The 72,089-nt window shown below is 39.1% G+C and overlaps 3 protein-coding genes across 6 annotated transcripts; 2 read left to right on the top strand and 1 right to left on the bottom strand.

Annotated features, from left to right (window-relative positions):
- Nucleotides 1–29,764: 29,764 nt before the first annotated feature.
- Nucleotides 29,765–45,839, bottom strand: fbxo8 (F-box protein 8). The gene is made up of 8 exons (XM_056372455.1): nucleotides 45,593–45,839; nucleotides 43,437–43,539; nucleotides 43,039–43,116; nucleotides 41,121–41,265; nucleotides 40,676–40,802; nucleotides 39,417–39,535; nucleotides 38,879–39,075; nucleotides 29,765–33,603 (listed from the first exon to the last, which is right to left on the bottom strand). The coding sequence occupies exons 2-8, from the start codon at nucleotides 43,537–43,539 to the stop codon at nucleotides 33,416–33,418; spliced, it is 957 nt and encodes a 318-aa protein (XP_056228430.1). The 5' UTR covers nucleotides 45,593–45,839; the 3' UTR covers nucleotides 29,765–33,415.
- A 2,118-nt stretch (nucleotides 45,840–47,957) lies between these two features.
- On the top strand, nucleotides 47,958–57,788 carry cep44 (centrosomal protein 44). Of its 2 annotated transcripts, XM_056372213.1 has the most exons (11): nucleotides 47,960–48,128; nucleotides 48,249–48,346; nucleotides 49,993–50,140; nucleotides 50,372–50,509; nucleotides 51,764–51,892; nucleotides 52,153–52,227; nucleotides 54,325–54,453; nucleotides 54,604–54,714; nucleotides 55,588–55,650; nucleotides 57,147–57,184; nucleotides 57,640–57,788. In XM_056372213.1, exons 2-11 carry the CDS (start codon nucleotides 48,255–48,257, stop codon nucleotides 57,698–57,700), a joined length of 984 nt encoding a protein of 327 aa, XP_056228188.1. In that variant the 5' UTR covers nucleotides 47,960–48,128; nucleotides 48,249–48,254; the 3' UTR covers nucleotides 57,701–57,788. The 2 variants fall into 2 exon arrangements, with proteins under 2 accessions (XP_056228189.1, XP_056228188.1); XM_056372214.1 differs by lacking the exon at nucleotides 55,588–55,650 and having other exon boundaries at nucleotides 47,958–48,128.
- Nucleotides 57,789–58,118: 330 nt separating this feature from the next.
- Nucleotides 58,119–69,726, top strand: LOC130163283 (deoxycytidylate deaminase-like). 3 transcript variants are annotated; one of them, XR_008826457.1, is made up of 6 exons: nucleotides 58,119–58,249; nucleotides 59,643–59,742; nucleotides 61,355–61,490; nucleotides 64,561–64,677; nucleotides 64,904–65,785; nucleotides 66,062–66,158. XR_008826457.1 is itself a non-coding variant. In XM_056367376.1 (6 exons), exons 1-6 carry the CDS (start codon nucleotides 58,209–58,211, stop codon nucleotides 68,430–68,432), a joined length of 573 nt encoding a protein of 190 aa, XP_056223351.1. In that variant the 5' UTR covers nucleotides 58,119–58,208; the 3' UTR covers nucleotides 68,433–69,726. The 3 variants fall into 3 exon arrangements, 2 of the variants coding, with proteins under 2 accessions (XP_056223351.1, XP_056223347.1); XM_056367376.1 differs by lacking the exon at nucleotides 64,904–65,785 and adding an exon at nucleotides 68,348–69,726 and having other exon boundaries at nucleotides 59,646–59,742; XM_056367372.1 differs by lacking the exon at nucleotides 64,904–65,785 and adding an exon at nucleotides 68,348–69,726.
- Nucleotides 69,727–72,089: the final 2,363 nt, after the last annotated feature.

Genomic DNA, 72,089 nt, shown 5'->3' with positions numbered 1-72,089 from the left:
CTGTTCCTTTGCATCGAAAGGAGTCAGTTAAGTTGGTTTGGGCATCTGATTAGGATGCCTCCTGTGTGCCTTCTTTTGGAGGTTTTCCTGGTGCGTCCAACTGGGAGGAGACCCTGGGGTAGACCCAGAACTCGCTGGAGGAATTACATATCCCACTTGGCCTGGGTCCATATCAGGATCCCCCAGGAGGAGCCTGAAACCATTGCTGGGCAGAGGGATGTCTGAAATACCCTGCTTAGCCTGCTGCCATCGTAACCCGACCGCAGAAAAGCAGAAGAAAGTAGATGGACGGATAGAACAAGCAGCTCTTCAGAAGCTCAGAGGCAACAAGAGAGAGAGGCTTGAACGTGTGAACACTTCTCAGTTGTGCTGTGTTGTGCTGTGTCAGTGTTTGAAACAAAGCACGCTCAGCGGATGAATATGCTAAAAGAGCAAATTCATGCACTGACTGCTCAAGTTTTTGGTGAAGGGTGAAGGGTGAAGTTACGTGTCTATTTCCAACTATTGAACGTGAACATGAGCATCAGCAACATTAACGACGCTCACACACCAGAAGGTTGAGCTAATGCACAACAAAGCTGTTTGCCAACCACCAAAAAACATCAGAAGAGGAAGTGCTATATTTAACCGCAACACCCAGCATAATTTGGTTCATGCAAGCTAAATAAAATGGACTTTTCCTCTACAGTATACCCATACTGCACCTCTTTTATCACTTTGTGCATTATAAAAATGTTTAAAGAACTGTATTATATTTGTAAACCAGTCTGTTTTGAGTTGCCCTGCTTTATGTTTTTAAACGTAATCTCTGTGATTAGGGGCTGGAAGAAAATGAACATGAACTTGTTCATTTTAATCTCTGTGAACTGAGCTTTGAGTGAGCTCTTGTGAAGCGTTTCCTTAATTTCATATTTAAATAGGCATTCAAGATAGGAATTGTAAAAATAACGATTAATCCATCAATAAATAAACTTCATTCAATCAATAAACACTCACTAAATAAATCACTTATATATATACATTTATTAATTCTTGAATAAATAATAGAAATTAAAAAACTAATTGAAAAGGTATTCTAAATATGGGAATACATACCTGAATTCCAGCTTCAATTTCCACTTCCTTTTTCCAGCTGATTTTCCTTTTCCCTTTAGCTATTGAAGCACTGAAGAGTGTTACAGAAGCTAAATGACTAAGCAAATCAATGAGAACTGTGCTAGCTAAAACACAGTGTAATACAACAGTCCTGAAATAAATCCTCCTTCATGAAGGTTAAAATGTTTGGTTTTTATTAACATTGTTTTAGAGAGTTGCTGATTTAACTGTGTGATCAATGTGGAGGATGCAGTGTGTGGAGCTGTTGAGCTGCATTGCATTATGCAGAGAGGTGTTATTTAGTCTACCTTCATTGATATAAATGGGATGTGCAAAATAATAGAAAGACCAAGCCATGGTGAGTGTCCATCGATTTTATGTTGCAATATTAGGCTATAATTCAAATATTGTAGACGGTGAGCTGAGAGCAGCTCCTCTCTGGAGACAGTTAATCATAACTTCATCATGTGACTCATGTTGTGAATCAACCATAATGATTTCAACTTCAAATGTAGTGAAGTAAAAACCTTTAGTTAAAGTTTTAATCTGTAACTTTTGCACATTAAAATGAAAGGAGCGTTGGTGTATCACTGATGTTTAAAAGTAAACTGCTTTCTGGGTGTTTCTACTGGTTTTAATCCCCTGGTGTGTTTGTTATGGAGAGGAGGACACCTCTGTGGATAATTCAGCTGCTGGTAAAAACCTGCTGAACATCTGCTTCATAAGTTATCAGAGAAACAATCAGAACAAAGGTTAGCATCAATCTCAGCTCCAACTCTTCAAATGTCAAACTGCTGTGTTCAGTGTTTTTAATGGTTATAATCACCGGGTCTGTTTGATTTCCTGAGCCACTGACACTGAAAGAATCCAAACCGGGAGGAGTTTACGGTAATGGTGATTACAGTAATGAGAATAAATTTGACTTATTACTTTCACCCCGGTAATCAATGCCAAAACTCTGCTGTTCTAATACACACGTCTACTCAGTCAATCTGAGTGATCTGTTCAAATGTTTTCTTTGCATATTTATTTAAATGGCAGTGCTCAACTCATTATAAACACTAAACTAGGATCTAGTAAAAAGGACAAAATACATTTGTCCACTGAGGTGATCCTAATTGTAAACATTAATGCAGGAAGAGCTGATCTGGGGTCATATGAAGTGATGCTGCAGTTATTGTTTCTAGCTGGAAACCCTGTGGTGCCTTTTTGCACCACATGATTTATTGTGTGACTGGTTCAGGTAAGTACCCTATTAAAGCAGAACACTGCTACTAACCTGCCCCCCTAACATTCTGTGTGTGGTGTGTGTGTGTGTGTGTGTGTGTGTGTGTGTGTGTGTGTGTGTATGTATGTCTCAAGTTGTAAAACCACTGTTGCAGCCTCAGGCATGTGTTTTTGCTTCTTTGTGTAGTCTGTGTGTCAGGCAACTTCAAACAGAAACAAAATGCTGTTACTTTTAAATCTCCGATTCTTAAAGATATATTTACACTTAAGTTTTGAAGATTGTCACGGTTTTCATTAACATAGGCCTGTTTTTAAGTCAGCAGCCCCTACATAAAACCTCTGTTTGATCAGACTTGGACCTGGAGATTCTCGGTTCGCTTGATTTAGCGCAGAAGTAGTGTTAGGTTGAGGCATATAAAACTCAGACTGACACTACCTTTAGCTTGTTTGTTTGTTTTTTTTATTGGCTTGTTGGTTGAAGTGGGCAGAAATAAGTTCCACTGGGTATAGCAGCAGGCGGATTAAAATGTGTGAAAGGAGGGAAATTTTCAACCCCACCACCGAAGCTCCACTTTCCCCCTCAAGTCTGAGAAGTGCGGCGAGGTAGAGGTTTACAGGAAGTGCCGTATCATCTCATGGAGCCTCTGTTATGGTCTGGAAATTGCTGTGTGAACTGTGTTGCGGAGATGAGAAGTGACTCCAGGTTAACGGTGAACCTTCTCAAAAGCAGAAGAGATATTTGGTTCTTCTGCTGGTTTTTTTTGACAAACTTTCCTATGTAAGCTAAGATGAAACTGTATTTTCCTCATGTTTTCAATAAAGGGTCAAAGCTTATTCCTTTTCACATATCATGAGCGCATGAGATGACACACAATCGTGTCCACAGGTAGCAAAACAAATACTCAGCCCAACAGCAGCCTAAAGCCTGGTTGCCAGACTCATTATAGACTTGTGATGAATGATGCATCAGGTTTGGTAATTCCAATTGTTTACACCATGCAGCTCAAACCTAGCCCAGGGGCTGCTAACTGCAGTACATAACCACTAAAATTAGTCTGCATCCCAACATCCAAGCCTATTCTAGCGGCCATTTATGCCTCACATTTGATTCCCGTGGTGCTGGAACACAGTCACAGAAAGTGCAGTCAGAGACAACCACAATCAGCCTGTCTCAATCACATCTCTGTGGAACTTATAGTTTTTATGTTAGTTCTCTTATCCGCACAAAGACTCTATAGTTGCGTCTCACTGACTCGCACAAACCCACCAGTGTAAAACCGACGGCAGCCATTTCCATTTCAGGCATCAGAGGGAAACCTCAGTTAATGACTACAGATACACTTCACACTACGAGTGACGATTTGATCCTAGCTTCTATTTTTGACTGTAGTAACGGCCCCGGTACAAGTGTGACAATATATATTGAGGTGTCACGGTATTTTATTTAACCTTTATTTGTTCTATTTCAAGAGAGACCTGAATGTACATAAAAGAACATAATAATAACAATTCATGGACCAATAGTCCAAAAAGAATTTACAATACAATTTAAATAACAAACAATAGAATTACAAAATTGGAATAAAAATAACACACGAATTTAAAACATATAAGATGCCAAGATTATAAACACAGCCAACAAAGTCATCAGTTAAAACAACTGCATTCTGTTATGGGGAAATTTAAAATCTTGTTTCTGGTCAAATGTTGATAACTTATGAAACTATATTAATTATGAAACTGTATTAAAGTTTAAAATGTTATTTTAATTAAAGGCAAGAACAAGTGAGTTGCTTGCAGTTCTGCTGTTGTGGAACAAGTCCACAACAGCAGTCCCTGTGTGTTTCCTTGATAAGATGAGGAAAGTTTCTGATTATAAAAACAAGGTTACCACTTTTTGCTGTGCTCTTTCTTGGAGTTTTATTCAAAACACCTACTTTTCAAGTTTTCCTTCAGTAGTTCTTAAGTAAAATTATATTCATACTGAATTCCACTTACATTCTCTCCTTTTTTGACAACTGAGCAGTCATGAGAGCAATGATAGTAGCAGCAGTAGCCACATTTAAAATCACTTTAGTAGGTTGAAAGTTGTTGCAGGGCTGTAGCAGTAATAGTAGGTGTAACGTTGTCCTTGTATCAGTAGCAGTAATGGCAGTGATGGTTGCCGTAGGAGCAGTAACTACAGGCGTAGGGGTGGTAACAGCAGCAGTGACAGGAGTAGCAGCAGTATTCCTGAACTCACTTCTTTAACATCATCTGGTGGATTTAAGAAGGCGTTTGTTCTGCCCCCTACTGGCCAGCGAGGACACTGCACACTGACAAAACAACAGCATCTGATGGCCTCTTCACATGAAACCAGCAGTAAAGACAATCTGTCTTCCTTCATTGCATTACGCCATTAAACTCTGCATGAGCCAAGTCTAAATGCCCTGTAATTTTCTACCAGCACATGCAATCACATTAGTTTGACATTTAGGATACGATGGAAAAAAAGTAAGACAGTGGGTTTAAAAAAAGAAAAAAACAGCAACCAAGTCATGTGGTTCGGGTCTGAAATAGCTTTAATTATAATTAGGAAGTGGTAAATAGTCGGTAATGAATTACCACACTTGGAGCAAATAAATAATACAGTAATTGCAGGTGTACTTTTAAGAAAAGTGATTTTTTTCAGCTAGAATTATTGTATTTCCATTTGAGATTAGTATTAACATTTTCACTCTGTAACTAGCAACATGTGATCTTAGAGAAACCCTCCATGTCTGTGGGCAGAGGAGGTGGGGGGGGGGGGGGGGGTAAAAATCCACCTGAGACTTTTGAGTGGGACAGGCCCACCAAAACCAGAGCTGCCAGCCTGTGCTCACTTTGACAGTGAAGTACGCTGGTACGATTACACAAAACGCTGGTGCCGCCGTGTGAGTTTGACCAGTTGGTAAGCAGTCAAGTCTACGCCAGTAATCGTCTAACAAAGAAGAATTTGACCAATCACAGCGCTGCACCCATTTCCCTGGCCTGCACTCACCTATGAAAAAATTATTCACAAGCGGGGATGATTGACAAACGTTAGATGTCATTTCAGAAGATGATAGCTGGATCTGCAAATCCACATCAACACTTTTGACCTTGGTTTTTTTTGTATCTCTTGTTCCCCCTCATCACTCCAGCTGGTTCATCAACTGAAGACAGTTCTTTGAACCATCTTCGCAAAAATAAACAGACTGGAGAGGATGTGGAAATTTGAGATTGTGAATTCAGTTAACGTTACGCTGACATTACGTGTGTATCTGTAGATGATTAACATGAGTTTTCATAATATTCAGAATTTTAATTAATGCAGTCAAACCCGTAATACTAAAGAGCAGAGCAGATCATGGTCATCTCCAGACCTCCACACCACCTGCAGCACTGACACTGACATCAGTGATCAAGGATCAGCAGGTAACAACTGAACATCGACTGGTTCCAGTTTTCAGACCAGTGTTTATGTGTTGGCAAGACTGTGAATTAAAAAGGAAAATTACAGCAGAATGGAAATAGTATCTATGTACAGGTAAATCCCCAGAATGAAAATAACATGAAGTCCTCATGTTGATGCTCTGAGGGAAAGATGTGTTGAGTGAATTCATCATTTTTGACAATATTTGTTGCTATAATATGCTATAATTACAAGTTAGTAGCTATAGGGACAAACTACACAGTGCAGCAGTGAGTAGCAGACATATTTGAATTTTACTGGGTTTCCTTCCTTCATCGGATCTTTCTGGAATAAAAATCTGTAGGTGGGAGACGATCACAGGCTTTGAGGACTTAAACTGGCTTTTTTTTTTTTATAATCACATTTTTATTTTCATTAGTTGCATGATACATACATCATCACAATACAGATCATGACCTGAACTGAGGGAAAAATAATGAAAATAATAAAAATGAAAGATGAAATAAAAGAAATAAGTAACTCAAATTACAAATGAATAAATAGATAAAAGAAACTATACTTTGATACATACACTTGCATTAAATTGGTTTATTAGAATTAGTGATGAAACCAGAGCAGAGCATTATTCTGATAAATAATCGGAGACAAGCTTCCTGTGCTTCTGCTTACCGCTGATGCTGTAAAACTAGACTGGTGTTTGTACTGGACTGACTGGGAGCTGTGGTCCTGAAGCTCTGCTCCTCCTCTCCCTTGTCTGCACTCACTGCTGCAGACCCACGACTGTTTGAAGCCTATGGATTTTATTGTATTTAAAATTCTTTTCTCTGAGTTTTTCAGCAACACCTTTATATTTTTTTCCTTTATTTTTCACATGAGACAAGTCAGTAACAGTCCGCTGCAGTTTAAACCATAATAATATCAACACATAAACAGTACGAGGAGCATCTATGTAACTGAACGGAGAGTAGTTAGCCGGGGAGGGAGATGCAGAACCACAGCGGCCCGCTCAACCTGCTCCACTGGGCTGATCACCACGATAAAGCAATATCTATCTCTCTCCCTCCGTCACTCTCTTTCTCCATCTCTCTATCTGAAGTTTCTTTTTTCTCGTTGAGCCCGTCGTGCAGTGGTCCGCTGAGAAAAGTCCCAGCTCTGCAGATCGCTACTCTGCCATTGTTTGTGGCCTTGCAGCTAAAAAACCTTGTGCATGTGTGTGTGTGTGTGTGTGTGTGTGTGTGTGTGTGTGTAAATGTGATTAGGAATTCAGAGAGAGGAAGACCTATGCTGCAGTCTGCTTTCTGTCAGTCTTTGGCACACTGATTTTTTCCCAAGGCCAAGGGATATCCCTTACACACACACATACACACACACACACACACACACACACACACACACACACATGAATGCTGATACAATCGCACATGGCAACAGATAAAGTGAGGGAAAGAGTCAACACACTGGGAAAATAAAGACCAACAGACTGCAAAAAACATAGAGACTTAAATCTTTCCACACACAAACACATCATCCACCCATAATTCCAATTTGTTATAATTAGAGTGGATTATAAATTACAATACTCACACTAACAGTTATTCCCATCAAGAGAGGAAGTGGCTACTAGCTATGAAATGAACCAGCATCTATACGATCTAATGCAGTCCAGTACAACGGCTCTGCTTAATATTTGACCTTTACAAAGTTTATGATGCAACTTAAATCAGATGTTTATACTGGACTGCATTATGCTCACATTTATGGCTAAATTTACAGTTGTACCTATGAAGTGGCAACTAAGTGTATATCTTTTATTTGAGCTGTGACCTTTCTTAAATATGTTCTGCTGCATTTCAATTTAGTCAAACCTCTCAGGTGTCTGAACAAACAGGAACGACATAATGGCCGATCGCCTAGTATCTGAAAGAGAGCAGGAACCCTTCCATGCATCTTTCTAATAAATGTTTTTCAGTTGAAATGTTGTTCAAAAAAAGAAAGAAAACTGTACCCAAACTTGAAATTGAATTAAATTAACCAGACCCAAAACGAACACACAAATCTGCTCGTCATCTGTGTGTTAACTGATGAAATTTCACTACATGAAAAATATGTCTTCTGATCTGAAGTAGCAGCAAAATGTTCATCTGCAGGTAATCGCACACAGAAGGAAATCAACCAGAAGTTGGTGATTTATTTTTTAAACATACTGTTACTTCCTGAGTGTTTATCTCCAAAAATATTCTGACAATGAAGCAATAGAACTACAGCAGAAAGAATCTAAAATGAAATGAAAAATATGACACGTCTGTCAGGTGTAAATCATGTATCATTTCGCAATGAAGAAAACAACCCTGGTTTAAGCTGGTGCTTGTCCATGCAAAGTGTTGTATGTGTGCAGAATTGAAAAATGAGCGACTTGTGGAGGAACAACTAGACCAGAATCTCTACAATAAGTCTGGACTCTTGTCTGTTTGTGTGCACCAACTCCTTCATTTATCTTAGAAAGAAAAGTGTTCTTTGTGACTGTGTTTTGTGGTTGAAAAGCTGAGTGTGTGTCCATGGTCTGTCAGTCTAGTTCCAGGCTGCTCAGCAGCTCTGCACTGGCTCCAGTCTGACACTCCAGGACAGGACTGAAGGTAAGTCTCAGCCAACCACACAGCCTGCGCTTTACTCCAATAGAAACAGTGGAAACAGCACCACAATTTTAAAATACATACAGTAGCTACACATGAGGGATGAATGAAGGATTAAAATGAAGAAGAGTTCCCGGGAAACTGCGCTTCAACTGCTCGCACCGAATATCATGTCAACTATTTATGTTAATGTTTTCGAATTAAAAATTCTGAGTCATTCATTTCAACACAGTTTTTAGATTTTAGAGAGATGGCGACGGAGACAATGAGAGAGGGGTGGGGGGGTGGGGGGGGGGGTGAATAACAGCTAAAAGTGGCTTAATAACTAAATAGCTCCGATTAAGGTTTTAACCGGGGCTTGTGGACGCGCTCCGCTGTGGAGAACACGCGTGTGAATCCTGTTTATCCGGCACAGGAGCGGCAGCGGGCTCAGAGCAGACACACACTGGATTTAGAGACTGCTGTAATTAATCCACACGGGCTGAAGCCCACGCGCTTCAACAACAGCCAAACAAGAACAGCTGTGCGCGAAGGTGTAGGAGCGCGTGTGTAAATTACATTAAAACTCCAAGTAGTTTTGACTTCGTCTTATTCATTTATTCATTTTTTAGAAGACTATAAAGAGAAGCTCTGCTGCGGAGATGGAGATTAAACGGAACGAGAGCGTCTCATCTCAAATCAAGAATTATTGCTCTTATGCTCTTATAGGTTGTAAAATGAGCTTTCCGACATTTTAATAAAACCACTGTCAGTAAACTTTATAACCACTTACAAGTCAACAGAAAGAAGCAGCTTTAGGTTTGCCTTTGTTTGTCTGCTGGAGCGTTTCAACATGTTCAGAAATGACCTACTGATTAATCTAAGAAAAGTCAGATACAGGCCATAATAATCAGCCCAATACAATTAGTGACATATTCACTCGGCCTGTTAAACATGTAACATAACGACGCAGCCTAAATGCATTCAGAAACCTGAATATCACTCGGGCTTGTCCGAAGCAACTCTGCTCTGTAAGACCAGTACAATTAGCTACAAGACGCAAACGGACTCAATAAATAAATAATAAAGGTCTGAAAATCATTTTTAACGACAAATCTTTTTAAATAACTTTATTCATTTTGTTATATTTTGGAAATGAAGAATAGATATATATACAATTCAGTCAATTTGTATGTATAGTGCCGTTATATAGAAAATAACTGATTATCAAAATGGATTTTACATAAAAAAAAATCTTAATAGTCGGCTTCTACTACTACTACTATAATAATAATTATAATTATAATAATAACAATAATAATAATAATAATAATACACCAAAGCCCGTCAATATGATCTGCGTGTATCATTATATCATTGTTTCGTCATTATATTGTGCTAAAATGTATCTAAGATGATATCTTTGCTTAAATTTCTTAATAATAAATCAAACCCAAATTTTTTTTGTTTGTTTTTTAAAATGTTGGAAATTAAAACTGGTGTTTTTGTGAGAGCAGCAGTCAAAACTAAATACACACTAAATAATATAACGCATTGTCTGAAAAGACTTGAAATGATCGCATCAGTGTGTGAGGCTGGATGATAATTAGAGAATTTTCCTTTGAAATATGAAAGCGACAGCAAGTTTATGTCTCGGTGCTAATTTCCACATAATACCGTGATGACGTTAATAGCGCCTGTGATTGAAGCGAGTTAAGTGGCTGACCCCGAGTGCACGCGCTTGTGTGTGTGTGTGTGTGTGTGTGTGTGTGTGTGTGTGTGTGTGTGGGTTTACCTACTGCTGATTGTAAAGATGATAAATGGTATACCCCATAGTCAAAGCCCATTACAATTTCAACTCCCAAAATACAAAATACACTCACAGAGACCCGTGCACGCCAAACGCGCGCGTCCTCGTGGATAGGATATAGTAATATGTGAAGAACGGACGGTGTCGTGCACACCGAGACAAAATTAGTGCAAGAGGAAAAATCACCAATATCTCGGAAACACGCGATGGAATCAAGGCTGGAAGTGTGTGTGTGTGTGTGTGTGTGTGTGTGTGTGTGTGTGTGTGTGTGTGTGTGTGTGTGTCCTTGTTTCTCTTTACACTGCTCCGTCTGTTCTAAAAAAGAGTGTAAATGTTGGTGATGTAAATGAGCTGTTGTTTGATTTAAGGAACTGTTTTCAATAGTCGGGGGAGGCAAACCTGCAGGGATCAAGCTCAGCTTCTCAGACCATCAACAGCTCCATACATTCATATTAGACCCTGAACATCTGAGAAGAGAGGAGTTGTTCCACAGCCAATACAGAACCACTGGTCCCAGTGTAGGGGGGGAGCCCGGGGCGTCTTGTCACACTCTTTCACCTCCATGTTTTGGTCTCAGTACATGACAGTCGCTCATTTTCCACATTAAGTTCAACAATAAAATCTTGTGCACAAATGAACAATCTTTAGATTTTTATTCCTCACTTTAATATAGTTATAAATAGTTAAGTACAGAACATGCCTTTGTGACAAGTTGCCCCATCACAGGGTAAGTTGTCACATGATGTGGGGTAAATTCATATTATATTTTTCAGATGAAGAAACAACTCAGCCCCATCAAACTCTTAACCTTAACTCTTCCCTGGGTCCTTGCTTCCTTCTTTATTTTTCTTCGTTCCGTTTGAAAATTCAAACAAAAAGATATTTTATAATTATATATATTTTGGAATTAAAGGCTTAGTGCAGTTTAGATTTTTGACTTTTAGGGTTGAAAATTAAAAAAAAGGATTCTCACCTCAGCTCACAGTGATACAGGCCGTACGTCAAGAGCAAAATGACTTGAGAACGCTTACAGGCTCATGTAACTGCTGCTTCTTTTAGACAGCGCCCTCTGGTCTTGGCGAAATGATCCGTGTGACAACTTACCCATGTGACAAGATGCCCCGGTCCAGCAGGAGAAACACTGGATTTTATGCAGGATCAGAAAACATCTAGGTGGTTTTACTGAGTCAGAGTTATAAACTGCAACCAGCAGCACACAATCTGTTTTCTTTTCAAATTTGAACACAGTGCAAGGTGAATCTAGGTATTTCTAGGGACTTACAATTGTGTCGTTGTCTGCAAGTTGCTGAAATTTAAATATGACATCTAGGAAGGATTGTTAAAATTTATGGGATGGCCAATCAGCAAGGTTCATTAAATCACAGCCATAAAATTAAATGAGTTTTTGTTTTATTGTACTGTTACATAAAAGTGAGTGCAGCTGGCTTCAGTGTAAATAAGTATTTTATACAAAAATGATACAATACTTTGTTCCGTGGTCTAAAAGCCCAACACTGTTACTGCCCTCCTGCACCGGAGCAAAAGGCAACCTGTGATGCATAAGAGAAGTAAATGAAAATATGGATACAATTGTTATTAAAGAGAGAAACAAAGAGGAGGAGGGGGAGAGGAGGAGGAATTGGTGGCAGACTGTTGTTCTAATGAATCTGACCTATTGTTTTGGCTTGATTCTGATACTTCCTGCTGGTTTGTTGGGAGAAGAAAAGGTCTCTGGCTTTATATAAACGATTCAAATAAACTAACTGGTTAATTATCCAGCCTCTGTTTGCAAGAGAAAAAAATCTTTTGTTACTTCATCAGCTGCTAATTTTGAGGCACTGCAATGCATCATGGCTGAACAGTATCTAGGGCCACTCCGACGAAGATCACGTCCTGACGGGAATCAAAGTGGGTCACAACATAGAGAAGGACAAGTGTTGACGCCAGGTTAGTGTGCATATTAGTCATGCAGTCATCCAAAATATGGCTGCCAGAGACCGTCCTCCTGCAACAAACAAGCCCACAGGTCGTCCGTGCAGCAGGTTTTTATGACCCATAGTTCGGTTTTGTTGCTAGGCGACATCTAGTGGTCGTAGTAACTATGAGAGGAGCGAAAGGGAAAAGTGCGGTGACGTAGTGTAAATAGAGACAAAGTCCACGTCAGGAGGAGGCTGTGGTGGATGGATGAATGTGACACAGGAGAGCGGTGTTCGCCGTTCTCGGTACAGTCTGCGTGCTTATTGTTGTAACCATGACAACCGAGGTCCCATACGCCTGCCACTGAAGGGGTGCTATTTTGAGGAGACACTCCTACGGGTCGTATCACAGGGTTGAGGGGTGATGGCTGTTCAGGCTGGAGGAGGTTTGGAGAGTAATCTGAGTTAACTCTTAGCAGGGCTTGGTGATACACAACACAGTCTATAGCTCCAGTCTGAGCCTGACGTTATTGCTTCTGATTTATACATACAAGACAAGCGGGCTGTCTCAGGCCTTGTACTCTTCTGTCTCACCACTTTACTGTAAAGGCCTGATTGATGGAGAGCTGGTTCTCCTCTCTCTGCAGACGACTTCTGAAGCTGTGTTGGAGTGACCATTGTGTTCTTGGTCACCTCCATTCTTACCCAGTTACTGAGGCCAGGCAGCCGACTCTCGAAGAGTCCCGCTGCTTCCAGACTTCTTGCCTTTGTACAGTTATTGAGGCCTCTGTGCTTCTGGGAACACTCAGACTACCACTTTACAATCAGACTACCTTTATAAAGGATTTATAAATGCTTTATAATTAAGATTTTGATTTGGTTGTTGACACTTTAGAAATCATAAATAAATGATTATAAACAAGTTTTCATACATGGATACAGGCTCACTATTTGGCAAGATCAAGTTAATGCTGACTACTTGATTATGAGTTACTACCTTTTATACCTGGTAAAAGGAGCCTTATAGTAACTCATTAATAAATTATGTGTTTTACACACATCATCCTTTTACTAGCTTGTAACTGATAAATAAATGGTTGTAAAAATGAAATGCATGAAGATGGATAATTTGATATGATCATATGATCTGCCATAATCTGATCTGCCAAATGAAATGTTTTGAACATGAAGATGCTGACGCTGGTTCATTGCTAGTAACTGAACAAACGTGATGAAGCAGCAGCTACAGATGCTGATGATGGAGAAACAAAGAAAGCTCAGTAACTAATGAGACATGAGGCTGAACTGTACAGAGACATATGGGCTCACTATTTGGCAAGCAACAGGTCACTGTTGCCCTTTTTATTTAATGTGTTATAACAGCTTATAAATGATTTATTAAGTGTTAGCGAGCTAATTAATAAACTAGTTGTAACCACTCATTATCATTTATAAGGAAAGTCTGATTGTTCAGTGGTTCCCGCTCAGATCTGTAGAAATAGTTTTATACCCTGACCCTGATCTATGTCTCACCACAGTTTTATCTCAGAGTTCCTTGGACTTCATGGCTTGGGTTTTGTCATGATTTGCAGACTGAACTGTAGGATCTTATAGACACTATTGGAAGGATGTGCCATCCCATAGGTTCAGTTTGCCACAGGCGGATAATTAAAGCAAACAGGATGTATCTGGCAAAAATTTGGAGCACCACAGCAAAAGGGCTGGATACTTCTGTAAATAAGACGTTTCAGTTTCTGAAACAATTCAAAATATGTTTTCATTTTGTAGTTTTATTGAGTGTAAAGTGATGGATAAAAATGCCAGTTTTTATCTTTTTAAAGTTGAATCTAACTCTGAGGAGGAACATCTTCTTTTGGCATATCTGCAGATGGTGCGGGTCACATAGGTGACAGATGTGAGCTCCAACAACACTCACTAACTTCATACAGCATTGTTTTCATTAAATATTCATTTGGAGAGGTCATCAGGTTGTGAAATTTCTAAAAGCCGCCAACTGACTAAATTAATGGAACTGAGAAGTAATCAAATTTAATAAGTCACATTACTAGTAATAGTAATATAAAAATAATTATTAATCTGTAACCCATCACACTTCAAAAGTAACATTCCAAACACTATCTGCAATGGAATAGAAAGGAACTATAACTGCAGTGTCATTAAAAACCAAGAAACTGGTGAACGGCGCTACCCATTGGTACAAATATTCAAAGTGACACGTCATTATAGGACCCGAGGTCGCCAGGGCCCAAAGGTTCAAAGAACCTATTGTTTTTGTAGGGATTATTACTTTTAGTAAGGAAAGAGACTTTTGGGTCTCTAACTCCCACATTGTATATTGCATATTGAAAAACCTTGCATCGACGTGTTCCCTGAAAGGAGCTGAATCTCTGAATCTCTGGATCGTCTTTTAGTAAATTATGTGAAACCTACTTTTTCCAACTCCTCGTAGTCATTGATTCCAAACTGCATGAAAGTTTGCGAATAGAAGCAAATAGAAGCAAAGGACACTCTTGATCCAAAGTTATAAAGAGGATTTTGATTATCAAGTTTCAAAGCAACAACTTCCTGTAGGTTCCATTCAAAACATCATGCCGCACTGAGGCTCTGTGCAACATTTGGCGCCAATCAGCCATTAGGTCACGCTTTTGTTACAAAATCATGAAATATGCTAAAATTATCTTTTCAAACTATGTTTAACAACAATAATAATAATAATAATAATAATAAAATTCCAGTGTTGGTGTCTCACCCTGAGACCTGCATTGTGCCAGTGGACCTGCTGGTTAATCTTGCATCACTGGGTGCAAATGGCTCAGGGGGCTTGGACCTCATTAATACTGGCCTATAGGTCTAATTATTATTAATATTATCAGTATTATTATTAGCTCAAAAACAACTGGCAATTGATTCACACGTCACACGTGTTTGCAAATTCAAAATCTAATTGCAAAAATTGCAATGTCCTGTAGTCATTGGTCCAGCAGGCTCCATAATGCCCCAAACACACGGCCACGTTGAGATAATGTTGTTTGGATGTTCATGGAATCTGAGCGGATTATTGCTGTCATTGTTCCAGACATGTTTTTTTTTTTTTTTTATACCTTCTTGCCAGACAGTAAGTCAGCCATTTTGGATTTAGTGCATCAATTTTCATTTATAAACACATTTTTGAGGTCTGTAGCATGTGTCAAAACTCATGAAACTTTGCACCCATTTTTGAAGTAATTTGATTTGATGTGGGAGTGGGTGTAGCATGTTGGCTCCAAAGTGCCCTTGATTATCTCAAGCATTTTTGCGGTGCTAAGGGTTTTAAAGTATTTTTTTGGGGGGGCTTTTTATGCCTTTATGATAGCACAGTAGAGAGACAGGAAATGGGGAGGCAGAGAGAGGGGGAATGACATGCAGTAAAGGGCCGTCCGATGTGGGACTCGAACCGGGGCCGACTGCAGCGAGGACTGTGGCCTCTACACAAGGGTTTTGAAAACTCACAAAACTTGCATCAGAAGTGGTGTCAGCTAATATCTGATATGGGTCTTGGGTATGGGTGTGGCCAAATTGCCAAATTGAAAGTGGTAAAACTGGTAGTATATCATATTTGCATCCAGTAATAGGTGTTGTACAAATTCCCAGAGAATTAACCAGATTTTACCAGGATAAATTGAGAAGTCTTTGGTTTTTGACTCAACAAAGTGTCTGTGGTGACAAATTTTGATATTTTGTTGTTGTTGTCCAATCTGCCCTAAACTTGATGTTTGATTAGCCTCCCAGCCTGAAGACATTTACATGCTATCATTAGCATGTAAATGTCTACAGGAAACAGGGAATATGACTTGTGTGGCAATCGTTTGATTTACATGAATTTTTCATGTTCTGGTCTCCGCCTGATATACAGGAACAAAGTGCCACACAGTAGACACAGGAAATGATGCAAAACTTTATATAATATACCATGTCCAGCGCCACGCACTCACACAGGAAATAACTCATTAGCGCAGTGTCCGATGGTTGCAGAAGTATACAGCTGCATCGACCAGCATTCCACCAGAACCCCCGATGTGCATGACAGTGTGAGGGCCGGATCAATGCTGTTTCCAGCTTTAATAAGCCTATTATCATTATTAGGGCCCGAGCACAGACGGTATCAGGGCTGGGATGAGGGTTCAAGGAACACCTTGTTTTTGTAAAGAATAATATCATTACAAAGATCAAACCAGCCAAGAGCACACTTTTCAATACAAACATGCCGCTGGTGGATACAGGAAGGGATGTTTCACTTCCTGTATCGAACAGTCATGTAAATCCAGAGCTCGTCGTACAACCTGCATTAACACTGTGGCTGCTACTTGGGTTCAAAGTGCAACAGTGCTTGCAGCTTTAATTTTGGAGTGCTTTTAATTGTCTCTGAATGAGGAAAACAATGAAGGGAGCACAGAAACATTCATCTGAAGCAACATTACTTTGTCAGGTCAAAGGCTGTAGGGTTGTTGTATAGTACACACATACACACACATTTCTCCTGAGCGGCCACACAAGGATCAAACAGCATTAAAGGAGGGTGCAATAGATGAAATTGAAGCTGGGTTCGAGTCCTGAAGTTTCTACATGAGAAGTTTAAAATCATTCTTCTTTGTAACTTTGTGAATTGATTCAGATCAGGTCAGTTGTTAACAGTCTGACAGACTGACTTTATACACATTTCAAAGTATTTTCTGCTCCTCTGTGAAGTTTTTACACACACAGTAATAAACTCTGATTTCTCCTCAGTGTTTATCATGAGTCTTAGGAGATGTACACAGTAACTACTACCATAAATACAGTGCTACTGAGCACAATGTATCAGTCTAACCCTAGAGTGCTTAATAAGCTGTCAGTGACCTAAGCTCCGCAGAGTTTTTTGTACCCATAAAGCATCTCTGCACCACTTAGCTCAGCTGACCTCTCACTCTGTAAGAGGAGGGGTCAGGAAGAGAGCGAGAGAGCAACAGAGCAACAGAGAGAGACATCATTCCACAGCTGGTTAACAGATGGCCGGAGCTGCCACACACTCACATGACATTTTTCTAATCTACATTGTATATCTAGCTAGCAGGCCACGGCTAAGAAAGCCGCTGCTAACTACAAACATGTCTGCTCACCGCTGATTAGCTACAAACACTGTACTGTTATGTCCAGTCTATGTTAATGTGGACATGAAGAAATACTGCAAACACATTGGTGTTGATGTGGCTGAATGTGTCTTTGACCAAATCAATACACATCATCACTACACATTGTGTGACACTTTACAGCCAAGCTTTAACCTCGAAATAAGTATTGTAATCTGTAACATTTCCACATTAAAATGTCTATAAATATTTAGAGCTATGATGAGTTGTGTTCTTACATTATCACAAATGTTTCCATCAATTCTCAAAACAAAGAAACATTTCATTGGTCGCCTGTCAACGACATCATATCCTCTATGATCATGTGTCAGTGTCTTGTTTGTCTTGTTTTAAGCCACATACACTTTTTACACCTTGGTGGTTTTCAGCTCGATATTTGAACCAGATGAAGGATTTTAGTCGTCGGACGTCTGGATCTGAAGTTATCAGAGAAACAAGCTGAGGAAATGTTAGACAGCTCAGCTCCAGCTCTTCCCTGAGTCTCTGTCCTCCGTACAGCGTCGCTCAAACACTGACTTTAAATGTCAAATTGCTTTAGTCAGTGTTTTTTAACGGTTAGAATCACGGGGTCTGTTTGATTTCCTGAAGCCATTACACAGGAGGAATCCAAAACCGAGAGGTGGAGCTTGTGGTAATGGTGGTGAGGACAACAACTCCCATGATCCCACGCCATTTCATGGTCACCTGAACGCCGTCTTTTGTTATTGTATTGATTGAGAGACCCCTACAGGCAGATGTTACTTACTGGGAGCTTAATTTTCCAACATTAGTCACTTCAGTGTGAAGTGAGCGAAGCTACAATTGTAACTCATCAGCGTTTAACATTTCAGTCTGATTAAAACCATGGTCACAGTTGGCTCTTGTATGAATGTTCCTACATTTAAAGCAAACTAGTGGCATGGCTCTAGGAATAACACTGTTGGTCTGTCTATGGAAAACCACTTTGGTCCAGACTGAAGTATCTCACCAACTTTAGGATGGATTGCCGTGGTTTATCACACAGACATGGTGTTGGTTCATGGTAATTATTGAATGGATTGACATGAAATTTGGTACAGAGGTGCCCAGAGGATAAATTGTAGTAACTGTGGTGATTGCTTGACTTTTAATCTTGCACCATCATCAGGTCAAAAGTTTTAATTATGTCCAATACTTTGGTTTATGACCAAATACCTGCCATAATAATTTCCCCATCCCTACCAGCCTCAGGTGTTAGAGGTGCTGTTTAGAAAATGTTAGCATGCTGATACACTAAACTGAGATTGATCTCACCCAATGTCAGCTGGGATTGGTTTCACAAGGATCAAAGATAAGCAGTATAGCTTATAGGTGTGTATAGCTAATGTATTTTGGTCAGTGTCGTGTCAGCTCTTAAGTTCACTGATGCTACAACTCACTATTTCTGTGATGGAAAACAACAGTGTGAAGTTGATCTGCCAAGAACAGCTTCTCCAAAAGTGGAAACTAGGAGCTTATCCCGTTTAGCAGCCCCTCTGGCCTGGAGCCCGTGTGTTGCATTAACTCAAAGTGCAGCGCTTTTCTGCTGTTGCACATGCACGTGGAAAAGGTTTTTCTGACTTAATGGCTAGAGCTGCAGTTGCAACACAGCTAGAAGCGCTGCTAGAAAATATGTGAGTGTTGCGCATTATCTGACAAGATGACAAGATGATCCCACTTTTTTCCACTGTGGTATTTGTGTGAATTTATATGTATATATACATATATATATATATATATATATATATATATATATATATATATATATGTATATATATATATATATATAATATATATATATATATATATATATATATTATATATATATATATTTTTTTTTTTTTTATCGGTGTGTGTTTGTGTGAGTGTGTGTGTGTATACATATAGATAGATAGATAGATAGATAGATAGATAGATAGATAGATAGATAGATAGATAGATAGATAGATAGATAGATAGATAGACAGATAGATAGATAGATAGATAGATAGATAGATAATAGATAGATAGATAGATAGATAGATAGATAGATAGATAGATAGATAGACAGATAGATAGATAGATAGATAGATAGATAGATAGATAGATAGATAGATAGATAGATAGATAGATAGATAGATAGATAGATAGATAGATAGATAGATAGGAGAACACTTTTTTTCATCATTCATCAGACAGTGTCTGCTGCTGTCTTCTCCTTATAGTGTGTTTCAACATCTCAGCCTGATCACTGATAGAAAGACTTTTTTTCATTCACATAATGCTCAGTGCTCACCTCGTTCAATTTCCTCCTTCCTTCCTGTCTGTAATGAAAACATAAGCTAGCAGTTCTCTGCTGTCCCGGAGCTGCACTAGCAGCAGTAAATCAAGCAGCAGACAGATGCAGGGAGACAGAGAGAGAACGTAATCTAACAGTGATCATGCCTTTGTGTTTCTTCTGAACTAATAAATCATCATTGAGAGTGTCTCTGCTCGGGTTGCAATGCTCTGCAAGCTGCTGCTGAGTGTTGCACATCATCTGACAAGAGCTGAGACAAAGGCAGCATTCTTCAGCTGCGCGTAGAGAGCCTGGACAACAGTGTGGTTAATAGCTGCTCTGAAGGGTCTGAAACTAAACATGAAAAAATGCCAATGGCCTGGTCAGATTTTTGCCTCTTACAGATTTTGTAAATTTTGTGTTGTTTCAGTCACACTGGGGTTAGTGTAGTTGTTAAAAACAAAAAGGAAAAAAAAAGACTAAACAAGCAAAAAATAAAACTAAATAAAACATCAGCCAAATCAAACTGTAACTCGGTGAGGAGAGATGCCATTGGAATTTCAGTATAGTCAGCACAAAAGAAAGCATATTCACTTTCATATTCATTCATTCATTCATATTACTTTTTGTTAATAATAAAATTCATTAATGCTAAATCATCTGTGATTCTTCAATTAAAAGTCTTTTAAGAAATAAAAAATCTAAATCTAACTATTAATACAAATACTTCCTCTTGAACGATATAACATGTTATTCCATGGCCGTGGAAAATTCCTGACACCGACTGATATGGAAGGTGTGGATTAACTTTAGCTACTGGACAGCTGAACCAGACACTTATGATGTTGGTATTTATTGACCATTTGAAATGAATGTGTTAATGTTAGACTGTCGGTAAAGAAGCTATAACTTTGTAAGCACATATAGCTTCACAGCCAGAACCAAGCACATGTTATTTGAAATGTGAATCGTATTCGTGTAAATCTGGAAGTAGATTGTAGAGGAGGAGAAAGGAGCTAAAAACATTAGCAACGGTGAAGAAGGGAGCCTGAGTCCGACAGACAGCTGCAAGGGGAAAGGAGAGAAGAGATTAGAGGAAATGTAATAACAGAGATGTGGAGAAATCAAACATAAGAGTGAGGCAGAGAGAGAGAGACAGCGAGGCCCCAACATGTCTGTCTGCGACAGAGGGGAGAGAGAGGCAGCCTGCGTATGAGAGAGAGAGAGAGCTGTGTAACGTTATCTCCGTTGGGCCGACAGTTTTAGTAATATTGTGTAGCAGAACGCAGACTCTTGAGACTGACAGACGTCAGTAAAGTTTTTCCCTCTTGGATTTAAAACTCAGAATTATAAAACTCCTCTCGTTTAGCAGGAAGTTGCCAAACAACACAAACAGCAGATATTTTGGCATTTTGAACTGTTTTACGATGTTTAAAATAGGAAAATGAGTTATATGTGTGATATGAGTTGGTTTTATGCTTCAACAATCTTCTGCCTCCAGTTGAGAAAGAACAAAACCGAATACAAAAAGACAAAAATAAAAACTAAAACAAAACAAAAAAGGATTATTAACAATGTAGAGCTTATTGTCTTTAAGGGCCCTCTGATGAAAATCGAGTGTTTAACCCTGTTAACATCCATATGATGAGAGAAATGATCATCAACACCATGACTGAGTGTTTCCACCTTGAACTGCAGTGAACCAATGACAGTCTCATCTAAACAGATTCAGACAGCCAGGGTTTCATACGTCACAAAGCTAAGGAACCAATCCTGTCAAGTTGTGGGGACAGGGGGCGGGGCTAAATAAACCTGAAACCTTGTCAGTACAGAGAGAGAGAGTTAGCATTAGCACAGCCACTAACATTCTGTCAGCCACTGCCAGTTACAAGCTAACAAACAACATAAACAAATAAAAGATGCTAACTACGCTAACCATTCTGATCCGTCTGCTAGTCTCTGGTTCTGGTCTCAGACTCCTCATCTGAGTCTGGGTCTGACTGGGATGGCCCATACACAAATGTAAGATATGTACATATATTGAATGTCAATATATGAAATATATGAACACATTAAATAAAAACTTACACATGTAAAAATGTAATATAAAACCTTTTAGAAATTGGAACTATTTCATATATTGACATACATGTCCAGCCCATACATTTATGTATGTGTATGCTTATATTGTAGACAAATGTTACATAAATGTATATCCATCCCAAAGCCTGTCATATTGATTGTCTATTGATATACAGTGAAAAAACTCTGACACGACTTTCCCAGAATGGAAAAGATCAATACAGAAATTAATAAGAAAAAAAATACAGTATAAATATTAGGAATTTGTATATGTTGTTTTTAATAAATTTGCATATATAAATTAAATATAGGTATATCGTTAACATATATGATAGCAACATGTTACACCATATAAAAATTCATCATATAGATAAAAACATATTAGAAAATAGAACAATTTCATATAATATGTCTGTCCCATTAAAATATGTATGTTTATATATATATGCCTATATTGTAGACATATCTTACATAATAATATTTTCAATATATGTACATATACAAATTTTACAATAGATATTTCATAAATGTTATACATTTATATCTTTGTATATCCAGAGGATGTATAAATGTGATAATAGTACAAGCCCTTATAGGTGACATCATTCTTGATATAGGGACATATATTTCATATATTATAGTTCTGTATGGGGTGACAGGGAAAGAAGTCAATGGGAGTGGGCAGTATGGGAATCATAACTACAATAGGTCAATTTTTATACATAAATATACAGTTCTAATATGAACAAATGCTATTTTCTTTATTTTGGACATAAGGCTGGTTGTTTTGTCTTTATTATAGTTTTTTCTTCTCTCCTGTCTGCTCTGGTGGCAGGTTGGTTGCAGGCAGCCACCTGACCTGTGCATGACGTGTGGATTAAGGACACATGCTGCAGCCAACCAAAAATCAGAGAGGCTGCTCCCTGCAGAGCCAATTAATCTTGTTAGGACGTCCAGTATTTTCTAAATATGAATTTGTTGCTCTGCTTTCGACTGATGAATTATTCAGTTCAGGTGTGCCGTATGTTAATGTCATCAGGAGGCTTTGGAGATCATTAGACAGATGTGTTTCAGCTTGTTGCCTTCATCACACAAACATAAAGAGGCGGTAATGTTGATTCCCTCAGGAGGAAGAGGGAAGCATTTTGGTTTTGTTTTTTTATCTTAACATCATCTATCTCCAGGGGGCGTGAATGAAGACTTCTCAATTAATTCGTTTTTATAGTCTATAATGTTCATTTCTATGTTGTTTTTATAGCTCAGTTATCTAGATTTGGATTGGTTTGGGTGTATTTATGTATATTTATGTATTTTTATGTCTTATGTATTTTACCTGTCGTACGTATCTCATTTAAATGTTACTTGTGATGTGTTTTGTGATGACCCTGGTGAAGGCCACGAGGCGAAACACGTCGGTCTAATACAGTTCTTCTGTTTACTACAAGTGTTGCTGGAGTTTTCCCTCCTCCATGCACCTTGGAAGTAGATGACGTTCTGCCAGAAACCTTACTTTGTTTTCTCATCAGGAGGCTTTAAAAGTGGAGTGTCATCGCCTGTGAGTTCCACGTCCAGTAATGTCTTGTCTTCTCCATTCCCTCGTCCAGGATCAGGATCCTCCTGTTGCCTAGCAGAGGGTGGGCTTACCTGCTTATGGAGGGAAGAGGCTGCAGTTGGACCTCCTGGCCAGCAGATGGCAATGCCTCACTGGATAGATCCAGCAAATCTAGAACCTCAGCCATGCCAGTTCATTGTGCTTTAACACTGAGGTTATCAGGAATAAACACGGTGTGATTTCAGTTGGGTGTGTGTTTTTCACCAGCCTGTTAACTAGTTGATTTGTTTTGTTTTTTGGTGTATACACGACTTGTCTTTTGTGCCACGGTGCCAATCAGTCTCAGTCTGAAAAATATAATTTAATGTAATATAATAACAATTTCACAACCTAAAACACCAAAGAAAAGGAAAGTACCAATCCCTTAAAGCACCAGTACACGCAAAATAAAATGTCAAGCAAGAGACACACCAGACGGCAATGTTCAATGTTCCCCACAGTGTATTTTACAAAACAGTGACAGTGCAAAATTCAACGAGAAATTCAGTGTTCAGTACAGAGGACCAGGTCAAAGTGACCAGTCAAAGTGTCTTGGTTTCTCCAAACTGAGTCAGAGTAAAGTATCTTGCAGTGTTGCAGTTTTTAACTTCAGGTTTAACTTGGGGTTTTCAGTCTTACAATGATGGTTAACTTTTTACCAGGGTAAATCACCATGGTAACTGATACTGAAGTCCTCACCTGCTCTTGTGCAGGTTAACTTCAGAGGATCAGATCAAAACGTGTCAACAGCCAAACTTCTGACCAATCAGATACCTGGAAAAAAATGAGTCATCATGTCTACCGGATCCTGACAGGGACAAAAGAGTTTACAGTAAAGTGATCAATAATAAAGAACAGTAGATATTTGTATAGATCAGTTTGAGTCGTTCCATGTGTCCACTCTAGTTTTAAAACAGCGCGTCAAACAAACGGAGGAGAGTTTATCACTAAATAACTACATAATAACTATTAGAGCTTCATTTGACCTGAACACAGATTCTTTAATCCGACAGGATTTCTGACAGTGTCGCTGCTTTCACTCTCTTCTTCATCACTGCAGCTCAGAATAACATGAGGAGACTCTGAGACCACAACTGGAAATAAAAACTAAACCAATAATGATCCACACACTGTTAGTCAGTCAGACTGACTCATCAGACACCAACTACTCCTCTCCTCTTTTCTTTCTCTCCTCTCTGCAGCAGAAACAGTCCGACATTATGAAGTCACTATAACTGAATTCACCTGCAGGTATTAGTGTTTCTTCTCATATCATATTAATACTTTATTCATGGTTCTGATGATGTTGTTTATAATCAACTGCCTCTTTCCCATGAACGTGCTCGTACCTGGACAGGTAAACCAGGGTTAACTGAACCGGTTGATAACTAGCTTCGTAGAACAGGTTATCAGGACAAACAATCAGGATCAGTTAAACCAGAGTAGTCCAGGCTTTATGGCAATGAAAGGTTTGGTAAATAAATGATGAGGTCAATTTGAATCTGGCTTGTAAGGACAGCAGCCTATCAAATGGTGGAGGTTTTACACCCTGCCAGGGGTTAGCTAGAGGTTAGGTTAAAATAAATACTTCCTCAACATTACTCGGTCTTTGTTGCCGTGGTTACACTATAAACTGCTAGTTTCACATGGGAATCGGACACCGCTCTCCTGTGTCATATTCATCCATCCACCACGACCTCCTCCTGACGTGGACTTTGTCTCTCTTTATGTACGTCACCGCACTTTTCCCTTTGCTCCTGTCATCATTACTACGACCACTAGATGTCGCCTAGCAACAAAACCTAACTATGGGCCATAATAACCTGCTGCACAGACGACCTGTGGGCTCGTTTTGTCTCGTTCTAACCTTTGCACATTCATAGCAGTTTTCATTAATATGCAATGTCCCTATTAAATTAATAAACAAACATATTCTTTACAAATACTTTGCCTTTTTTTTAAAGTTATTTCTTGGGTGTTTGCATTTATTCTGACAGGCTAGTGAGAGATAGACAGGAACGTTAGAGAGAGGGGATGACATGCAGCAAAGGGCTGTGGGTTGGACTCGTACCCATGGCCACTGTGGTTAGGACTAAGCCTGTGTGGTATGTGCGCTACCAGGTGAACCACAGCGGCACATCCTCAAACAAAGCCTTCAGGATCCAAAGAGGTTAAAAAATGTTCAGTCTAAGAAAAGGGTTTTACAGTGTGCTATGTCAAGCCTCATTTTGGCTTTTTTTTTTTAATTCCATTTGTTTAAATTACAAAGTCAAAATATCAAAGCAAATTTCAATGCTAAGACTCATAGTCCACATCTGAGAATTAATTTAGTCTTTTTTTTTGTACTCATTATATTTGTTTCATGTCACTTTTTTTCCCCATTTGTGAAAAATAACTTTACTGCCATGCGCGCACACACACACACACACACACACACGCACGTACTTCTATTTTTGTGAGGACATTAAGCATAATGCATTCCCTAGTCCCTTCCCCTGACCTTAAACCACCACTGAACGCCTAACCCCAAACCTAAACCTGATTGTGACCCTAACCCTACAACCAGGTCCCAACCCTCAAACAGCCCTTCGAGGTTTTGAGGATCGGCCAAAATGTCCTCGCTCCGTTTGGTCCATAACGCGAACTGGCCCTCACAAGTACACAGATCATCTGTCAGTGTACAAAATGACCACCAGTCATTCCTGACTGTCCACACACTAGCAATGTGACATCATTTAATTCTTCTTTTTGATTCATTTTCTTCCTCCCACTCTCTGTTCATCCTCTGGTTTCTTTAAGTGCGTCAGCATCTCTCCCTCTTGTTCTCTCTGTTGTCTCTCTGAGGTTAATATCCTTTCTTTTGTTCTGTTTTAATCCGCCCTTTTTCATTTGAGCTTTTATTGATTCACCATCTCTGCTTCATGTTGCTGTGCTTTTCATTTAAAAGTTGCATTTTACTGGACCACTTTCTGTGGTCGCTGGATGCTAACAGACATCACGACAACCATTTTCCAATAGACAATTCCACCATATGCTTTTACACAGTACCCATAATCAGATGTAATATATGTATATATAGGCCTATTGAATCTCCATATATGAAATATATGTACATATATAATAATGACTTATGTAAAAATTATATATTATACCCATTACAAATTGGAACAATTTCAGATATTGACATATATGTGTAGCCCACACAAATATGTATGTTTATGTATGTATGCTTATGTTACACAAATCTATATCTATCCCAAAGGATGTCAGTATATGTTGATGTTATATACAATAGGGTTAAATAAGTCTGAAACCACTTCCCCAGAATGTGAAGATAGACATGTTATAAAATGAATGAGAAAGAAGTTAGAAAAACATGCACAGTATAAGCATATAAAGTTTTTAAATGTATCTTGTTTTAATAAACTTACATATGTAAATTAAATATGTATTGTTAACAAATATGGTCACAGCATAGCATATAAAAATTCATCACATAAATGTGTTTAATGTATGTACATATACACATTTTACTATGGGTATTTCATATATTTTATAAGCTAACATCTTCATATATCCAGAGGATATCCAAAACTGTATTTCTAAGTTCTGCCTCCAAGGACTCACAACACTGGAACATGCCACTCCCTTTAAAATTTAGTTTTTTTACATTACAAAATTTTTCAATCCAGAATTGGCTCTTTGTCAGGCAACAATATAATATTTTAAAGGAGTATTCTGTAGTGTTGTGAGTTCTTGGGAAGCAGAAATCCCCAAATTCAGCCCAACTGTATGTTTGGAAACTTTGGGCTCTCCTGTAGAATTTAAAATGTAGTTTAGTAGTTCTGTAGTTCAACATCATGAGTTTGTGCTGACCGATGGGCTGGTTAACAGAATGGGCTCAAAGTGCTGTGCAAATTGAAATCGTGGTAATGGAATTAAATCATTTTCTTTTATGAGAATGTATTAGTATATTTGTTATCTAGGTGTTATTTCACTGAGGGCACTGATTTGATTTGGCATGAAGACTTATTTGTGCTGTCAAATTCATATTTTTTATCTATAATTTATGTACTTCATTTTCTCCCTCTTTATTTTTATCATTTTCATTTATTTTGTAAATATAATTCAGAGTAATATCTAAATTAACAACTGTTAAAAATACAGTGAAAAACTTTATTTTATTAGTTAAGGCTGTCACTTGATTTATTTCATTACATCACAGTAACAATCCTATAATGTGTTATAATAATAAAGTGGATGTATAATAATGTGTATGTATTATTATTACTAATAGAAGCACAGTTGTAGGAGGTAATGAATAATTGTTGGCAGTAACCATAGTAACAATAGTGGGGTGTTTTAGCAGCAGGAGCGCGGTGTGAACCAGCCTGAAGATTGTGTGTGTTTATGTGTGTGTGTGTGTGTGTGTGTTGCAATGTCAGCAGCAGTGGCTGCTCATGCTGATGAAGTGCAGAGACCACAGGGCTCAGGAGGCCATCCATCATCTCCATCAGACTTAAGTGAGGCTCTCTGGATTGGGACACCAGCAGAAAATGACCTGGGCCCACTGGTCTGAGCTGGATTAAATAAATGCCAGCCCCTTCATCATCATCCTCATCCTCCTGCTTAGACCCGACGTAGGTTCTTTTATAACATTGCAAATTAAACATCTACTACAGGCACCTCTAACGTTTTATTTAATACAAAATGGAAAAAACAGATTTTTTAAAAAAATCTAATTCAACTGTCCATGTAGCCGTGCATTCTGCAGATTAATGTTACAACTGATAGGCTGTGACTAGATGTTCCAGCATGACTCTTAGTCTAGTGCAGGTACATTAGCATCTCTGATGTGGCCATAAAATATGAATTCTAAACCTTTTTCTATCACAAATGTGCAGTAACAGTCACTCCGTCCAGTTCAGGTCTAATCACTTAAAAAGACAGCTCTCCTAAATCCTAGAATACAAATCAAGATGACCCCTTTTCCCTTTTTTATCTTTTCTTTTTGTCATTTACTCCATTCATTTTGCTCAGTGGTGTTAAAGCCATCATTTGCTTAATTGTAGTTAAAAGTAATTCATCAAGTATCTATATTGTGGAAATTTTCATTTCATGTCACTCTAAATCATTTTGTATTGCACTTTCAGCTTATCTGATTCATTGGAAAAAAAAAAAATTAGAATTGAAAAGGAAAACAACAGAACAGCTGCAGCACTGCCTCATATATGGAGGACCAGGTATGTCACAGAAAAGTAAAAAGCATTTCCTTCATTTCATATTTTTATAGACTTTAAAAACAGGAATTGCAAAAAGGATTTATAAATTAAGGCTTAATCCATCTATAAATACTTCAGATTTGAAAAAGGATTTACAAAAAAAAAACCCTGCATAAAGCAATCATTAAATAAACCATTTATAAATACATTTATCAATTCGTGAATAAATAATACAATTTGAAAAACTATTTGAAAAGGCATTTTAAAAATGGGAATTCACACCTGGATTCCCTCTTCAGTTTTCCATTTCCCTTTCCTATTAGCTAATCAATTAGCTTAGTCATTTAGCTTCTCCTGTTGGTCTTTCTATGACACTCTGGGCCTTCAGTGCTGGTACAACCATAAACAAATAGGAACAAATGGAGCTGCAGTTTTTGTGGATAAAAGGCTTTATAATGTTTATATTTTTTCAACCGAGTCCTTTTTATATTCAAGGGTTTATGATCTACGAGCAGTAAAAATAAAGGTTTGTTCCCCAGTTAATTAGAATGATAGTTTAGGCTGTAATCACTGCTTTCCATAAGGAGCTGCGTATCAACTTTAAGTTTACATGAGGCTACATGATGGAAAATAATTCACTGTCATTAGGAATTGTTAAAACTAGTGAATAAAATCAATGAAATAAAATACATGGAATAAGATAGTGAGAGAAAGAAGTTAGCACATGAACTGTAGCAGTAATACAACAATAGCTGTATAGGGCAGCTGTATATATGCACCATATTATTGTTATCCTACAAATACAATGAGCTGTAACATCAATATATTATAATATTATAGTAGCAGCATTTTATTTGTGTTAACCTTTCTTGCTCCAGCTCCCAGACTGTATCAGGGGACGCTGGGGAGACTTTGCTTTTCTTTTATCCACAAAAACTGCAGCTCCTCCGTGAACTTGTGCTTGTTTACAGAGCAGAGCGGAACAATATGGCACCGACATGGACGTACGATCCAGCTGTAATTTTGTGTGTGTGTGTGTGTGTCTTTTTATTTGCAGTACATAAACACCACCCAGGAATAAGTCATATTCTCACACACACACACACACACACACACACACACACACACACACACACACACACACACACACACAGGTCAAGTGTCAAAGGTCATATTTTGTCTAAAGAGGATTTACTCTTTTTTGCCTGTTTGATCTCAAACATGCTCTCACTCTCTCGTTCACTCACACACACACACACACACACACACACACACACACACACACACACACACACACAAATACAATTACAAAAAGCAGTGAAAAAATGACCCCCCCGAGGTTTGTGCAAGCTATTTATTACAACCCATAGTTACATTTTATTGTTCATTAGGTTAATATGAGTGACCTCTAGTGGCATTGTGTAAGACAGAATCAGTTTCAGCAAAATAACATATGTTTGTATGTAGTTGTTATAAACCTAACCCAGTTTTTTTTTGTTTTTGTTTTGTCCCTAAATCTTATCAAATCTTTACTGCAGCATTGTCTCATCATAAAAGAGTTTGATATTTAATTTTCCACAGTTTATCTGTGCCGTATCTCCTCCCACTGGTCAGGGTGCTCAACAGTCCTGTGGGTTGTATCGAAGGGTCGGTATGAAGGAGTATTAGGGCCACGAAAAAAAAACTGAATAACAAGAATGAAATCATAATATTCAATATTTATTATCAAAAACTAAAGTCGTAATTTGAGATGAAATCATAATATTACAAGAATAAAGTTGTAATTTTAGGTTCTGTGTTGATTTAGAGGAGAAACATCAGAAGCTTTAAAATGAGGAAAGTGGAGCATCCTGTGAAGTTCTACTTTAGCAGAGGTTTCACAGATGTGGAGGTACTTCATCTTTTGGCTCATCATCATCATCAGCATCATCTTCATCAGCATCAGGACACTGAAAAGCTTGTGAAGAAACTGAGTTTATTCTATTGTTAGACAGACAAACAGCAGCTGCCAGAAGCAGCTCTGGCTGCCCCTGATTGTCCTTTCACCAGGTTTATTGGTTGATGTAATGTTATGACTTTTTGTCTTGTAAAATTACCCATTTATTCTCGCAATAATCTGACTTTTTTTCTTGAATTCTCAAACTTCCGAATTTATTTTCAAATTTTCTGATTTCTTTTTTTTCCTCGATGTGGCCTAATACTCCCTCGTAGGTCGGGACTAACGACCTATATGGTCGTTTAGGTTGGCGGACTTAAAGAAGTCATTAACTTCAGTCAGACTGATACGTGTTCTGTTAGTGTCCCTTTTATTGAAGACTGGATCTGATTGGATTTTCAGTTTACATTTTACATCTGATTCCTTACAAGTAATTATATGCATATACTGTAGGCCTATGTATTATTTTAATGAATATCATTAATTAAACATGTATTAGATGATTTTATTAATTAATTAATTAATTAATAATATTTTAGCATTAGTCATTAGCTACAGTAGTACTGTCATCATCAATAAATGACTTCAGAGCTTAATATTGACAATAACGGATGGAATGAATCCCAGCATCACTCATTTATCAATGTCTCCTCCAAGCTTTACTGTTATTAATGACATTAACTCCCATCGCCGTTCTTAAGAAACAAAATGCATATCTGAATCACCTTCAGTGAGGATGACAGGCCACAGGAGTGATGAAGGACCATATCTATCACTGGACTAAATGTCCAATGTGACAGATCCAATAGAATAAGTGATGCAAGCAGTGACTCTATTTCAGCCCTTTCATACCTCAAGCTGTTTAACTGCCAGTGTTTGAAACATGTCAGTAGAGTCAAGGACAGATTTAGTGAGTCAAATATTTGGAACCCTTTCTCAATTCAGTTTGTGAGACATAAAGAAAAAAAGTACAGTACAGAAAGTGGACTTCCTTCATAATTGATCAGTAAACCAGTGTGCATCATCAGCAGTAATGGATATTGAATAAAATGAATATTGAATGAGTTCAGCCATGGTAAGGTGTCCATCTGATGAAAAGGCTTGGAACAGAATTTACTTGGATAAAAAATAAAATAAAAAAATAAATATGTGTTGGTATTGTAACTAGCTTTTCTAGGTCATGACATAAACTCCCTTAATTAGGTTTAAATACAAAACTGCCAAACAGCCACCCTGTGTGTTGCTATGGCTACATTCAGTGACCACTGTGACACTTAGCTACATGCTAGCTGCTAGCACTCGTTGGTATAAGCTACTAGCACAGAGTGACAATACTACATTCAGGTCGGATGGGCATCATTGTTAGATTTACTTTTAAAAAGCAAAGGCTGGAAGTATTTCATATATCTGACTTCAATTTCTCTTTAAAACCCTAATACCCTAGTAAAGCCTCTAGAACTATACAGCAGTAATCGCTGTGATGTTATAAAGTATTTATAAATCTGCATGTCCAAGTCAAATAGATGGATTACACTATCATGTCATCATGGCAGCAGTAGCTGTGTTTTTATGGGCAGTTTTTCAAGGATTTTTCAAAAGAGTGGAAGCCTATGACTTCCACAACTAAAGCTAAACTTTTGGTAACTTCTGCACAGTACATGTGCATTGTGCAAAAAAAAATATGAAATTATACATGTATTATTTTTAAAACACAAGAACTTCAAGAACTTACACTGTCACCCACAAACCTCAGCCAGTAGTATCCCTGCATCCCTTCATGACAATTCAAGAGTCAAAATGACTGAATGGCTTGATGAAAACTCTAATTTCTTTCACTTAATATGATCTTTCTCTGCACTTGACTTCAGCAATTTCAGTGATTATGATACTGGAATTAGTCAGGTCCATCACCAGACCCTGACTTCCCAACTACTATTCACCATTTCCTGCTACTGTGCTCTACTTGCTGCATAAAAAGCACATCTCTTCCACAGCAGAAACTCATTTGGACAAAAGCTCCTACAAAAATTTGACTATCAAATTGACTATGAAACAGGACCCGATGTATGTGTATGTGTCAATGTAACCGAGGACGTGGTTGGAAACTGTTGTGGAGCCGCTGTAAACCACTGACATCATGGTGTCGTATTTGCATTCTGCCCGGTGTCAGCCGGTTTCAGCCCTTCATCTGTCCCTCTACTTTTGTGAATGAAACCCGTCTACAAACAGAGCAGCACAGGCAGCCTTATATGCCAATTTCAGGGAAACTGCAAAAGGTAAAATCTCACGTGCATGCACCTACTCATGAACAGGTGACGCTCATCAAGCTGAAAAGAGCGATTTACAACATTTTTGTGCAGGACAGAGAGAGATTTAGGACAAGGATACATTGTTCTTCTGGCTGAATCTTGACACTTGGACATTCTGGTTGTCACCACTGGAAAATATATCAAGGTCAGCTGATTTGTTAAATAGTTCCAAAGTAGCTTTGTCAGTAGTTGCATTGGTAAATACTATTTGAATGAGTAATCTCATGTTAGCCTTGGTCCTGTTGCGTCACTTCCTACAAGAATGGGGGGGGGGGGGGGGGGGGGGGGTGTCAGTCTTTGTCCCACTGGTGAATGAGAAGCAGCTCCAGTCCCATAGGAAATCCACGACTGTCCCAGCAACTGTGACGGGCTGAGGGAAGGGCTCCTCTTCCTCCTCGATTCTCCACCAATCAGTAGTCCCCATCTGTCAGTGCAGTGTCAGAGCTCGTCTTCATGCTCATCTTCTTTGCAATGCCTTGCTTTTTAAATTCATTTCAGATGATTTCACACCTTTGATTAAACAAAATTACTAGCATACTAGCACAGTTCCGTCTCACAGTGAAGTGGCGAATTTTGTTTGTTTCACTTTTAGTAAGATTTATTTGTTGTTATATTCCTTCGAAGGACGTGGAAATTGTTAAAATGCATTTCCACAATGTTCCACGCTTTCCAGACATCCCAATCACCAGTTCCTGTTCTTCAGTGCAATATGAGCATTTATACTGGACAGCTTGTATAGATGCAGCTACGCAGCCACATGGCCAATCAGGTATATGTTGTCATAGAGGTGGCCTACGAAGTCATCTGAGACATTATGTGCCGCTCGGCGAGTGTTTCTGATAAACTCCCTCTTAGACATTTTGTTTTTGACGTGGGGGCTGGTCAGGTCGATGGACAGCAGGATCAGACTGTAGCACAGCACATACACAGCATCTGCAGAGAGATGAGAGGAAACCGGAATCAAACACAGCTGTTTTGAATTCATTTCTAGCATGTTTCGTGGGGACAACTTGCTAAAATGTGACTCCAGTTGGAACCTCAAATTCAGCTACTTAAAACCAAAATATTACTGCAAGAGGAACCACCAGAAAAGGGAGACAAAGGGACCAGTAAAAGAAATAGCGTACTATACATAAGACTTTAAATTCTGTGGCTCAGAAGGTGGAGCAGGTCGTCCACTAATCACTACTTTCACCTGATGTTATATTAAGGGCAATTTGGGGCTGTGAGTTTCGGTATGTGAGTGTGTGCATATTGTAGAACTTTGTTTTTCCAGTATCTGTAATTTACTTGAGTTTTTTTTTTTTTTTTTTTAAACTTCTGACTTTTACTTCACTTCACTTAAAAGACAAATATTGTACTTTTAACTCCACTACATTTCTATGAAGTACTCTCTTACTTTGAAGCAGAGCTTTTAGTCAGTGTAGTGAATTTTATTTTGATTGGAAAAATTGATAGACCATACACTGTTCATCACAGGAGAAAATGTTTGAACCTGTCAGTGTCGTAACGATGGCGATGTTGGATAAAGATGAGGCAGGAGATTCTTCACCAGAGGCTGATCTGAAGTTTGTGTTCGAAGCTTTCGAAATACAGAAAGATTAATTTTGTGTGAAATGTTTGTTGCGTTTACAAAAACCAAACTTCATCACTGACCAAAAAAAAGAAATACAAAAATAACAATGGCTCCTTTTGTTGATTCAATTGTTATTATGTCCATGTCTTCAGTCTTTCTATCATATTCTAAAGTCTTTTTATTCTACAGGTTCTACAGTCAGTCAGTCAGTCAGTCAGTCAGTCAGTCACTTTAGAGTCATTAGGTTCTGTAAATGTGAAACAATACAACAATGTGTTGACATAAAAAATGCACTTTTGATTACTTCAGTATTTTGAAAATCAAGTTCTCCAGTAGTAAAACTCTGACTGAACAACTTTGACTTGTATAGCAGTAATATGTGACCAGGAGGATCTGTACTGTAACTCCAGTAATGGAGCTGTGGACTTTGTCTACCTCTGGCAGAAAAGCGCCAAATGAATACGTACGGGTGGGTGAACAAGCTTGTACTGTAAAGCACTTTGAGTGGTTGATAAGACTAGAAAAGCGCACTCCATTTACCATCCTTATGTCTGAAGCATATGATGAATAAGACAGACAAACGTGTACAGTGCTACTAATACACTCTAAATTGTTCTGCACTGCTGTGCTCAATCCTTCCCTGGGGGGGTGGAGGGGCAGAGTAGCAGTGAAATGAAAAGGCAGCCATCCGTCCATCTGTAGCCCTGGAGCCATTACTCTAATCCTACTAGTGCTGCTAATCATACAAGTAGGTCCAAGGATTTAACAGTAACAGAGTCAGGGATTGGTTTCTGTATGGTCTGCTGACATTAACAAAGCTAGTCAGTTGATAAATGCATGGTCCATTGACAACACTGAAGCCAGGGATTACTTGAAAATAAAACCTTGATGGTTTCCCTCATTTTGTGGTTGGGTAAATGGATCAGAAGTGTAGTATAGCTTTAAAATCACTTCTACTATCACAACAGTGGCTAGTGTTCTAGCTGCAGGGTTGAAGAGTGGTGATGTCTGGGTAGGGTCAGGATTGGATGTTAATGGCCCAGACTGAGGATATTGATCCCCTGACCTCTCCTGCAGAATCAGCATCAAGTCAAAATATCAACCTACAGGCTCCATCAGAAACATTAAAATCTTAAGAATTCAATGAATGTACTTATGTTGTCCGCTGATTTAACAATCTAGTGTTCTGAAGTCTGCTATAAAGCACATGGTGCACATACATTCAGGTTGTGTCCAGATCCACTTTTGGGAGTTCAATCGTGGAAAAAAATTTGTGGCAGCACCAGGCGCATGGTTGAAAAGGGTTGAATTGCTATTACATATATTATATGTTATATTTCTGAGGAAAAAGATCTGTTGCAGCTGGGGGGGCGGGGGGGGGGGGCGGCACAGAAGCAGCTGGACTAGATATGGATATAAATTGAGCACACTCTCTCTCTCTCTCTCTCTCTCTCTCTCTCTGTTCACCTTCCCATTTTACCCCATTGCCCCTGGGACAAACGTTTTATTTACATCCTTGAAAAGCAAACAGGCTGAGAAAGCTGATCTCCCCCGCTCTGCTTTAATATCAGTGGGGCACCGACACACAACATCGCGGTCGGAGTTGCTTTGGTCTGTGTGTGCTCAGATTGGCGCAAGTCCATTTATAAACAGTGTGTGTGCTGGATGAGAAAATGACAACAGCGTCTGAAACTAAGACGCCGCTCTGCGCGGGTGTAAGATGGAGCCCAAAGCCTCTTTCATATGGGACACTCCAAGAGCTGTCCTCTAGCGCCGCCTTCAGGCCAAACTCTCACTGTGTAAGTGGATGGTTTTAGCTTGTTACCATACTGTCTGTATATGATGGCTGATAAGTCGTGAGAAATTGCAGTAAAGGACATATATTCAGTGTAATATAGAATCAGTGTCACCAGAGACTAAAGTATAAAATATCCTCTCAGAACGCAGTAGTCACTGTTCTTTAATAACCAAGCCTCATGTTGTTCAAGTGTTTCACTGTGGACCGAGGTCTCTACAAAAGCAAGATATGTCAGACCGGTCTGTGGTGTTGGTCCAGTCTTCATTCTGCTCATAGATCAGTCTGATGTTAGTCAGACCACTAAAATAAAAACTGACTCCTTTTAAATTAAAATCATTACACACCTTGAGTTGGTTTCACAAATACAGTCTTTTTTGCTGTGTCTTAAATAAAACAGACTTCAGATTGACTGAGTCTAAATTCAGTTTAGTTCTCGACTGTCTTTAGACAGACTGTGGTACAATGAATTCAGGGTACATTTCTTCATTTACCCCAGTACAAAATGTCTGTCTTTAGGAAGAATTCTACAGTTACAAGGGTTTAGGAAGAGTGTAACAATAAAAAGAAAAATCTGATTTGGTCTCTAAAACTCTACTTGTTGTTGGTTGCTACTGGTCAGTGCAGGTGTCTCTGACTGTTACCACGGTAACATTGTTCTTAGACCTGAGTTAGCCTGGCATAATGTGTCTAATGTTTTTGGCTTAAAATGAGTCAGTCTTTATTCTTGTGAAACGGTCTGACTGACATCAGACTGGATCAACACTACAGACTAGTCTGAAAGATCTTTGTGAAACTGGCCCCATAACCCCCGGCTAACTCAGGTCTAAGATCATTGTTACCATGGTCACAAGGTAATCAGTGATACCTGCACTGAGCGGTGGCGCCCAACAACAAAAACAGGAAGATATGGCTCATAATTATGGTTTGTTAACATTGTTATGCAGCAAGCAAAGACAAGGGAGAGAGATTTTAAAGACCAAATCAGATTTTTCTTTTTATTGTAAGTAAAACATCCTTGTACCTCTTGAATTCTTCCAAAAGACAAATATTTTCTGATTGGTAAACAGAGCTGAGGCTCTGGGGCTCTGGGCCATTTAGTTTTATTTTGAAAAAAAGTTTTAATTTACCAAGAATTCATTGTACCACAGTCAGGCTTACCATGGTCTGACTGTTTGTCTATCTAAGACACAGTCAAACCGGCCAACAATAAGGGGAACAATAAGCACGGAACATTCTTTTTTTTCCATTTTGGCTACGTGGAAGTTCAGGCAGTTTGTTTAAAATTCAAAGTTTAGTTTTAAACAAAAAACCCCCCCAAAAAAACAGGGTATTTCCGTATACTCGTTTTAAATCAAAAATGAAAAGAAAATTGAAAAACAGAGACAATTTTCAGTGTTTTTTGTCCAAATCAAAAAACAAAGTACAAAAAACAAACACCAAACATCCATTTTGGTTGTCGTTCTAGGTCAGAATGACAGCTGTTAACTGTTATAGATATCAATGCCATTACTGTATCTGAATGCAAAAACAAACATGTGTAGTTTGCTGAAACCCACAGGAGGCAGTAGACCAGCCCCAAGGCAGCGGGGCATCACCTCAAGTGTCATGACCTCTATCAGAAGTTAAAGCATTGCAAAATATGTACCCATTACTTAATATGTGGATTAGTATGCAGATAATATCAGTCAGATGATGGACTGTACACTGACTCACTCCAGGCTAAATAACTCCCGGCCGTGGCATCCAACTGTGGATATCACTGTTAATCCTGCATCACATGTCTGTTACAATGCTCTTATGCTGCTGCTACAGCACCAGTCTGTGGCCTCAGACTTGCCCCTGGTGCTACTGCTGCAGCCCCGCAGTCTTTCCTGTGGTCCCCTCCCAGTTTGTCAATAATGAATATTTTTATAGTCATTGTTTTGTACGATTAATTTTGTATTTGTTGAATCAAAGAATTTACTCTGTTTCCTCTTTCAGTTTATGACATCACACTTTGATGGGTCACAGCCTGCCTCACTGAAGCCCAGTTTCGTGACAAGGAAGTCTCCCAGCCCCTCTCTTTCTCCAGGACCCCCAGGCTGCTCCAATCCTCTGTGAGGATCCTGTGCCCTGCTGTAAATACAGCATCTATTCATTGGTCTGGCTCTATTTAAGTAATCCCTACTGTTGCTTTTATTTATGCAACTTGAATATCCTCCTGGTGGTTGTCTGCCTCCTCAACTCAGACTAGTTTCAGGTTACATCCCTGTTCATCCAGAGTCAAATAAAATATGAACCATTTGTGTTCAAATTTTGTCATAATTGATGTGTGAAGTCCTGAGAAATGACTAAAAAGTGTTTTGTGACTGACCTTGAAGTTCCGTGGCGGACATTTAACCTGACTGTGGCCGGCACGGAGGCATAAAAATAATAACTCATTCTTATTAGCTGTTGTCTTCCAAACTGGAAGAAATTCAGCTAGCTACTGTTTTGAGGCAACAACTTCATTTTACTTGCTGGGTGAGATGAGCAACAACCAGTGCAAACACACTGAATTTGCATTTGTACCTCCTGAAAGGCCTCAACAGTTGGAACCAGAACCGGGGGACTGCAGCAGTGACTAGCAAGCTGCCATCTGGCCTCTCCTACTCTCGGGACATGACCCACGATCAGAGCTAGAGCTGATAAACACCTGTGACAACTGCAGAGTCTTTCACCTGGGAGTGAATACTGATTGTAACCTTGCACACTGATGGCAAAAGCCCGATGTTAGCAGGTGTTAGCATGTTTTTTTTAAAGTAACATACAGTATGTGATCAGTATATTTATTGTATGTGTGTGTACGTACTAACCAGGACTGAGACCCAGCTCTCGGACAAGACCCGGATTACAGGTACAAAACCTGTGGCTGAACTTGGTGATGAGGGTCTCCAGATACTCTCCTCTCTCCTCTGGTGCATGGATATGTCTGAAGAAATCCCGCAGAGCGTTGGGGAGGAACTGGTTACTGAAATTATGGAGGGTCACCAACTCATCCAGGACATCCCGCCTGCACATACACAGACATACACAAATGAAGACTTAATAGCATGATATATGATATTTCAATTAGTTCTGAAAGAAAGTGGCTGAATTATGAAATGTGGAAAGGAAAGTGACACCAGTCAATGTATCTTTGATTTCATAGCAGATACAATAAATAAACACCGCCACACAGTGAAATAATTTAACCACTTACAAGTTGATTTACCTTTAACACTTTACTAGGTTATGGCCTGGTTTTAGACTTTCTTAGGGCAGAAATGCTTCCATTGTAAACATGTAAACTTTTCATCATAACAAGCGGTTGTGGAAGTTGTCTGGTTTTCTGTGTGTATCTTTGTATGTCACCTCTCATCCAGGTAAATCCTCAGCATCTTCCAGTTGAGTCGTCTAGTGTAGAAGATGAACTTCGCCAGCTCGGTTGGATGATCCAGTAGTATACCTTTAGACATAAAATAACTGATACCCTTCACACACACACACACACACACACACACACACAGATGCTCAAAATGATGACATCATCAAACATGCAATTTTGTCGTGACATCATTGTCCCAGACAAAAACATGTGCAGAAACTAGAGATGAAACAGTTATCAGTTTCACCCTAAAACACAGTAAAAATTCCAGACGGTTAGGGTCACCATTTAAATTTGAATTATGACTATAACTATGGTTAATTACCATTGTTAATTACTGTGGTTAATTTGACTGATGTTGGGTTCTGTAAGGCATCAACCAGCAACGGTCTCCCAGACGCATGTGCAGCAAAGCAACATGGGTTAATTATGTGTTAGTCAGAACATGAAGAAGGCAGTGACGGCGCTGCTCTGGAGATTTTTCAGCCTCTAAAACCTTTTTACGCTAAAGTTAGCAGGTAAAAGCAGGTTTTTAAACACAGGTAAACCCACAAAAAAATGACTGATTGATTGACTGATTGATTGGCCCCTTTTCCACTGCCGGACGAGTTTGCCTTTCTGTTTGGAGCAATGTCATCACATGCACTTACAGAGCACACACACAGACACAGGGGAGAAACAGTGAGCTGCTAGCCGCCATGCAAACTGGATAAAATGGATCTGTCAAGTCTCATCCCCAGGTTGGTGCTCCTGTCAGTGTCAGAGTCTCTGTGTGAGACGCTTCAGTCAGTGATTGTGTGTTTTTAAACTTATTTCAGGGCTTAACAGCACCATGCTGGACAAGTGACAATTGTGTTTACAGTGTCTGTGCTCTGAAAGACGTCACAGCAGGACAATAACAATAATAATACATTTTCTTTTCCCTTGTTCACAGAGTGGACATGCAGCAGGCAAACCCAGTAATGTTACTGGTCCCTTGTCCTCATCTGTGACACAGATGTGTTGGACATGTTATCATTCTACTAAGTATTTATTTGTGGTTTTATATAATATTTTAAGCACATTTTAACACCGTGATACTACTAATAACTGTGGTAATTTTGGTCACTATAATTGTGATCTAAAATTTTTAGACCGTTTCTTCTCTAGCACAAATTTAACACACACAGCACACAAACATGGCAGAAACTCTGAGGTAGTGTGCATCTATGGGGCAGGAGATCTGGGATGACTGGGTATGCGTTACCTCCTGCGGGTTAGCATTGAATGTCAGGCTGCCTTCATCCAGCTGTAGGTATAGTCTTCTGTAGGAGAAACCAGCAGGTAGTCTTCTGTTGTAGATGGAGCAGTGTCCCCATGTGGACTTACAAAGCCTGATGGATCGAAACACATGGGTTACAGCACAGAAACAAATAAAAAAGAACACAATACAACTTTACCGTATTCGCAACTAAGAAAGACAGCAGCTGATAGGGACAACTGTGGAGTCAGTATTTGGCAAAAACATGCCGTTCATTTTCGATACCTTGAACCTTTTGTCTATCTTGAGTCTATCTGTCATCAATTATTTTGTATGTCAGTACAAATCACAACTGTTGTTGCTGCTGAGAAAGATTTCTGGTCACCAAGAGGCATTTCATCAATTCACTACCTCATTACTTTAATCACCACAAACAGATGACTCTCCTTACCCCTGCCATAGATATTCATCATTCCCCAGGTCCTGCCACACACAGCCGGCCAGGCACAGATCAGTAGCATTCAAGTACGACAGTATGGTGATGCCTAATTCAGGAGGCAGCATCTCCAAATCTATAAAACCCTGCTGCTCTTTGCCTACAGGGAGACCAGAAGAGAGACAAACATTTAGATTTACTTTTTATTGCTTCAACATGGCTCACATTGTAAATTGTATTTAAAACTAGACGTTGTCCAGATCTCAGAGTGATATGTGATGTGATATATATTGTTACTAGAAGCCTAATATGGCAGTTTTGAAGCCTTTTGTTGCATTCTTCCCCACTTTCTCTCCGACTTAGTAGTCACCAATTTCCATTGTGTACAACATCACAAACATAATCATTCATTGCAGGTAGGTGACAGTGACATTCCACCTGCCCGACCCTGAGATGATTCACACAATCTGACAGAGACCTATGGAAAACCGACCCAAACCAGACATGCATAAATCAAAAAATTTTTAAAAAAAAGTTTGGATGATGTCATGAAATAGCATGGGATCATGGGAGTTGTTGTCTTCAGTGCCATTAAGCTCCTCCCAGTTCAGATTCCTTCAGTGGTTCAGGAAATCAAACAGATCCAGTGTTTTTAACTGTTAGAAACACTGACTAAAGCAGTTTGACATTTAAAGTCAGAGTTTGAGCAACGCTGTGTGGAGGACAGAGACTCAGGGAAGAGCTGGAGCTGAGATTGATGCTAACCTTTGTTCTGATTGTTTCTCTGATAACTTATGAAGCAGATGTTCAGCAGGTTTTTACCAGCAGCTGAATTATCCACAGAGGTGTCCTGATAGAAACACTGAAAAAAGCAGTTTCATGATGAAAACCAGTGATTCGCAGATGCTCTTCAGTGACATAGGACGTCTCCAGCAGCTGGGAGCTGAGCTGTCTAACACTTCCTCAGCTTGTTTCTCTGATAACTTCAGATCCAGACGTTCGATGACTAAAATCCTTAATCTGGTTCAAATATAGAGCTGAAAACCAACAACGTTTAAAAAGTGTATGTGGCTTTAAACTAGATAAAAGTCAATGTTGAGCTTCTGTCAGACAAACACACTGACACATGATCATAGAGGATATGATGTCATCGACAAGCGACCAATGAAACATCCCATTAGCATGACGTTTCTCTGGTTTGAGAAATGATGGAAACATCTGGGATAATGTAAGAACACAACTCAGAAGTGAAAGAAGTGTGGTGAAGTGTTTTGCATGAAAGAGCGGAGACACGAGCGAGCTCTGGAATTATCCAGTGAAAGTCTGTCACATACAGGCAGAGAAATGCACAGTTTTCAAACGACTAGCTCGTAGTTGACCTGTAGTTGCTCGTGGGCATTTTCTCTTAGAAGAACGGGACCATCTTGCTGTGAGGTGACACAGCTATGACGTAGCAAACAACATAAATCCTAACTGAAGGAATTTCTTTCTGAGGCAGCTGACACTTAGCTGGTGTGCTAGGGGCCTTGAACAAGCACTCAAGAACGACTCTGTTGCCTCACATCTGCTGTTGAACACACTGCAAAGACTGCAGCAAATGGCTAGCTGACCAATTAAAACTCCTGTGCCTTGGTGGAGTTGTTGAACTTGGTTTAAATTGAATGTCTTATATGTACCATTGCAGGAGTAGACATATTGCTTGCACTAATCTAATCTAACCAACTGAAGTAATGACTTCTGCTGTAGGTAGGAAACCAATGGCTTTTTTTTTCTAACCATGCTGAGTGTATGGACACATCATCAGAAATAATGGAAAGGAACGTAAGCAATCCAAGAACACGGAACAACCCAAGAATACATAATAATGATAGTGATACAGAGCGTTAGTAGTAGCTATGCCCTTAGTGTTAGCTTAGTGTTTGAGTGTTCGTACCTCCCCTGCGTGTTCTCAGAAGATGGTGGATGTCAGTGCCATAACAGTGCTGAGGAGCTCTTCTTTGGGGACCGCCATCTCTCCGTAGGAAATTAAAGAAGAAAAAACAAAAGACAAAAAACAAAAATCTTAATAACTGTCATCCTTACTGCTGTGTGGCATTACAGGGAAGTTGGAAACTATCCCAGCCTGCATCGCGGCTAAAGACTAATAAAATATTGTCATCATTGAATTTATAAATAACTAACTATATTCCAATATTAATTCTATATTATATATACTGTATACACTTCTGGTCAAAAGTAATGGAACACCTACATTCTTCCAGATGTTCTTTACATTTGCATGGTTCTGAAAGTCCTAAAAGTGATATTAATGATGAAAAATATAAGGATTACCTTGCTCTCGCCTTCCTCCTCCTTGGTCAGCCAGTCGGTCGGCTAGCTCTTCCTGAAGCTGTTGCTGTTGTCTGGGAGGCAGCCTCCACAGTGCCTGACCCATCTATATGGTAGCAGAGTAACACAGTGCAGAAATGGTACTGAGATGATGAGATACAGAATAATGTGCTGTATTACTGAATGTATCTACCGAGTCTGAGACATATGTAAAATGAAATGCAAAAAACGACCATTCCAACTGAAATCGCAATCACAATATCTGCCAAAATAATCGCAATATGATTTTTTTTGCATATCGTGCAGCCCTAGTTGGTTAACTGTACCTGCACACTTTCCCTGTAGTCCTTCTTCTCATTTTACTTCCCAGCAAAAGTACTGCTTATGATCAGAGGGTGTGCCATAAGCACAATTAGAGAACTGCTCGCAGAGCAGCATGTTTATGTGACGTAATCAGATCACATTTGTATAATTTATGTAGGTGCAAATAAAAATATCTTATATTCATTTGACTAATCCATTTAGAAAACATCTAATCCATGTGTCAGTCTTTGATTTAGTAGTAAGACAGGAAAACAAGTTATATGGTGACAAATTATAAGTCAGCACAGGATACTTGTCGCTGTGGCAACCTCATAAAGAAGGAAAATCCATAGACAGTGTGAAACTAAGTCAGTTCCCAAAAAACAGAAACACTGTAACTGAATATGATCACAAATAAGTTAATACTTATATCCAGGACACTGTGCATGTAATCATATTCTATATCCACTGGTCTTCAAACAACATGGGCTAACCACTGAGTATAATGTAACAATACATTGTCTTAGATCGTATTTCATGCTATCCACTAGTGACTTAAACAGTTCAACACGTTTTGTACAAAATCTGCCAAACAACTCTAAGCTCTGGTGTTTGAGATGATCATGTATCCGTCAACAAAATAGAGTTACCTTTCACTGACACAAATCAAGTCAGATTACATTTGGCTCACTTAAGTGTACATATTTGTATTGTATATATTTATATTTTTCTATAATATTTCTTCACATTTTTATTGTAAATATTTTATCATATTGTTAAATTTTCTATTTATATTTAATATATCTGACCTGCAGTACTGGCTTGTTTTATCGTTGCTTATATTTCTTTTTTTCTTACTATGTTTATTGTTACTCACCAAAACACCAAAGCAAATTCCTTGTATGTTGACAACCTACTTGGCAATAAACCATTTTCTGCTTCTGATTCTGATGACAACTTCACTGCTCTTATATTTCACTGCATTATGTTCTAGTAGAAAGGACTGCTTATTACCTTGCTTATTAGATGAACATTTTTAAGAGTCAAGTGGAGTAAAGAAGATGTGCGGACGTACTGGCTATGGGCACTCTGGGATTAGATGCTGTCTCTTTCACTGAGTCTGTGTTTTTATAGCTCAAGTGCCATAAAATTGTTTGCCTTAAATGTGTTAATGAAACGAACACACACACACACACACACACACACACACACACACACACACACACACACACACACACACACACACACACACACACACAGCTAACTGGACTGTAACTGAAAAATCAAGTTGAAACCACTGACATACAGTATGCATATAGCCAACCCCTGCTTACACATTCATGTCAGCATCTATTTAAAGCGTTGTCAGAGCTCCGATTAACTTTAAATTAGCCTCGAAGGTTAATCGACTTAGTGTGTGCGAGAAAACAAAAAAGTAATCACTGTCCAGTCTTTTTAATGTACTAACTGACCAGCCTTCCCCTCTCTCAGACTGCCTAACGTCAGCTGTGTTGTACAAACAAATCCATTACAACGTTAAAAACATCAGCGCTAGAAGTTCTAACCAACAAGGTAGTTTGACCGTTAGTCCCGCCTTCCCTTCAATACCATTGGTCACACGGAACACGACAGCATTCCAAATGAAACGTCATTGGTTGAATCGCTCTTCACTCACAAGCAGTTGCTACAAACACCCGAGTTAGCTTACTGAGCTACTTTAAGTTGATGAAGCGAGTGTCGACCCAAGCAGGGTCTTTATACCGCCCTAAACAACTAAACTTATCATGTTTCTCTTACAAGCACTACACAGTATTTCCAAACGAATACGAGAGAGCGGCGCAACCCGGGCTACCTACCTGAGTTTAGTGATTCCTCTGACAACCCGACCTGCACACAAGGACAGCTGGAAATGTGATTTCCCTGCTATCAAACTTATCCTGGTGTCATTTCATTTAGCCAACTACAAACAAAAATAGAACACTTGCGTCTTTTGTTCAGGAGGAAGCTTCCATACCGTAGTCTATTGCCAACACAATTATTATCTGTTTTCTCCCTCCTCCTGTCACCTCTGCCCCGCCCCTTCTCTCCCCTGTCATCACAGAAACAGATGAACTGAAAAAAAAATCAGCATTTTACAATAACGAGTGAAACGCATCCACTTTCTATGAAAATAGAAGCTGCGTATGATAAACTGATAAACAGAACGAAAAAAGCAGAAAGCTCTGTGCATACAAGCTACGTCATGACGTCAGCTCGTTATACGTGAAAAAACGTGTTGGTATGTTTGTGGAGAGTCATTGAGTAGATAGTTCTTCTGGGATTGTAAACATACCTATCAATTTTGAAGATTCGGTGGGAAGTATTATTATATTATATTGGTGAAACGAATATCCTAATAGAGAAATGCTCTCACAAAGATATCAGGGAATACTCTTCGTTATGTTACTATCGCATCATCTTAATGTTTTTGGTCTTACGTATTTAGTGATATACAGTGGGCAAGGCAAGTTTCAAATAAATATTTTATCAATAGCAAGTGTAAGTCTTTCAAGATATTGCATAGAATTTATCTGGTTAAACATATGTTAGAAAGATCCAAACTGCATATTGACTAAAAGAGTGATTTTTGTGGTCTAGAAAAAGAGAATATTTCCCATCTATTTTTTCACTGTAAATTTACAATGTTCTGGATTGATGTAGCCAGTTTTCCAAATATGAAACTAAAAGTGAATATTGAAATAGTTATGTTTTTTTTATCATGATTTAATTTTATTTGGTAAAGCAAGATAAAGACAAAGAAAGTGATAACATCACAAGACATAACGTAACGAGACGTAACATAACAAGACTTGACACAACATAACATAACATAACATAACATAACAACATAACATACATAACATAGCATAACATAACACAACATACATAAAATGACATAACATAACAACATAACATAACAGAACAACATTCATAACATAACATGACAACATAACATATATAACATAACAAGAAATTATAACATAACAACATAACATACATAATATATCAACATAACAACATAACAACATAACATACATTACATAACATAACAACACAACATACATAACATAAAAACATAATAATATAACATACCAACATAACAACATAACATGATGGCATACACTACTACAGAGAACAACTGACAGCTTTTTGTTATTGCTATATATACATTATATATATATATATATATAAATTTGTTGAGCGAGAGATACAGAGAGAAAAACAATTTATATATATATATATATGTGTGAAATAAACAAATAAGGTGGTATTTATTTATTTTCCTATTCTTTCCAGGTAGAAAATGGGTACTTGGGGTTACATGGGAGGGTGGGGGGAATTGGGAGCATCCATTGGTAGGAGAGATGTGCCATAATTGGGAGTTGAAAGTTGTTTGGTTTGTTAGTTTGTTATGGTCCGTTGATATAGGTGGGGAGATGGGATTGGTTTGGTTTGATTTGGTTTATGATTTAAATAGTTATGTTCAATGTAATGCTATATTTTTGTCAAGATAAGATTGAAAGCGACATGTATTATATATAATAAAACATTTTATTATTTTTGGAAACATTTGGGAAATTCCATATTCATAAGAAAAATGGTTAAGATCCAAGTCAACTTTCCTGCACTTTATCAAAGAAAAGGATCATTTCATCTGATGTTAAAAACAAAAAAGCTATTAAGACTTTAAAACTGTTGAATGAATATGCATATTACACAAACTCTGGCTTTGTTACACATAAAATGTGATTTTTTTTATATTAATTTAATATTTTTGTTTGTCATTGTCTTTTCTTTTATTGTTTTATCGTCTATGTGTGTGCTTGTACCTTTGTATATGAACGTCTGTACAATAAAGAAAGTAGGGGAAAAATGAACACACAGTTCTAAGGATCAAATAGAGATAGGGTGTGTGTGTGAAACTCAGAGAGGAGTAATTGATTTCTTAGTGAACACTTGATTGTTTAATATAATGTAGTGTTTCACTTATTTATTTATTTATATTTTTTAATAGAGTTAAGGAAACTACATCCTGTTGTACATACTTCCAGTATGGTAGGTGGCGGTCATGCATCTAAAAGTTGGTATTGTACTCCGCCAAAAAACTAGAAGTGGCAGCAGCAGCAGCAGCAGCAGCAGCAGCACCAGAAGAAGAAGAAGAAGCAGAAGAAGAAGGAGGAGGAGGAGGAGGAGGAGTCTGCAACAGCCAATCCTGCTTCATGTCGTTGACCACCCGGCAGAAACAAACCTACCCGCTGGTGTTGCTGTTGGCTGCAAAGAATCTGTTTTTAAAGAAAAGTATCCGGGTTATTGTATCATCGTCGTCTTTATCTGTGTTTCCAAAACAGACAGGTTTGTAACGTTTTTTGTAGCTAACGGTAAAGTCGGCTAAAACATATAGCTAGCTAATGTTTTGATAAATGAGCATTAGAAAAGACGTTTAGGTTTAGCGCTTCTCTCCCTTGCTTATAGATAAAGATGCTGTCTACTGGAGACGTCCAAGGCTGTCTTCGTAAACTGGAAACTCTGCTGCGGGTGATTAAGTACCAAGGATGTGTCGACTATAATGGGTAGGCCATTGAACAGCCATTAACACTTCTTTACGGACACGCAGGCCCCTTAAGTAACAGTATCAAACGACATACCACTTTAATAACAAAACAGAAGCTCAGCGATCCTACTTAAATTCACCAATAACAATTGTCAGCGTTAGGAGCTCTACCACCACAAGGTAATATTTAACTAACTGAGCATAAGGTTATCAGAGTACAGATGGGGCCAAACCAAAGGGAAAAGGGAATAAATGAGTGCAGAAACATTGCAAATGCAGATGCCTACAAACGGGGCATGAGAGGGCAACGAATGGTTTGATGAGTACAAAAATAATGACAATCATTCGCTATGGCAGAGCTCTCCAACCTTTTTTATCCTTAGAGCTACTTTGGCGAAATCAAAGGGGCTGAGAGCTTCTCATGTGTGATATTACTGGTTACATTTACTCACATATCGTAACAAATTGATCTTCAAACCAAAACAAATATCAACATCCAAAAATATGTGAAACTCACATAACACAAAGGCAGTCATGATTCAGTCAGACCTGAACACAGACATGATAACACCACTGCAAATAAACCTTCATAAATCTGATTAGAAACCAGAGCAACAAAAATGTTTGTCTGTGTATTTGATTTAGTTGCATTCGAAGTAGATTTACTGAGTGAAGTTATTTTGCTTAAAGTTTGTACTAGACATCCATGGTTTGTACAGACTATTATCTCACAACCTTTGGGTGAGCTACTCTAGACAGAGGGTTAACCACTGGTAGCTCACGAGCTACTTGTTGGACACCCGTGATTTAAAGCATAAGCAACGTTCTTGAGCTGTAACTTGTGACATGAGAGTCAGTAGCTCGGTAGTTCATCCCACACCAGCTCCATGAGGTTCAGGTCTGGAGACTGTGCTGTTAGGGCTGGGCAACAACTATGATAAATAATTGAAATATTGCGCTATAGACAAGCCAATGGCAGTGGATAGTGAGCAACCGTTCATGTTCATGCTTCTCCAACAGCACAGAAAAAAAAGCTCCTCTGTGATACTCACACAAGAAAGTACATTTCATTTTTTAGCTTCAGCAACCAGAACACACTAACGTGTGGATTTATGTAGGAAAGAGGTGGAAACAATGATTAGATGAGGTGCTGAAGCCTAAATCAATTTCTTCAGCCCTGGAAAAAGACTTGTTTTCTATTAAATTTACATGCTTTTTCAGTTTTTGATGACCTAAACTTTTTTTTTTTTTTTACTTTGGCAGTTTACCACTCACAGTGTTGTTGTATTGGGTTTTGGCACCAAGATAAACAAAGAAGATCTAGTCCAAAACTCACTCAAGATGAATATGAGACTAAAATGACTTACTCAATAATCTGAGATTTGTAGTGTTTGTATATTTCATCCTGTTGTAAAATGTAATACATCACAGTTTAATTGCTAAAAGAGTTTATAATCACGTCATTAAGCAATAAAAAAAAAAACTCATGCTAAGATTTGGTAGCTGCTGAATGAGATTGTCACTCTGCCTAAACAGAACTGTGGGAAGTTAATACTAGAGCTGCTATGATCAATGAGGGTTTTTAGCAGGGTAATGTGTAAAGTGAGATCATCAGACTCAGTTTTTCCTTACAGTCTTGCATGTTGTTATTTGTTTCTCCACTAGTCTTTCCAAAGGAGATCCCTTAGCTTTTCTACCAATCGTGAGCTTCACCCTCACCTCCTTCTCTCCACCTTTTACTGAGCAACTAATGGCAGCTGGACTGGAGCTGACTGGCAAAACTGACCTCCGATTCACTGACACTCTTTATAAGGTGCAGTAACACAAACATACAGTCTGTGTTTTCACAGGTGCATAAAGACCTTTGTATATAATAAAATGCTGTCAGTTGTCTTAATCTACATTTGCCGTCTCCCTCTACAAAGCTCAGTGATTATTAAGCTACTAGTGTACAGTGGATTTTTACTTTACTTTTACTTCAGTTAATCTGCTAGCCTATAGTGGTCCATTCAGTTGTGAGCATGTCTGTGTTTTGTGTGTGTAGGTACTGCGAGATGTCTTCCACTATAAGCCCATACTGACCAAGCAGCAGTTTCTCCAATGGGGTTTCTCTCAAAGGAAAATCTCTGTCATCTGTGACATCATTAACTTGGTCCTGCAGAAACACAACCAACTGAAGAAGGTACAGCCTTTGAATGATTTATTTTTCTTTGCATTAGTGTTTATGTGAAAGCAAAGTAATCAAAGTATCTATCTATCTATCTATCTATCTATCTAATTTATCTAATTTATCTAAAACTTTTATTATAAAACAATGTGAGATTTTGGATCATAAAAATCATTAAACTGCTCATTTGATCAGTACTGTTTGGTGACACAACTAGTGTGATATAATGTTAAAAAAATAAAATAAGCAAAGCTACAGTAAAAGTTACCCATCAGACAAAGTAGGGGTGCAGCAGAGTGGGCTGTTACCAGTGGGGGAGGCACCATATATTTGATGAACTGTTACCAGCTTGAATGGTCTACAGACTGGTGGTATAAATTAGCATTTTTTGCACCTCTGCTTCCCTCGTCCTGAAGTCGATGAGTTTTGTGAATGGGATTTTGGTTCGATGTTGGAGATAGACATTTCCACATTTTTATAACATAAAATATGTCACTAAATATCTCAGTTGTGATATTTTTAAACGTTTATTTGTCTTACTTACAATTGTCTAAATGAGACTAAAGAGGTTGTCAGGGACGTTAAACATCATCACGTCAACATGAAAACTGATCTACTCCCCAGTCCACCTTCACAGCCTTTATACCTTTATACGAACTGTCTCTAACTGTGTCAGAGGAAAGGCCTTTGTAGAAGAGGTCAGAGCTAAATCGAACTACAAGGTGAAGTTTAGTGGTGGTGACGGTGAAGTCATGTGAGCGTAGTGTAGTGGGTTCTTAGCTTATAACATTAGCCTTTAACTTTTGGTGATTGTATTTAGGCTTAAGACATCATAAAATTGTGTTCACTAGCAAAGATGATCCTGCTGAACAAAAGTATCTCACACTTTATATAATAAACAACAATAATCTAAAATCCAATGGAACAAGAATTACCGCCTGGCGGTTGTATGCCTATGTATGTGTTCTTGGGAGGTCACTGTGAGCTTGACCTTTGACCACCAAAATGTAATAAGTTTGTCCTTGATTCCTCGTGAATGTTTGTGCAATATTTGACGAAGTCTGTCAAGGCTTTACTGAGGTATTGCATCCACGAGAATTGGACGGACGGTTGTAGAACCTGAAACCAATATGCCGCCGGCCCTGTCCACCGCCAGCATGGAGTTGGAGTCATCCATGTAGCACTCTATTTGAGCCATACTGTTACAACCAGCCTAGAGGAAACTTGAGCATACCATAAAAATGACTCCCCTCTTTCCCTACTCCCCAGGTTGATCAATGCAAGCACAGTGCAAGGTTGTCAACACAAAAAGAGAACCTGAGCAGGACTGGAAACCCTAACCCTGCGATGCAGTCGACTGGACGACACTGCGGGGAACAGGTCGAGCCGGAGTTTCAGGTAAGTCTTGATCCCTTTTCTTGTTGACTGACAACAAAGGCAGTCGAAGCGAATGAGTGACCTGTTTGTAGCTGGTACAGTCATTAGGCTTAGCAATAATAGACTTAAAACAAATCATGTGACCATTGCTACCTGAGCCATGACGTCAATGAAGTTTAGATGAAACCTGAAATAACATTAGACATAGTCAATAGACAAAAACATAGACAAACAACATTCATCAAACAGCTGTTGGAACTGCATGTGTATGTGTGTTGTAGCCGAGAGTCAAAAGTCCAGCCTCACACAAGGATGGCAGAGAAGAAGCTCAACCAACGCTGACTGATGCAGACAGTGTAAGTACATGTGAAATAATTAGGGGACACAGTAGTGTATAGTATTGAACGCCAGTCAATGATCAAGACATGCACTAGTATGTAGCTAACAAGCTAATAATTATTAAACACAATTTAAACACAACATTATCAGTGGATCCATTATCAGGTAGCTTTTTTTTAGTAAATGCAATGAGCATGGCAAGAGATGTGAGGGCCTTGAATTGTGTTTTATCTGAAAGCCATTCATACTTTTGACAGTTACTTGCATTGAACAGTCAGCACATCTGCACATTAAAACTGGCCTAATGTCCTTAAAATATACAAGAACATTAACAAAGATGTCAAGAAGTGTTAGCCTTTCTAATAGGCAGGAGGGCGATTCAGATATGCGAATGATTAGAAAATGTGAATTAATATAATTATAACTCCATAATAATATGCTAATGCTAATTTGTCATGGATAACATATGCCCTTTTTACACAAAAAATGTGTGCGTGTAAGTTTTTTAGTGCTGTAGGGAATTCACACTGCCAGACGAGTTTGTCTTTTTGTTTGGACTCAGGCACAAAACTGCAGGGAGCAACATCATCACATGCAATTACATAGCACACACACAGAGACACAGAGGAGGGAATATCCTCATAGATTCTGCTAGCTGTCGTGCAGACTGGTATATTGGATCTGCTGCGTCTCATCCCCGGGTGGGTGCTCCTGTCGGTGTCAGAGCCTCCGTGCGAGATGCTTCGCTCGGTGATTGTGTGTTTTTTAAAACTTCTTTTGCAGCTCTGAGCGCAGCACGCTCTAGGCAGACGTTGCAGCCGAGGTGTTTCTGGTTGATGTTTCTGTCACTCCTGGTCAGAGCTGGAGCCGATAAATACCCCTGACTACTGCAGAGTCATTTGAGCGGGAATAAATGCTGATTGTACATTTTCACATGACAACAAAAGCCCAATGTTATCGGGGGGTTAGTGGGTTTTTTTTGTCCAGTGTAAAATGGGCTTTAAAAAAAAATCCTTCCACTTTTTCCATAAACCCCTCCCATACAGAAGCATTGTCCTCCTGGAAAAGGGATGATCAAGCTGGCAGAAAGGAAGGAGGACAAGGATAACATTTTTTAAGTAAACACCAAGTCATTATATAAACTAAGTGAAAGCTTCTGATACACATTCATTAATAGATTCAATATAGTAAAAAGTTTAGGCCAGTTTGCCAATAGAGGGAGCCAAAAGGATGTAGATGATAAAGGGCTGTGGTTATTGTCCACTTCCAATACGTTGGATATGGTGGAGATTATCTTTATATTTTTGACCATTACTAAAGAGAATACTAATGAAAACTGGTGAGTATTTACTCTTACTGCCTTTGTTTATTAGTAGGATGCAGATTTCCCCACTGTGGGACTTATACAGGAGTATCTTATCTTATTCAGAATTGTTTTTCTGACTGATAGACAACACTTGTTTACTGACCAATATCTAATAGACAAGTGTCCGTTAACAAAACACGCGTTGAATCCTCTAGCACCGAAACAAAAACCTCTTCCTCCTCCTCTTTCTCCTCATCCTCCGCTCGCAGCTGATTAATGATCAGAAACTACAGGTTCACAAAATGCAAACTACAGTTGAACTTTTCACACCGCAAAATAAAATAAAGAGGCCAGTCCTACCTCAGTCCCCAGCAGAATGGACAGCTTTTCTACTGGTTTTTATTGAGAAAGAGCAACATATCGATCATGCTGTGGGGTTAGTCTGGTGTTAGTCTGTTAACTGTGAGACCTGCGGCAGAGAATACCTGCTCAGATGGTCCTGATGTCCCAGGATATTTGAGCTGTTTAACTGATTATCTGTATTAATCAGTCAAAATTCTTATTAACGGTTAACGGTTCAGCAGTTAATTATGGACAATTTATTATTTTTATAATTATGGCTTTGCAGCTTTTTCTATATTGTAGATTTTATCTTTATTTCTAGACAGTAAACTCTGGATATATGTGGTTTTACAATGCACAATGCAAAGTCTCTATCATTGGTGAGCTTTAGAGATGTGGTTTGAGGTCTGTACTGAAGGTCTGAAGATCAGAGTAATGTAATGTAACTGTCTTTTCTGTGTTTCAGTTGTCCGCTGTGGAGGGACGACTCTCAGCATTGGAAGCTCAAATAGAGAGTCTTCTGTCTGGACTAGACAGGCTCAGGATCCTGGAGAAACGCTTGGAGGAACTTGAAAGATGGAAAAACACAGACAAGGTTGATAAGACAATCTTTACTTGTTAAATATCTAATCCCTATTATTTTAGATTTTTCTTTTGTCGGACAGACAGAAGGCAAAGAAGAATCATGAAATTGCACCTAAACTGCCATTTTTTTTTTTATGAGTGCCACCTTTTGTAATTAAAGACCAGATTCCAGAATGGAGGAGAAGTCATCACCATATGCAAAGAGAGCTGGGAAAATCTGATGAGCAGAGTCCTGTTACTGGAAACTAAACTGGAACTGAGCAATGTACAGGTAATACAAGTGCTGTGACGGTTTCATTTCATTTCCATGCAGAATGTAGTTGCTGATTGCCTGGTTTTGGGGTCCACGTGACATAGATTTTGTCATCTGCCCAAGACTGCGAGGATTCCTGCAGATCCCTGTGCGGACATGGACTCTGCACTACAAGAGTAGACAGAGTACACCTCACTAATACTGGGTAGTTCCCCCCTTTGCTCTCAGACAGCCTCAGTTCTTCGTGGCATGCATTCACCAAGATGTGAAACTTTCCTCTGAGACTCTGCTCCGTGTCGACATAACTGCATCACATCATTTTATTAATGCTGCCAATCTCTTGTTCTACCACATCCCAAAGGTGTTGGATTCAGGTCTTCAGACTGGGGACGGGGGGGGTCACTGAAGTTCACTGAACTCACTGTCATGTTGATGAAACTAGTTTGAGATATGGAGCATGATCCTGCAGGAAGGAGCCATTAGGAGATGGTGAACTGTGGCCATGAAGGGTGAACATGGTCAGCAGCAATACTCAGATACACTGAGACATTCAGAACATGATTGATAGGAGCTCAAAGTTTCAAAACACACCCAGGTACAAACATCCAAATAAATGCAAATATCCTCTGATGACGTTGGAGCGACAGCCATGGAAGAGCCAGCCATGACCATCTTGATTCCAGCAGAAACAGGCAGAGTTGTTGCAAAGCAAGAGTAAATTATATCCACAGTTGGAAACTCTCTAATGAGGTAAATTCTAGTATTGGTCGACTTCACAGGTGATTAAATTATCACTAGCTTGAAACTAGTACTAACCCAGTTTTTGAATATTTTCACATAAAAATGACCATTTGTGATGCGTGTCTTTTCCATTTCATCTCTCTTTCTTAGTTAAATGTCGCACCACCACCTCCAGCATCTACCACCTCCAGCTCCATGTCTGCTGCCTCTAAGGTGAGACTTGAGAACAGGACTCACCAGGTCTTATTTTGTAATTAACATCATCATCATCATCATAATGGTTGTGTTTGCTGACAGTGCATTTAAATGATAAGCTGATAAGCTTTAAGGGGGGGGGGGTCAAAGTGCAGATCAACTTCCAGTTACTTCCATTTAAAAAAAACAATCAGAAAAGTAGTAGTAGTAGTAGTGTAGATTTTAGTGTTGTACTGGGTCACTGTGTTAAACTGTAACTGTGTGGTTTACTGTTATTTTGTCCAATAGATACAGTGGCAAGAACAAGTAAGGGAATCCTTTGGATTTACTTCTATTTATGTTTAAATTTGTCTGTAAATATTGTCAGATCTTCATCCAAGTTACAATTATGAACAAACACAATCTGTTTTCACTAATAACAAACAAATCATTGTTTTGTCCTTGTCCATATTGAAAACATCATTCAAACTGTTGCACTGTGGGTTGAAGCAAACCTGGAGTCCAATCAATGAAGCAAGTTTTGAGGTTTGGGTTAGAGACACTTTGACTTCTAAAAAAAACACTCAAACATTTAGAGTTTGCTGTTCACAACAAACATCAGCTGATGTGAACCATGCCTCATGAAAAAGATCTCAGAAGATTTATAATCAAGAGGAGTTGATGAACATGAAGCTGAAAGGGTCACAGAGTCACCAGTCCATAATCAGACAGACTGTCTATAAATGGAGATGATTCAGTTCTGTGGCTCTTCTCCCTAGAGGTGGAAGTCTAGACTCCAAAAGACATGAAAGAAAATGTACTACAGAAAGACTTCAAACAATGCAAATCCACCTTGTGTCCAGTCAGAGCCCAGACTTTAATCCAGTAGAGATGCTGTTGACTGAGTTCAGAGACCTGCTCACACCAGTCATCCTGACAATCTGTCTGTGCTGAAACAGCTCTATAAAGAAGAATGGTCCAAACTGCAGCTATCAGAAGCTCTTGTTTGAAGGTATTGGTGCTAAATGAGGTTCAACCAGTTATGAAGTCCAAGGGGTTCACTTACTTTTTTCACCACCACTGTGGATGATGAAAGGCTGTGTTCAATAAAGACACAGGAGATTATAATTATTTGTGTTATATGAGTTTAGTGACACTATGTTTGTCTACATTTTTGACTTGGATAAAGATCACATCACCAGGTCATTCCAAAAGGTTCACAGCCTTTTTCTTGCCACTGTAGTTAATGCTCCACCAACACTAGACTTTTCATGGCCTTGTTATCAAATCTGATTTGTGTGTTTCTGTGTTTGAGACAGAAGAAAAACAGTACACATTCTAACCATGTTTTCTGGTGGCAGTGGGTCTTTTTGATTTTTTGAATGAAGTATGCAAACACTAGATAAGAAACTAGCTAGCCATCTACATGTGTGTCTAATGCTTCCAGGCCATTGGATGGAGCAGCAGTAAGCCTCTCTTCAGGTAAAACTGCCTAATATTTAATATGTTCTTGTCTGTCATGTTTCTTTGTCCAGGAGGACATCAAGGAAAAGCTAGAGAGCATCACTAATATGTAAGTTCTTAATTATAGCTCTTCAATATTTCTTCAATTTACCACATCAAGGTTATGAGATAGGTGTGCTCCCTGATTCTGATTCATTCATTTGTTATACAGCTTTCTCTATATCTGTTTTGACAAATTGGATTAACCTTGTTATCTGTTCCAACTTGTGTCAGACTGTAACATTACTAGAGTCTTGTTGATTTCTTTCCAACAAGAGATTGCTATTTTCATTCACTGGCTTTGCACAGTTTCCTCTCCAACCTTGAATTTTGTGAATGTTTCTTGATCTTACAGAGATGTTGGTGGTGTAGCTACTACATTTGTTATTATATACTTAATATAATGTTAATTTGTTTTGTGTTGTCATTGAGAACATAATCGGTACGCAATTCATTCACAATTTGTGTGTGTGTGTGTGTGTGTGTGTGTGTGTGTGTGTGTGTGTGTGTGTCTGAAATTTGAAGGCTGAAGATCACCTCCAGTCTGTTGAAGAACACTGACTCCTCCACCTCGCCCTGCAACTAAATTATGATAAATGATCCCACTACAATCTTAGCAAACTGTTCTGTCTACTTGGCTTTGTTAAACCCAATAAAACCTATTTATCACCATACCTACCTGTTTGTTTGCTTTGTAGCAAGCCACCTGTACTTTTAGACGAACCAAAAGACTTAGCCGAAAAAATTCTTATAATTCTGAGATAAATATCTAGTTAATTCAAAAAATTTTTTGAGAGAATTTTTCTTTTAAAAAAATATGTTTTGTTTTTTATGAATTAAAGACACCATCTCATAACTCTGAGAAAAGTTTTCTTGCTGCTCTGTTTTTCACAAGTGAATGCATTACGCTTCCGTACCTTACGTCACGGAACTCAATTGTAGGTCTGTGGCTGTGTACCTATCAAAATGCTGTGGGAGGGGCGGGACCACAGTTAGCGCGGGAGAGTTCTTCCTGTTCTCTGTCACATCCAGCCGTTCAGTACACAAGCCTCAGTCCGGAGAAAAGCAGGGAAATCTCCAGTGTTTGGAAGAGTATGGAAGAAATTCAGCCGCCGAGGCCTGGTCAGATAAACGGGTAACTAGTTTCTTTCTTTACATTGGAAATGTGAGACACAAGACAGGCAATGAGACTGACACGAACAAGCTGGTGGAGTGTCCTCTGTACCGCATGCTGCTGGATTTCCCCAGCGTTTGTTAAGTTGCCTCGTTAATTTTCCGTTCAGTGATTTAGTGTCTCATTTAAAACACCAGACTGAGTGAATCTGCTCCATTTCTCATCCTGTCACCGTATCTGTTCAATTGAATCGTTAATTCATAAAAAAAAAAAGTGTACCTGGTTCTACATGAAGCTAGCTTGTTGAATACTCTACTTATGTAGTATATTTTCCAGTATCTGTTCTTTACTTGAGTTTTTCTTTTATTTATTTTTTAAAGAAACTTCATACTTTTACTTCACTTCACTTAAAAGACAAATATTGTACTTTTGACTCCACTACATTTCTATGAAGTACTCTTTGAAGCAGAGCTTTTAGTCGGTGAATGAATTTTATTTTATTTTTTAAAATGTGATATATACATACTCTGTGTTCACAAGCAGCAGCTTTGGAAGTATGGAAGTACAGCAGCAACAAAAACTGCAATTCTTTGCATGGCCGCTTGATGCTGGCTCCTAGAGTGAGTCAGTCCCTATAGACCCCCATGTTAAAATGTCCAACTTTACAGCAGAAATAACCATGTTTAAAGCCTGGTACAAAGACAGTTTTGATTTCTATAACTAAATTACTCCTTCACGACAACTTTACAGGGGTGAATTTTTATATAACTTGCTCGTTTAAATCTTATTAAGGCTTAAAGTTCTGTACTCCAGTACTTTAACCCAAGTAAAAATCTGATGGAACAACTTTCACTTGTATTGTAGTAATATTTGACCATGAGGATCTATACTGTGACTCCAGTAATTGAGTTGTCTACTTTGCCCGCCTCTGCTGGCAGTATCCTTTTGGCAGTGGTGGATTAAGAATTTGGCTCATGTATTTGTGTAAAAGTGATGTTTCTTATGGGTCTCTTAGATGACTCAGTGTTGAGCAGGGTTTTTACTTTTAGACTAAGTTAGAAGTCAAAGAGCCACTGGGCGTGCTGCCAAAACTGAGCCAAACCAGGATTAAGCAAAAACATTTTTTTGGAAAGCTTGTGCACACACCCCAAAGAACAGCGGCAGCTTCAGCTTGTTCCCCTGCTGCCTGTAACAGTGGCAGACTGTGAGCCATGATCTTCAAGCTTTTGCTGATGATTATGCACATAAGGCTTCTCCTCAAAAGATTACTCTGTGAAGTGATTGTGTTTGTAGTAATCTTGTTGCAAATCATTACTGCTCAGAAATGAGCTGTGTTTTCAGTAAATGGAGGATTGATCTTTCATTTAGATCACAAAACTTTACATCCTCTATCTTTCTGTGCATTTCTCTCTAGCAGTGTAACCAGAAAGAGAGAAGACTACCTGGAATGGCCGGAGTACTTTATGGCTGTTGCCTTTCTGTCAGCCCAAAGAAGCAAAGACCCAAGCTCACAGGTGTGTGTGTGTGTGCGTGCGTGCGTGCGTGCGTGCGTGCGTGCGTGCGTGCGTGCGTGCGTGCGTGTGTGTGTGCAAAGTATGTAATTGATTTTGGAAAAAAAACATTCTCCGAGACACTTAACCTATTTAGGTGTAAGAAGACATGTAAGAAGCTTTTCCAGATCTCATTCTTGTAAAGGAAACCATATACACTGAACAAATATAAACACAACACTTCAGTTGTTGCTCCCCTTTTCACTAGTTGAAATAAAAGATCTAAGACATTTTCTAAGCACATTAAAAGGCTTATTTCTCTCAGATGTTGTTCACATATGTGTTTAAATCCTCATTAATAAATTATAAATCCCCACAGGTGTGTCATATCAAGATGCTGAGTACACAGCATTATTATTGCACAGGTGTGCTGTGGGCCGGTCACAATAAAATGTCGCTTTAAAATTTGCAGTTGTATTTTGGAAAAAAATTCACATCTTGGGCTACAGATGTGCGTTTTTATCTGGTGTCACCACCATTCGCCTCATACAGTTGATCAGGTTGTTTATTGTGGCCTGTGGATTGCTGGCCCACATAAGCTTCCAGCCAGAGATGGTTTCTGATGATTGGTGCATGGCTGGTGTATGGCTGCTCTCAGACGATCTTACAGGTGACGAAGCCGGATGTGTGTAATCAGCGTCTTGATATGACACGCCTGTCAGGTGGAAGGATGATCTTGGCAAAGGAGAAGTGGTCACTTATGCGGATTTATTATGCGGAGTATTACGGCCACTTTGAGGGAAAAAAAAGAAATCAGAAATTTCAAGAATAAAGTTGTAATTTTGAGAATTAAATCATATATTTATTAAAAACAAAAGTTAGAATTAAAAATGTAAAACTTTTAGACAAAAAACTATTTTTGGGAATATTACAGCAACCATTAAACGGGGTGAAAGTGTCAGCCTGAGCTGCTTCTGGCAGCTGCTGTTGGTCTAACAATAGAATAAACTCAGTTTCTTCACAAGCTTTTCAATGTCCTGATGATGATGATGATGATGAGCCAAAAGATGAAATATCTCCACATCTGTAAAACCTCTGCTAAAGTAGAACTTCACAGGATGCTCCACTTTCCTCATTTTAAAGCTTCTGATATTTCCCTCTAAAACAACACAGAACCTAAAATTACAACTTTACTCTCATAATATTATGACTTTATTCTTGTTATATTATGACTTTATTCTTGTAATATTATGATTTTATTCTCATATAATAAGGACTTTATTATCATATTATGACTAAAAATCTCAACATTTTTTTCCCTCAATATGCTCCTAATACTCTCATAGATTTAAACAGATGTGAACATTTAAGAAACTAAGCTCCCTGTGTGTGTATAGAAAAAATCATTCAATTTATGAAAAATTAGCATAAAAGCATTTTTTTTTTTTTTTTTTAAAACAGTCATTGCAAGTAAACAAAATAAGAAGATGCTGTTAGAGCAACCTTAGAAACGAGCACAGACCAGCAGTTTGAATATGTAACATACAGACCACACAGCAAGCAGAATGCCCACACCCTTACTGTGTGAGATACTACTGAAGGTAGTGGCCTGTTCAATCTGTGTCCCTCTCTGCAGGTCGGGGCGTGTATAGTGAACCAGGAGAATAAGATAGTTGGCATTGGTTACAATGGTATGCCCAATGGATGTGATGATGACCTGCTGCCATGGGCACGTGTTGCTGATGACCGACTTGAAACTAAATACCCGTATGGTGAGAATGCATCTGCGCACACACTCTTTTCATTTTGGACAATAATCATTCTGGTTTTACCTTTTATGAAAAAAAAAAGTGAATACACAACAAAATAACAAAGTGCTCTTAGTTTCCTCTACCACACCACAGAAGTCCGTAGTAATCATGTGACATTGTGTGGGAGGTTTTCTGGACTTTAAGGGCATTTGTGTGTGGAGCAAAGACTAATTCATTAGTGGTCCATACTATGCTGCTGAGTTCTCTTCATGTCTCAGCGTTGGCCTGTAGAGGGTGGTACAGGATAAATAATGAAGAAATCTTAAACTCCTTCTCCATTGATCAGATACTTTCATATTGTACTTCGTATTTCTCACAATTTCTCCTTTTTCTTTCTTTCCTTATCTCTTAGTGCTTAACTAAGGGTGTGACAGAGGGTAAATAAGTCATCTACAGCTTTCTCCATTCACAAAGAGTTCTTTGTCTCCTTGTTTTACTTTTTTACCGTCAACAAATGGACTGAAAATTCCAGAGAAAATCAGTCTATTCACACAATATTTCTGCATAATAACTAACACTTAAACAAGACAAACATTAAAGGCCTTTATCGCGAGGTTTGGAATTAAGTGAATGCTTTGGAAAAGTTTTGAATACACGCTGTTTTCGCCTATTGTTTAAAATATGTTAATCAGTCCCTCCAGAAAGTCTCTATTAACGCAAAAATCATCCCGTGAGTTGAACCAATCATGCCAGTCCCTCTGCAAAACCTTGATGTACGTCACCAAACTCCTTCCTTGTTTCTGGTTTTGAAGCATGTGAAGCTGACATGTGACATGAAGGTCTCACATTTACCAAACATTACTGTTAAAGACTGTAAAGCTGATGTTTTGCACGAAAATGGGTTAAATTGTATTGTACCGCTGCAACATTGTGGTGGAACCCCACCACTAAAGAGTCATGTAGAGAACTAATAAAAACAAATGGCAAAAGTTGTCATATTGACATTTAAAGTATATTGATTGATTTCCCAACATAGATCATGCATCAAGAAACACTCAAAAAAACATTCCATCTTAAAAGATGCTGGTCGCTGCCGGTAGCCTCTGAGCTGCTCAGTGAATTAAAACCTTAATTAGTAATGATGAAAAGACAGAAAACATCCTTTCAGTCATCATTCACTCTGATCAGACTGTTTCATAGGCAGAGATCACCACCTGGACTGCACTGGGTTTATTCTCACTAGTACAAGTTGCCTTTGATTTTTAATTAATTGTTAAAATATATATATATATATATATATATATACATATATATATTTTATGAAGATGCCAACTATTTTTGTGATTTTTTATTTTATCCTGCAGTTTCATTGCAAAAAAAACATTGCAACATTCATCGGAATTTTTAAGAAATCATGTATTTTAACCCACAACAATCCCAAAAAAAGCCTGTGAAATCCTGGAGGGACTGATTCAAAAAATTTCCAAGACATGTCTTATATTACGAAATGCATTCCTTGTTTTGAAATTAACTTTTAGATAGGGTTTTTTGATATTGTTCATTTAAAACTTCTATGCATTATTACTTTTACATTGATAAATGGGGCAAATGCTGACATTCGCTTAAGCCGATGCATGATTAGTGAAAGTAAAAGCATATGGGTGGGTGCAATAATGAGGCTCTTACTCTGGTGTGCTATGCACTAGGGTAGGTGGTATAGCAAAATGTGGCACAGAATTGGAATAGAATTCTGAGTCTAATGCGTGTGTAGACAAAGACATTCCTTTCCAAATTCCATGCTATATTTTTGCTACACAGCCTGTCGTAGGGCTAGCACATCAAGTATGTGGGCGTACCTATGTTAAACTACTTAAATGAAGTCATGCAAATGGGGTAAAATGTTATTAAAAGTTATGGAAAAGCTTTGAAAATTCATTGGTAGAAATGTGCGGGAACCCTGACATGTCCAACACATCTGTGTCACAGATGAGGACAAGGGACCAGTAGTAATACTGGGTTGGCCTGCTGCATGCCCACTCTGTTAACAAGGGAAAAGCAAATGTATTATTATTATTATTATTATTATTATTATTATTATTATTATCATTATTTTCCAAGCTGTAATGTCTTTCAGAGCACAAAAACTGTAAACATGATGGTCACTTGTTCATCATGGTGCTGTTAAACCAGAAACAGAAAGCTTCACTGAACTCAGGGATGACAGAGTGAAGCTGCAACCCTGAAAAAACTTTGAAGTTTGAGTTCACATGGAGACTCAGCAGCTACAGCTCACTCTCTCTCTCCTGGAACTCAGTGTGTGAGCTCTGTGGTCATGTGACATTGCTCGGAACAGAAAGGCAAACTCGTCTGGCAGTGGAAAAGGGGTCAGTTAACTTTTTTAAGCAGGTTTAGCCATATTTAAAAAAAACCTGCTTATAAAAGGTATTACAGACTCAAAAATCTCCAGAGCAGCGTCTTATATACAGTCACATACAAATCCACATCGCTTTGCTGCACATGCGTCTGGGAGACTGTTACTGGTTGATGCCTTACAGAACCTAACACAAGTTAAAAAACCACAGTACTTAACCACAGTAAATGATCATGGTTGTAGTGATAATTAAAACTGATTTTTGGGGTGTGCTACTACATATGTGAAAAGTTGTAAAAAGTCTTTTGTGACTCCAGAGGGAGAAGTTTAATGATTGTCTCATGTGACATCACTTGAGGTCATGTCAGTTGGAGCAGTTTAGCTCACCAGACCTCGAACTCGCTCTTCATTCCTCTTAGAGGCTACATTAGCTGCTACTAGCATAGCACACCGAATCTCAAAAGTTTAATGAAAAGCAAATAAGAAAACTTTTAGCCGGTAATGTAGGCAGTAGGCTTTGACAAGGAAAAAGAATGGATCTGGATTTTAATGTAAAAGAACAGACATATTTATGTTAGATCTAGATGATAAACTCTGTGAAATTGTTTGGCATTGGCAGAAGTATGCGCTCTACTAATTGCCATTCTAGTTGAACTTAAAACAAGAAAACATGCAGTGTCTTGTATTGACTGGGGAACATTTCAATGCTCTGTCTCACAGTGTGCCATGCAGAGCTGAATGCCATTATGAACAAGAACAGTGCTGATGTGAAAGGCTGCACCATGTATGTGGCTTTGTTCCCCTGCAACGAGTGCGCCAAGCTCATCATCCAGGCAGGTGGGTGTTGAACACACACACACACACACACACCACACACACACACACACACACACACACACTCTCACTGTAAATATTGGTAAACCGATACTGGTTTTTGAAGGTGCTGATGTTCAGTGTCTAAAAATTGGGAACTTTCTTCTTAAAACCACTTACATTCAACATATTTAGAATTAATAGTAGTTCTATTAATAACAGATTCTGCTTTTTATTTTGTCATTTTGAGGTAATGAGACGAGATTGATGAAGAAAATATTTTTTGCACTGCACGAGCACTCTGACTGCTGTTATTCAGTACCAGCCTCCACGTACACAAGATGGCAGATGCTGGCGCATTTTGGCTGCTGCACCGTCCCTGATCCTAGTTTCTGCCTTTGATGCTGTAACCTGGCAGGTAAAGTTGCTGTGAGTCTTTGGCTACATGCTATCTACCTGCCATCGTCCAATCCAGACAAACACTACTGACTAGCATCTCCGGATCAACATATCCACCTGCTAGCTACAGGACTCCCGTTGTCCTGCTACCAGGCTGCCACATCTCAAGCCACCATGAGCCCACCTGCTTTCCTCCCGGGATCTTTCTGTCCCGGGGTGCTCAGCCCTTCTGGGCTCTGGCTGGTTTCCTCTGCTTACCACCACTGCACCAGGCTGACCCCCACTCTCCGAGCAGGATCACAGGGGTAACTAGCCGGGCTACCTCTCCTCCTCAACAGCTGTTTGCATGCTGCCGCTGTTATGCTATGGATCATCCCATGGATACTTCTGGGATGCACACCGCTTCTCTTTCCCCAGACACCAGGCTCCTGGCCACAAGCTAGCGCTAGCTTTGGGCTAGCACTCTCCAACTGGACCACGCCGCCGCTGTACTCCACTTCAGATCTTCACAATATCCTCCTCAATATCACTGGTTCAGCTCTCTCCTGGCTAAGGTCACACTCACAAACAGACAACAGTTCATCAACAGCTGCACCTCTTCCACCACTCCGCTGTCCCAAGTGACCCCCAGGGTTCAGTGCATGGTCCTCTCCTGTTCTGGTTAAGAAAATAGGACCGACAACCAGTCCATGAGAAATCTGTCTTTGCAAAACCGATGCATAGTGCAAAAAAGGTTAGGGACCACTCTCATAGTAGTTGTGCAAACAATTAATAAAGAAAAAGAATCATTTTATTGTCCAAGTATGATTTACACACTCTGAAAAAGTTGACCTCTGTATTTATAACACACACACACACACACACACACACACACACACACACACACACACACACACACACACTAGGACCAGTGAGCACTCACACCAGGAGTAGCAGGCAGCTATAAGATTAAGTCTTTATTTTTCACTCTTGCCTTCTGTGTCCCTTCATTACCCCTCTGTCTATCCAGGTATTAAGGAAGTGGTCTATCTTTCTGACAAGTACCATGACACGCCGGAGATGACTGCCTCCAGAAGACTGCTCAGCCTGGCAGGCGTACAGCACAGGTGAGTAGCAGCTTTTCTCTGGTCCACAAAAAGTGTGTTGCTTTCTTCACACAGATTTTCAGGCACTGTTGTTTTTTGATGATGTCGTAATTAACCTCTTTTGTTGCATCAAATTTTTCCATCTGTCATCCTCTAGGTATTTCCTTAATTTCTTAATGCTTTTCAAATGGGCTAAGGAGGTACATTTTCTTTTCAGCGCAGTTGTAGGTGAACAGAGAAATCAGCATCACTCAGCAAACATCTTTGTCCTGTTGAAATGAGAGGCACACTGACACTGAAGACTTGCAATCAAAGCTTAATTATAACTGAAAATCTTTCTGTACCTCCATTGTAACTTAGCTGAACTATCAAGTCCAAACAACACTACTAAACAGTAGTAGGAAACAACAAGGCAATAGGGTAACAACAGCCTGTCATGGACACAACTCATAGTCGTAGTCAGATGAATAAGATGTGAGCTATGACACAATGCCTCTCTATCTGATCCACCACAGATAACAATAGCAGTCAGGACATGCAGGAGGCAGGTGGAGGTTACACATTTTTAAAGTCAGCCAGAGTCCTCCAACACATGCCAGGGGTTTCCTGGTTTATTGAATTAAATTCACACTCTAACATTTGTTTCAAAGGGTCTCTCAATCAAAACAATGAGAAAAGACATCATGAAATAGCATGTAATCATGGGAGTTGTTGTCTTCACCACCATTACCATAAGCTCCTCCCGGTTTGGATTCCTTCAGTGTCAGTGGTTCAGGAAATCAAACAGACCTGGTGATTCTAAGCGTTAAAAACACTGAATAAAGCAGTTTGACATTTAAAGTCAGAGTTTGAGCGACACTGTACGGAGGACAGAGACTCAGGGAAGAGCTGGAGCTGAGATTGATGCTAACCTTTGTTCTGACTGTTTCTCTGATAACTTATGAAGCAGACGTTCAGCAGGTTTTTACCAGCAGCTGAATTATCCACAGAGGTGTCCTCCTCTCCATAACAAACACACCATGGGATTAAAACCAGTAGAAACACCCAGAAAGCAATTTACTTTAAAGATCAGAGATTCACCGACGTCTTAAGTGGACAGCTGAGCCGTCTAATATTTACTCAGCTTTGTTCTCTGAAGTCAAACGTCCAGTCATAGGCCTCTTGGGTCGACGCTCAAGGTGTTCCACTTCCGTTGCCCTTGTCAGCCACTGTAATTTCTGCTAATAGACACGTAAAGCTTGAAAAATAGCAAGACATCGAATCTTCAGATCATGTGACGCAGCCATGAGGTGTGAGGTGCATGTCACACAGGCCGTGTGTTCCCGGCCTTACACATAGTTGTTAATGTAAAACATTTATTAGTGCAGGTTGAAGAGTAGCTACACCATGGCTAATAATTCTGCTTGTGCTGCTCTCTGCTGATTGCTCTGCCATGCCCTTATCACTCCAGCACTTCACAGTACATCACTGGTACGCCACAGTTGGGCGTGGTCAGCTGTGATGATGGGCGTGGTCAGACATACAGAGGTCGTTGCCACAATGCTTTTCAGGCTCTTCCCTGGCTGTGTGAATAGATCAGCTGAAGAAAACATTTAGACAATATCAATATATTATTGTGGTCTTTTTTTCTTATCATCTAATTCTTCAACACTCAGTAATCAGTTTACACATGGACCCGTTGGCGCTATGGTTAATCCATGGATCGAAGGGTCGGGTCATAAAAATGAACACTGATTAATAGTTGATGGGTCATGGAAAAAAAAAAAAATTACATCCTCTATCCTGGGGACCCAAAGTGCAGTGGGCTCATAATTTTGTGCTATTTGGACACGCGACACATTCAGTATTAATAAACTAACAACTACAGATGATAATGGCAAAGTAAAGAAACATCGGATTCTGGGACAGTTCCTGGAAGGAGTCACAGAGAGCGAAGCGACTACATGTTGGGACAAGTGATGGTTTATGGTTGTCACACACACACAAACACACACACACACAAACACACACACACACACACACACATCCTGTTGACAACTTGTCCAGACCCATGTGAAAATTTATCAGGGGACAGATGAAAGTGTCACTTGAAAAGACAATGAAAAGGTGACTTTGGTGCTTCATGTTTTTATTTGGTGTTTCCTGTGTGTCCCCATACCTGTGCATTCCTGACTTATGTGTGTGTTGTTTTTTCCTCTGTGTCTTGGCAGGCAGTTCAAGCCCAGGAAGATTGAGATTGTCATTGATTTTAATTCCATTAACCACCCTGGAATGCTGAACAGCGCAACCAAGTGAAAATGCAAACGGCTCACCTTGGGGAGCCGCAGAACGAAGCGGGGAGGCAGAGGAAGACTGACGAGATTGAAAGGGACTTTGATGCCTCTTTTCTGTATGTCTTCTTGCCCCCTGCTTTGTCCAAAGGAAAACTCAAGGATACCTCGACTTTGGCGTCCTTTGATATTTTGATTTAACGGGATATTCAAGATAGTTTAATCTGAGGCTTCACCCTTTTTGGCTGACTGCAGTGGAAGGTCTTTCCATGCTGCTTTCAGAGTTTTTATTTTTTTCTGTCTTTTAAAATTTCCTTTGGGTTTAGGAATACACAAGAACTTTGAACACTCTGTGTTGAGCGTTTGATTTTAAACTCTTTTGTGTTGTCAATCAGATCTTCTCATGGCTGTCTGCACAGGGGAAAACCTGAAATCAGTTTTTTCTCCTTCAAACCAGGTTCCACATTAATACAGAAGTGTCTTGATATTCAGTTCATTTGACCTTCCAGATTCACAGTGGATGCTGCCCAATAAATCAGTCTTGTTCTGTTGGAACCTGAGAGCCGCTGTGTTACTGTCGGCCTCGTAGCATCTGGGTGAACAGTTGGGCTTTCAGGGGCACAGTCTGTGTGTGCGCTACTATGTTACAAGTAGTTTATAAAGAATGACGAGACCTGTTAATCCAACCTCGGTACAAATTTCACTTTTAGAGTGTGAATTTCTTTATAATGCTGATGTGGGTATTGAAACAATTGTGTTCTGAAAGTGTTGCTGCTTCAGTTGGTGAGACAAAGTTTCTGTGATTTGAATGCGTTATTGTTTAAAATGTCACAAAAAAATGTTACAACTATTGGTGACACCGTGGACTGCAGGGCATCACCCAGAGAAGGTGTTAGGCCCCAAATTCCCCAACCTAGGCTCAGAGGGCTGCCAGGCTCAGAATACACTGGTTTGATTGTAATGTATTCAGGGATGCCTGACTGCAATATGTGATGGGTCGAAAGCAAGAATGTTTAAATCCAGAGCCAGCAGATTCTCTTTTAATTATCACTAAAAATCTCTTTAGAAACATTTTATTTTTATTGTATCTGTGGATGATTAGACCACATGTTCTTCCATTAAGCTGAAAAGTGTTTTATTTTTGCTGTCATACTGTTTAATATGTTGTTGAGGACAAGCATATAAAACCTAATCATTTGTTCCTAACATGTCTGTGTGTGGAATACATGAATGCACAGTGGCTTCAGAGTGTAGTGCCCTTCACTTTTTGTTTTTTCCCATCAATATACACTCAATAAACCACAATGACAAAGTGAAAATGTGTTTTTTGGATTCTTTCATAGTTAAATTAAAAAAAAAAAAAAAAAAAAAAAAATTCTCATTCACAATAGAATTCAGAGTTAATTCAGTACTTTGTTAATTATACACCAGTTATAGCATCAAGTCTTCTTGGGTCTGTCTTTACAAGCTTTGTACACCTGGATTTTGGCAGTTTATCTAATTCTCCCTGATCCTCTCCGTCAGATTGCACCTGTGAACAGCCATCATCTGTCTCTCCACAGATATTCTATGGGGTTTAAGTCGGGCCTTGGCTGGCCCACTCGGGGACAGTCAGACTTTATCCAAAGCCGCTGCAGTGTTGTTTTGGGTCATGGTCATAATGAAAGATGAACTCTCATCCATGTCTCAGGTCAAGCAGGTTTTCTTCAAGGACCCCTCTGTATTTGGCTCCATTCATCCTTTCCTCAATTCTGACCGGTCGCCCTGCCAACACCACACCTCACCATAGAGATGGTATTAGCCAGGTGACGAGCTGTGCGCCTGTGTGCTCGCAGTTCTGTCAAAAGAGTTCACTTTTTGTCTCATCAGACCAGAAAATATTTTTCCTCATGCGCTGAGTCCTTTAAATGCTGTTTGGCAAAGTGAATGGAAGCTGTTGTATTCCTTCTACTCAACTACTACTGCACTGCACTGTCTTCTTCTTTGGCTCCAGGTACTTTGTGTATCCTAGGGTTTGACAGATGTTAGAGTGAATGGTTTCTAGAACACGTTTCTTGGGTGGTAGCCCTCTGTGGCCACCAGCTCTGATCACAATTTTAAATGTTCACTCCTTATTGTCACCAGCTGCTCAGCTGCTCTCCCCACAGCAGTGTAATGCTGAGAGCCACACCTAAACATAGCTAGATGAGGCAAAGCTGTGGGCTTGTGTTCTTTTACGGGTTACTGTACAAACCAAATATGATTTAAACCTCATCTTTAATTAAAGACTAGTTATTTTTATAATTCTGAATATGCTACTATATTTATTTCTAGAAAAAGTCATGCCTTTTAAATGGTGGTTGATGTTCCTGATGTGTCTGCTTTGTCAATACTAAGTGTACTCTGATAAACACATGGATGATGACTAAGAGAAATGTTACAGGGAAAAGCTGACCACTGCCCACTTGCCCCTTAGTAATTATGCTCCATACAGGGAGTGTAAGTGGGCATTCAGATTGGAAACAGCCCTGCATTACACCAATGCAGTGGGCTATGTTGGTGGGGGCATGTTGTGTAAGGTACCGGTTATGGAAGGAGTCCATTGTTGTCCCTGCTGCTAAGAGAGACCTCAAAAGAGCTAAAGGACTTCAGACCAGTAGCTCTGACATCATTGGTCATGAAGTCATTTGAAAGGCTGGTTAAGGGGAAACTGTTGGAGTGGGTTGGGAATGCTCAGGCCCCCATGCAATTTCCATATAGGGCTAGGATGGGAGTTGAGGATGTCTCAATCACATTAATCAATTTCTTCTTTAAACACTTAGAAAGAGCTGGCACACATGCCAGACTCTTATTTTTAGATTTTTCATCTGTGTTTAACACCATACAACCACATGTGTCATGGGTTTCCATGATGCACATTTTGTGTTTGAGCTTTTCTATTATAGTTTCACTTTGAGTTTGGTCATTTCCTGTTTTATTTTGTTGTTACTTTCCTTGTGTCGCTTGATGTTTGTACTTCCTGTCTTTGCCCTGTTTCCCTTCTTGTTGATTGTCTGCCCCGCCCTAATGTGTTTCACCTGTGTTCAGTCACCCTTGCCTCCCTTGTGTGTATTTAGGCTCTGTGCTTCCCTTTGTCTGTGTCGGTTCATCTGTTCGTGTCCCCTTACCTGTTCGTGTCCCCTTACCTGTTCGTGTCCCCTGTGTTTCCTCATGCTTCGGCTTTCGGTTCAAGTCCCCAGTGTTGCGCTGTGCTTTGGCTTCCCGTTCGGTTTGTCCCGTTTTACTCCTGTGGTGCTGTTTTGATTTTTGATGTTTCCTTGTGTCCCTTTATGATGTAAATTTTGTTACAGGTTTTTAGTTTTTTTTTAACATGCAGATCTCAGAGGATGAGAGGAAATGGTTGTTTGTCAGAACGAGGCTGTGTTCTGTCCCCTCTGCTCTACATTCTTTACGACTGTTGAAGCCGGCGTGGGGATAGGCACATCCTGAAATTTGCTGATGAGTTATTGTCAGCCTGCTCCATCATGGTTGCAACACAGCATGGACCGGCTGTGGAGGAGTTTGTCCAGCTGAAAGTCTCAAACCAAGGACATGGCTACTGACTTTAGGAGGAGGGCTTCTCACTAACTTTCTCAGACTGTCAGAAATGGAATTGCAATTGAATTTGTTGATCAGTATGAATATCTTGGAACAGTCATCGACA

Source organism: Seriola aureovittata, chromosome 3 (assembly GCF_021018895.1).
Source record: "Seriola aureovittata isolate HTS-2021-v1 ecotype China chromosome 3, ASM2101889v1, whole genome shotgun sequence".
In the NCBI taxonomy this organism is placed as follows: domain Eukaryota; kingdom Metazoa; phylum Chordata; class Actinopteri; order Carangiformes; family Carangidae; genus Seriola; species Seriola aureovittata.
This window is presented reverse-complemented; position numbering and strand designations above follow the sequence as displayed.

Coding starts and splice junctions, on each gene's coding strand:
- fbxo8 (XM_056372455.1), bottom strand. CDS start 43,539: ATGGGTCAGGCACTGTGGAGGCTGCCTCCCAGACAACAGCAACAGCTT. Junction 43,117..43,436: donor AGGAGGAAGGCGAGAGCAAG/GTAATCCTTATA, acceptor TCCTACGGAGAG/ATGGCGGTCCCCAAAGAAGA. Junction 40,803..41,120: donor GATGAATATCTATGGCAGGG/GTAAGGAGAGTC, acceptor TCGATCCATCAG/GCTTTGTAAGTCCACATGGG.
- LOC130163283 (XM_056367372.1), top strand. CDS start 58,209: ATGGAAGAAATTCAGCCGCCGAGGCCTGGTCAGATAAACGG. Junction 61,491..64,560: donor TGAAACTAAATACCCGTATG/GTGAGAATGCAT, acceptor TCTGTCTCACAG/TGTGCCATGCAGAGCTGAAT. Junction 66,159..68,347: donor CTGGCAGGCGTACAGCACAG/GTGAGTAGCAGC, acceptor GTGTCTTGGCAG/GCAGTTCAAGCCCAGGAAGA.
- cep44 (XM_056372213.1), top strand. CDS start 48,255: ATGCTGTCTACTGGAGACGTCCAAGGCTGTCTTCGTAAACTGGAAACT. Junction 51,893..52,152: donor AGGTCGAGCCGGAGTTTCAG/GTAAGTCTTGAT, acceptor TGTGTGTTGTAG/CCGAGAGTCAAAAGTCCAGC. Junction 57,185..57,639: donor CTAGAGAGCATCACTAATAT/GTAAGTTCTTAA, acceptor TGAAATTTGAAG/GCTGAAGATCACCTCCAGTC.